At 42.2% G+C, this 55,226-nt stretch overlaps 1 protein-coding gene across 6 annotated transcripts; it reads right to left on the reverse strand.

Moving 5' to 3' along the window:
• Positions 1-2,187: 2,187 nt before the first annotated feature.
• POLI (DNA polymerase iota) lies at positions 2,188-30,063 on the reverse strand. 6 transcript variants are annotated; one of them, XM_075532675.1, is made up of 10 exons: positions 29,943-30,063; positions 28,029-28,154; positions 24,304-24,468; positions 20,285-20,437; positions 17,508-17,744; positions 13,971-14,149; positions 12,005-12,096; positions 8,992-9,122; positions 6,726-6,928; positions 2,188-3,168 (listed from the first exon to the last, which is right to left on the reverse strand). In XM_075532675.1, the coding sequence occupies exons 1-10, from the start codon at positions 29,980-29,982 to the stop codon at positions 2,377-2,379; spliced, it is 2,118 nt and encodes a 705-aa protein (XP_075388790.1). In that variant the 5' UTR covers positions 29,983-30,063; the 3' UTR covers positions 2,188-2,376. The 6 variants fall into 6 exon arrangements, with proteins under 6 accessions (XP_075388790.1, XP_075388794.1, XP_075388791.1 ...); XM_075532679.1 differs by having other exon boundaries at positions 29,904-30,029; XM_075532676.1 differs by having other exon boundaries at positions 29,872-29,981.
• Positions 30,064-55,226: the final 25,163 nt, after the last annotated feature.

The raw sequence follows: 55,226 nt of genomic DNA on the forward strand, positions 1-55,226 counted from the left end.
CCAGTCTATGAATTCCTCTTCAGACTCATGCAACACATGCAATGACACCAATGCAGGAAGATCACAGGCCAGTGGGTAGAAAGTTTTATGGATCCAGTAGCGGTGGAAGCATCTCATCACTGATATGGGTCTCCATGTGGCGCCTCCAGCTCCAGGGCTCTGGCTCCATCAGCATGTAGCTCCATGTGGTTTGTCAACAGGATTGTCTCATAGGGAGACAAGCAGAGTGTGTGTCTTACCTCTAGGAAGATAAGGAGTTCCCAGACTCCTCAGGGGAAGGCCATGCCCACATAGAGGTCTCATTGGCTATGGCCTGATTGACAAGCTAAACTCCACCTCTTTGCAAGTTGACAGATTATTCAACTGCCACAGCATGGCATTGTACCTACTGCCTCCACCGCGTCAAGCAGGGATTTCCAAAGTGCTCCACTGGTGACTTCTTGCTCGATGGTCCCAGGGATCCTCTCTCCCTACTTCTGGGAGCATTCTCTCATAGTCAGGGGAAGGGCAGATGAAAATTATGTCCCCCCACTCCCCATCAGTGTTTCACACATCTTATTTGCAGACACTTGGATAGAAGAGCCATGTTAAGAAATTTCACATCACACCTGCTTTTCTGTGTCTTCTATCAGGGATTCGAATCACTTGTCATTTCATTCATTCAATATTTCAGTGCCCAATGTGTGCCGAGCATGGTGGCTCTCTTAAGTAGGAAGAGAAATGCTTAAGAGCTGTTAGAATTACCCAGATAGTGTTCAATGGACTGCTGTCTGGGTCCCACCTCAGGGATTTTGATTTAATGTTTGGCTTAAGCCAAAATACCAGTGTTTTTTAAAGGTTCTACAAATGTTTCTAAAATGAACCTTGGGGCTGAGAACATGGAGCTGGGGCTGTGCCTCTCAAACCCTAATCTGCATCACGTTGGGATCTAAGCAGATATGTGTGGGGTCTGACTGCGTATCTAATAAGCTCCCAGATGATGTTTGTGCTGCCTGTTTATGGGCACAGTTTGGGATTCCAACAGTGATTCTCAAATAGGAATATCCATCATACAAACCTGAAGCACTTAGTAAAACGGCCTTAGGCCCCAAGAGGGCCTGGGTGGGATCATAGGCAGACTAAGCACCCAAATATTCACCAAACCCATTCAGGGCACTAAAGAAACCCTGGGAATCTGCTCAGAAAGCATCAGCCTTCTCTCGCCTGTGGATCAAGGTCTGCTCTGCAGTCCACGGCGGCTCCATGAGCGGAATCAACTCAACAGCAACTCATTGGTTTGGGGGCTTAAAGCCCAAGAATCTATCTAGAATTTGCTTTTCTCCTAAGATGCTGATGCTGCTGGCTGGGGAAGGATGTCCTCAATCTTATGTCCATATTTTACCTGGCAGGCAAATGGGACGGCAATGACAAGAGGAGAGAGGACAACTGCCAATTTAGTAACCATGTGTATTTGCCATGCGAGAGACTCTTCAAAAATGCAGAAAAGCTGTAATAACATCTAGCTGATCCATATGTTGACCCTACAAACTGGCTAGCAGGTTCAATTATCCAGCATTCTTACAGGTCCACAGCCTTGCATGTCTGGTGTCCATACTTTCCTTTACCTTCTTACAGGGATCCTTCTAACATTCTGATGCACACAACATAAGTCTCCTCACAGGTCAGGTGGGCCCTGCTACACCATTCATTCACTATAAACCAGGTTTCTCTATGTGCTGGGAATTGTCTTCACTTCTCAGTATAATCACTCACTCTCCCTGCCATCAAGTCCACTGACTCCGTGGGCAGAAAACTGCCCTTTGGGTTTCCAAGAGTTTTAAGTCTTGATTCCTCAGCACAGCTGGTAGATTCAAACTATGGACCTTGGGGTTAGCAGCTCAATGCACAGCCCAGAATGCCACCAAGGCAGCAAGCAGTGAGCATGCATTGCTGTGGTATTTAAAAAAATAAACTTTATTACATTATATGTAGTATTTGAAGCAAATATATCTACATTTTTAATAAGTCAGCAGTTGCATTTATTTGTCTCAATGAATTATTCCTATTTCAAAGGAAAATTTATATTTTGGCTCGGTAGCCCAGAAATGATTTTGCTACTTTTTATATCAAGCATGTATATTTTCCCATTAATGTAAGATGAACTAGTGCAGAACATGATCTTTTTATTGAAAAGCAATAAAAAAGAGCTTTAAAAAGAATATTTTACATGATTTCTTCTGTCGTAAACGTATGGCTTGTACAGGAATTTACTTGTTAACAATTCTGGCTTTATCTAGTACATTTTATATAGGTGTCTACATTATTGAATCACTGTTAATATTTAATATAAGAACAATAGCACTTTGCCTTTTAAACCGTTCTCTTTTCTGAACATGCCTATTTATGTACAAGTTGGAAATATGACCCTGTTGCCTTCCATTCTGCCAACAGTTCTTGCTGTACTTCTTCAGGCAGTTCATAGAAAACTTCAGAATTGATATTGGAAGGGAGAGTCATTTTCTCCTCGGCAGAACTTTGCTGTCTATTTTCTCCAAAGCCTTCATGATGAGAAACTATTGCTATGGGTTGCTCATGGCTATCTTTAGTATGACTCTGGGGAAAAAGTTCACTTTGCAAATTTGAAGATGAATGAAAAGCAGACACAGCAGGGTTGGTATTAGAAGAGTCGAATCTTTGAGATTCTTTAGGCCTCTGGCTCATTTGTCCATTTCCATAATCTTGGCTAGACAGGTGAGAGGAGCTACTGCTGTCTAGGCCCGATGTGCCTGGTTCACATGGAGAGACAGTGGGTCCCTGTTCGCTCCTGGATAAATGATTGTTAGGCTTCGAGGGAATGCTTTGCATTTGTTTTGTAGGGAAGAAAGACAATATTCCTCTAGAAGGATACAATGGATAACTCGAACTTCCTGATCCTTGAAATTTTTCTCCGGGTTTTCCAGAAAGAATTTCCTCTTGAATGTCTACTGGAAGCTGCTTAAAGACATCTTGGTCAATACCCTCAGGAAATGAGTTGGGTGTGAGCGCATGACTATCTTTTTTGTGAGAGAACGTGGTATTATCTACCAGAGACTCTGCAGGTCTTGGGCTTTTGATTCTTCCACTTGTTAGAAAATCTTGGTTTGTTTCCTTGTCTTGGGAAAAATCTTCCAAGTGAGTATCATTCGTTTTCTAGAATACAAGGACAACAGTCATTTCAATGTTTGATATTCTTTACGTATCCATGCTCCTGCAGTGTGTTTGCATGATAACATATTGCTAGCATACTAAATAACGTCAACCCTATTTGGCAACTACCAACTAGGAAATATTAAGTCACCACCATGTCACACTACCACATGAATCGTTACTTTCTGTTGTAGAAAAGGTGTCCTTCCTAAATGGCACTGCATTTAAAAACCTGGAAAGTATCTTAACAATCACGTATTCAAACTTTCGATTCTGTGAATTAAAGAAAAATGGCCCAAGAAGTAAATGACTAACCTGGAGAAGTAAAAGACTGACTAAGGGCATTAAAAACAAACAAAAAAAAAGAAAATGCTCTCACAGTACAACATGGACTGGCTTTCTAACAATGTCTATCCCAAGTTCTGAAATGTTAGGTTTAACAGAATGTTTTTCACTCATTTCCCCTCTAAACATCATAAAAATGTATGTACAGTCCAATGCTCAGTGAAAATTAACACATTAAAAAAAAGAACAAAAACAAAGGAGAAGCAGTGTTTACTGAATACGCACTGTGTGCCAGGCCTGCACAAGTCCATTACTGCTTTTTAGTCCTTGAGTCCTCTGCAAATGAGGGTCTCTAATTCCCCTGCTCTACCCACTATCAAAACTCAGTGCCATTAAGTCAATTCTGACTCATAGTAACCCTACAGGACCAGATAGAACTGGCCCTGTGTCCCCAAGGCTGTAAATTTCAACAGGAACAGAAAGCCTCATCATTCCCTGGAGTTGCTGGTGGGTTCAAATTGTTCACCTTGTGGTTAGCAGCCCCAAAGCAAATGCTTACTAAGATGTCAGTTAACAAATGGAATGGAAGAGTCAGCAATATAAGAACTCGGAAGAGGACACTAATTTATTATTTTTATAACACTAATTTTGTCCTCATTTGAAACTTAAATCTAAAACATTTGAAAAACCCTTGATGAAACCAAAAAAACTAAAGAAAGAAAATGAATTTAAATTAAGAGTTAGTCACAGGACTGAACAACTTAGTAAATAATCATTATTTTTTAAAAGTAGCCTGTGGTAGTTACATAATCTGGTGCCAATTTGAGGATTAAGAGTATAGGGATGGACTCTAGCCTGTCAATCAGGATAGGGCCAATGAAGCCTTTGGGTGGGCATGACCTTCTCCTGAGGATTCTGGGAACTCCTGTATTTCCTCCTTCGAGGCAGGAGACACTGCCTCTCTCAACTCACTCCCTGAGAGATGCTCTACTGACAAGACACATGGCACTACACTGATAGAGCCTGTGCCCTGGGAACTGGAGGAGCCACATGGAGACCTCTGCCAGCACTAAGATGATTCAACTGCTACTGGATCCACAAGACTTTGTACCCACTGGCCTGTGATCTTCCTGCATTCGGTATCACTGCATGTATTTCGTGAGTCTGAAGAGGATTTCAATACTTACATTGGTATTGGATATATAAGTTAACATTGGGCGCTATGGACTTGATCTGGGTTGGGATGTTTTCTCAACATTCAATTGCTCTTGTATATAAAGTTCTTTCCTATACACGAGTCTCTTATGAATTTGTTTCTCTAGTCTACCCAGACTAACATACAGCCCCCGTTAAGAAACTGCAGTGACGAGAGGTTCTCAGAACTATCATGCACAGGGCTTGTTTTGGTCATTTAAAAACGTGACTGGTCTCTCTCTGCCACTCGATTGCCATGCACTTAATTTCAACAACCACAAAACCATTCCACAGTCCTCTTTTCATTGCCATGAAAACCCAAAACATCAAAACCAAGTTTAGCAGAAAAATGGGGACAGGGAAGGTCTGGTAGCACAGGTAGAAACTGATAGATAATATGTGACTTAAGAGACTCCCTAGTGTAAGATATGACAAAATACTAATGTATAAATAATCATGGGTTCATGAGGGAGGGGGAATGGGGAGGCAGAGTGAAAAATGAGGAACTGCTGCCGGGTACTTATATGGAGAGCGAATGTTTGGAGAATGATGAGGGTAATAAATGTACAAATGTGCTTTACACAATTGATGTATGTATGGATTATAATAAGAGTTGTATGAGCCCTCAATAAAATGATTTTTTAAAAAGACTCTAGAAAAACTTTCCTATATGTGTTACCCCATCATTTTGCTATATACTGTTATAAAATGTATTATCATGTCCCAAACTGGGAGGGAACATCTACACTGGATGTCTTGCCTAAATGGAATTGACTACATGGTTTCCCTAGAGCACAATACTTAGATTTAAGACCAAAAGCCACAATCAGATACCATATTGTTATGTGCCATGTCCACTGTTGAGGTTTTTGTGTCAATTCATCCTATGGTTTCCCTCTTCTCTGCTGAACCTCTAGCAAATGTGAACCCTTTACTAGAGACAGACATAAGGATCCAAAGTGAGTCAAAACCTCACCATCCTGAATTCTAAGAAGCATTCTGGTTGAATTTCTTTTAAGATTGATTTGTTTGTTCTTTTGGCAGTCCATGGTTTTATTCAATATTCTTTGGCAACACAAAAATGTTGAATGAGGCACTCATATAGATCATAAACTAGGGGCAGCATTATAAATACTGAAAATTCCAAAACACTTTAATTGTGCTCATGTCGAACTACATATGGATCAAGTGTAAGTCATCTGGACAGACAGAGGAGATATTAGATGGTTCAAAATTGAAAAAATTATGCCAAAGAGTTGCATCCTTTCACCTTGCTTATGCACTCTAAAGACTGAGAAAATATTTAATACATAAAAGCTCCGTATGAGGGATCTCCCTCTCCTTCCCTTTCCCTCTCTCTCTTCTTCCCCTCCCTCTCCCTCCCTCCTTCCTCTCATTCTCTCTCCCCCTCTTTCCCTCTGTCTGTCCTTCCTCTCACTCTCTCTCCCCTTCTCCCTCCCTCTCTCTCCTCAGGTTGCCCCATGTGGGGGTGCCATTCTGTGTTCAGTTACCTGTAAAGCCTGAAACTTCTTCCATCCTTTATAAAAACCCACTTGGATCACAAAAAAAAAGTTCCGTATGAGGATTGGAAGAAGACTCATTAACAACCGGAGATATATACGTATGGCAATAACCTTGTTTGCCAAAAATTTAAAAATGAAGCACTCACTGGTAAAGGTCAAAGACTTCAGTAAAGAAAACAAAAATATCAAAATAAATAGAGAAAAAAATTGAAATGGTCAGGCATTCTACTTACATCAACAAGTAATGTCTTTCATTGGGTTCAGCAGTCAAGAAAGCAGATGACGCATTAACCTGCTCAAACCTACTCAAAAGCACTCTCTAAAGTTCTCAAAAGCACCGATGATGTAGCTGTGTCTCTTCAACCACCTCATGTGTGCATAAGCTGCACACAAGAACCCATGAGATAATATATGCAAACACATCTCTAAAGTAATCAATTAAACATAAACTTAAATTAGTAACTTAGCCCCACAAATCCAGAAACAGTATGTGGAAAGAGCCGTAAGAGCCTCCAGTAAAATGATTTTTTTCTTTAAAAAATGAAAAAGTATACTTACTAACGCACGTTTGCCAGCGCGTGAAGTTGATATTGATGGTGTTAAGTAACAGTCCATAGGTCCTTTCTTGGCAGTATTTGGTGCTTTAAGATTGCAGAAGCACACACTTAGAAGGGTAAGGTGAAATGGCATCTTCACATTCACCATATTTCGAAAAAGTTTCATAAGTATATCAGTCATTGATGTCACCACATCATAGTTCCCTAAATAAAATATTTACCAAGAAAGCATCTAAATATTATATCATAACTAATAAGCGTTAAATATTTCAACTAATCTGATAAAACATTTAGCTAAAATTATCAAGCAAAAAGGAGAGAATATACATTTCCAAAATCAAATTAAAGAGGAAACACCATTCAAAAAAAGAATATTAAAAAAATTCTTTACACCATTCCAACATTTTACTTCAATGAAATACACAAATTCCTTCCTAGAAAGCCACAATGAAAACGGATTCAAATAGGTAATACATCTAACACATTCTTAAAAATAAATACAATGACTATTTAAAAATCTTCCTGTGGACAAAGTCTCAGGAATGTTTGCTTCTATGAGTGAATTCTACATATATTTAATAAAGAATACCTTTATAGCAGGCACTTTCAAGGAAAGAGATACACAATTTTTGAGCCCTCTACCCAGAGGGCGGGTGGGGAGGGGGAGAAATAATACCAATCTTACGCAAACTTTCAATAAAGCAGCCAAGGAGGGGATATTTCCTAATTCATCCTGAGGCCAATGTTATACCAAAGCTAAATGATGACATCAAAAAGAGTAACACGTGTCCTTCCTTCACCAACATAACTGCAAGTATTCTAACAAAACCTCAGCAAAACAAGCTCGGTATTTAACAAAACAAACAGTGACATAAAAAGGATTGTACGTCATGATCGGGGGGGTTATTACCCAAATGAAAGTAGGTTTAAAAGGAAAGCAAATTTATGATATTGTGTTAAAAGAACAAAGGGGAAAAAGTCATATAATCATCTTGATAGACATTAACCCAAAAAAACATTTTATAAAATTTAATTCGCTTTCATAATAAAAACTGTCAAAAACTATAAATTGAAAGAAACTCTCTTAATATAGCACAGCTGAAAGAACTCCCTAAAACTATCATCATGCTTGATGGTGAAAGATTGAAATGTTTTCTCCTAAGATTAAAAACAGCCAAAGGATGGCAACTTTCACCACTTCTATTCAACATTGTATTCACGGTCGTTTTCACAGAAAATGGCATAAATACATTTTTTGACAAAGGTGCCAAGCAAGTCAGTCACAGAAAGAACATTGTGCTCAACACATGCTGATAAAACCACTGGATACCCACCTGTAATAAAAAGAAAGGAAGAACCTCAAAGCGGAACTAAATGTGAAGTATAAAACTTCTAAAAGAAAACAAAAAACATCTGATGACCACATATTTGGTTAAGAGAAGCATCTTAGGATATGACACTGAAAGCTGTATATAGAAACGAAAAAAACTCATAAGGAATGAACACATCCACTCAAGCAACCATATCAAAGCAACTAACAAAACCAAAGGAAGGCAAGCATATGGGAAAACCCAATCTTCACAAGTGTTGGTTAGATGGTTAAAATGTTACATACACTCTATAAAAATGTAGTAGAGTTTCTTTAAAATGTAGTAGAGTCCCAGCTCTCATACCCACTGCCACTGATTGTATTCCAACTCATCACACTTAGGACAAGAAAGAACTGCTCCTTAGTGTTTCTGAGACTATCAATCTTCTTGGGAGCAGACAGCCTCATCTTTCTCTCACAGAGTGGCTGGTGAGTTTGAACCACTGACCTTGCGGTTATCAGCCCAATGCTTAGCAGACAGCACCACTCCTAAGGCTCCTTCCTTCAGGTTACCATATGACACTGTGATTGTAATCCTTGTAATTTATTCAAGATAAATGGAAATAAGTTCAGCTAATGACCTGTTTCCAAGTGTTCACCTTTTTTCATAATAGGTCAAGGTAGAAACTAACTAAATACCTATACAAAGGCTATCCCAAGCCAAGTAATTAATGATCATCATTTTCTTTGATGTGGGGATATTTCCATAACGTTAGATTTTCATTATCTAAAAGATGAAAATACACTTTTCAAGTGAAAATGCTTATCTAGGATAATACAGGTCTTTAAATGCTAACTCCCTGAGTGGCCTCTCCATCTTTGGGGCATATTTCTGGTTCAAAGTTGTTTTATCAGGAGTTCAACTGGTTAATGGAGTTCTAAGAAAATTAGTCCATACCTGTCTCTAACTTGTGAATTATATGGGATGGGATAGGGCACTGCCGACTTTCACGGCTATAGTGCTTCTCCAATGAATAGCGACGGATGATTAGTCTCATTGTATGTGGCTTCCTCCCATCTTGGCAAACTCTGAAAACAAAGGCAAAGTACACAAAGGAATTAGAAAAAAGTATTACCTAATAATTCTAAACTGGATTACCTCCTCATGTAACTAGAGGCACCAGATTTTGTAAACGTAACAATTATAAATACAAAAAGATAGCTAAAGAGTAAGCAATAGAGACTAGGAACCAAAGCAAAGGATGATCACAAAGACTATTAAAGTCCTCAGATTTTTCATGTATGGATGTCAGGACTCACTCAAAACTGACAGTTGTCAGAAACACGGGCACAATCACCCATATTCTAATAAACGATTTAAAATCCAAGTTCAATGAAAAGCAGACAATGAAAATCAGCAATCATTTTAAGAAACATTCATTGAAGAAGTGAAAAATAAGAAATTTCAAACAAATGTTGTTTTCACAAATATGATTCTTTACATCAAAGTAAAGAACACTGCCCACGTAATCTACACCAAACCAAAATCCCACTGCCATCAATTGCATTTCGAGTCACAGCAGTGACTTCACAGAACAGAGCAGAAATGCACCACACGGTCCCCAACGCTGATTCTTTCTAAGAGCAGATCACCATATTTCTCTCCCGCCTGGTGGCCAGCGGCTTTAAACTGTGCACTCTTTGGTTAACAGCCATGCACTTGACTACTGTACCACCAGATTCTCACAGTCAATATTTCATACGGTATATTAGAATAACAGCTTGCAAATCACTTATATACCAAGTTTAGGAAATAAGTAAATGTATGTGCATCTTGGAGCTCCATAAGATTGTAGAATTATCACACACCTATACTATTAACCATCATACACTTGAGAAGGAAAAAAATCCTGTAAGTAAATACATTGTATACTATCTATACACCTCAAACCAAAAAGCACATTCCCTGCCATGGAGTCAGATTCCTGTTTGATAACAGCATTCCAACAGTAAAAATCTTCTACTTATGGGTTCTACACACTGTCATTCATCAGGCAGTAACAAACGCGGAGGCGGGAGGCAGAAGTTAGCACAGGCTTTGATGGTGCTGTGTCAACTTGGCCAGGCCATGACTCTCAGTGGTGTGGCAGTTTTGAAGTGATGTTGTCATGCTCCAGTTCTGCATAACGGACTAGTCGTCAGCATCTAACCACATTGAGAAGTGAGGAACGGGTGTCTACATAAAAAATTTAATTTTTGCCATGTAGGTGGTATTACACTTCAGTGACTAAAATAAGAGACCCAGGTGGGTGTTGATTATCCAAAGAGAAACTACAAAACATGTACTTCTTGTGGTTTCTCTATGTGCAGAATTGTTTCCAATGGCACAGCCCTTCAGAGCAGCTGAAGCAGAGCAAGTGACCCCGTTTCACCAGCACCCCCACAGCCTGAGTCATAGCACTGGGGCCAGGGCCGGGGCGACGCAGCAGCCCTGAGTGCATGCAGTTGACAATGACCTGCAGGGGCTGCGTGAAACCTGAGAAGCACTGCATTTGACAGTGAAGCTGCAGGAAACATCACTTCATCCGTTTTCTGAGAATTAGTCAGCCAGAAACGGTTTGTTCCATCTTCACAGTGAGCTCTCCTCCCATCACTACAGCAGGACACTTATTCTAAACAGTTAGACCCTTGGCATCCTATTCTGAGAATTTTTTCCAAAACAAAGAGAGCCAAATCAATAGAAGAAAAATATATGATAATCATCTGTATTCAGAAACATAGGTATGATGGCAAAGCATCAGAAATTCAGTTTGGGCCATGCTGTTTAGACAGATAGTTCATATAGTCATAACTCCAGTGGGCACATGTATATCTTATAAATCAGTAACTCTGCACACAGCCATGATCACTCACATTTGCTCATACATGGGGCTCTAGAGCTACTGCCTCCATTGTCCTGACCCTATTATTTCCTCGTGCTTAGAGGCAAAGGAAATATAAAGCTACTTTGGTATCTTCTATCATTGTTGTTCCTAATAATTTCCTTCCTCAACCATGACGGATTTAAATAGCTGCTCCTATAGGAATTGTGACAGGATTATGCCTCTGTACATTTTTTTCCCTTTTAATAAACAGCAATGAACTTTTAGGGTCAGAGTAAAGGTTTCACAATTGCCCCAAGGAATAAAAGGAAAACTTGTCTTTTTGCCAAAGACTACAAGTGGCCTAGAATTGTAGAGGCCTCCGTAACAGAGCCCTGGTATCCACAGGTAGCCGTAGAGCCCTGGTCGAACCACTGTCATAACTGAACTGTGGAGACCAGTGGTGAAGTGGTTGAAGGGCTCAGCTGCTAAGTGAGCGGAGGGTTGGCGGTTGGAAGCCACTAGCCACTTGGTGGGAGGAAGATGTAGCAGTGTGCTTCTGTAGAGACTGACAGCCTAGGAAATTCTGTAAGGTAGTTCCACTCTGCCACAGAAGCTCGCTATGAGTCAGAACTGACGAGATGGCAGCCGTGAGCTTAGCTGCTGCTTTTGTTTTGTTTTGTTGCTAATCATTAAAGTAAATGGATTAAGTTTAGTTACTCATTGTTGTAATAGTTTATCATATACAAAAACCCTGGGACAAATGATCTATGTTTACATGACTTTAAAAGTCATTGTTCAGTTGCCTCGGATTCGTGGTGGTCGCACGTGTGTTACACTAGAACTGTGCTCCAGTGGTCTCCTTCCAATGGTTGATTTTCCACCCCAGAACGAGCGATGGCCAGGCCGTTCTTCTGAGCTATCTCTGGGTAGGCTCTAACCTACAGGCTTTGGGCTAGCAGTTGAGAGAAAATCACTTGCAGCACTCGGGGAGTCTTTACTCTGTGTAGCCCTCACGGACCATGTAAATTCTATGGCAGAACAGCAAGCATTCTTTCCATACGTAATCTGCACAACAGATATAGAACACTTGGCAAGATGGACAATCACCTGTTCAAAAGACTAGCAAGGAGCTCTGCGATCTTTGTTTTAGCGTCGTCTTCTGAGGAACACTTTTTAAATGAATCTTCTTCACTAAAGGACTAGCAAAGAAGCACAAATAAGGATCACTGTAACCCAACAAGTAAGTGTATCAATGATCAGCTTAAGTCAAATCAGTATTTGGCACCTTCTTTGCGAACTTACCTCTTGAGATTGGTTTAAGCCATCTAGTTCACTCTTATATTGTCTTTAGCTGCCAAGTTATTGTACTCCAGTAGAAAGTGCACTGGAAGTCAAGAAAATGATGGTATTCTAGTACCTACTCCAAGCTTTACTGTCAAATTTCAGCAAGGCTTTTAATCCTCTGGAACATTGGTTCTCAACCTTCCTAATGCCGCGATCCTTTAATACAGTTCCTCATGTTATGGTGACCCCCCCCCAACCATAAAATTTTGTTGCTACTTCATAACTGTAATTTTGCTACTATTATGAATCAGGCAATCCCTGTGAAAGGGTCGTTCGATGCCCAAAGGGTCGCAACCCACAGGTTGAGAACCACCGCACTAGAACTTGAATCTGAGCTTAACCTTCTAGGTTAGGTGCTTTGCCTTTCTAAGTGTGGCAGCTACAAAGTCTGCTGTCAACTTGCAAAGGGGTGGAGTCTAGCCTGTCAATCAGGTCACAGCTTGATGACCTCATTTGGAGGTAGGAAGGAGATAAAATAGCTCACTAGAGGCCAGATACAGTCTCTGCTACATATTCCTGCTGACTGACAAAACACATGGAACCTAGTTGATGGAGCCAGAGCCCTGGAGCTGGAGGAGCCACATGGAGACCCATGCCAGCACTGAAATGCTTCCACTGCCACTGGATCCACAAGACTTTCCACCCACTGACCTGTGATCATCGTGCATTTGGGGTCATTGCATGTGTTACATGAGTCTGAAGAGGAATTTACTAACTGGTATCGGACACCTGGGCTAATACCAGACTTACGAACTTGATCTGGACTGGGCTGAGGTGTTTTCATAATGTATGATTGCTCTTTGATATAAAGTTCTCTCTTACACACAAATGAGTGTCTATGAATTAGTTTCTCTAGTCAACCCAGACTAACACACTAAGGGCTTGGGGATTCATCTTTCCAATAGCAGGGAAGGAAGGCAAAAAGGGAGGAAGGAAGGGAGGGAGAAGAGAACTACCTATCTCCAAGATTTTGGGGGAAGATTCAGAGTTAATTCACATAGCCAATTGCTTGTAACATAGGAAGAAATTAACTAACATTAACTGGGTAATTACAGGTTTTCCCCATCTGTTAACTCACTGAATGGCTCTGAAAATAAGATGAAAAAAATATGTATGGCCTCATATTGTATACTTACACTACTACTTTCAAGTTGACTTGACCACATACTGGCCATCTATAGGGCTTCCAAGGCTATGAACCTTTACAGAAAGGGAGCCTAATCTTCTCCCTCAGAAAAGCAGCTGATGGGCTTGAAACAACTTTGTGGTTAGCAGACCAATACATAGGTTATTAAAATAGGTTGACTTCAATCAAAGTGGTCCAAAATGATTAAAACTTAGGATTCTGTTTCAGAAAATTTATTAAACTAATATAATGAGGCACAGTCATAAAAGGAATGGAATCATGTACCAACCTAATAGGTAAATTAGAAGGTACAGAATATGGTACTAAAGCCAGAAGTCTTTATTTCCAATTATGTGACAGAAAACAACAACAATAACAAGCTCACTGCCATGGAGACAAGTGAATCTTTGAGATCCTGTAAGAGTCAGAGTAGGTTGCCAAGGCTATACATCTCTATGGCAGCAGAAAGCCCATCGTTCTTCCACAGAGCAGCTTGTGGGTTTGAACTGTTGATTTTGTGGTTAGCATGCACAACCTCCTACACCACCAGGACACCTATCATGGGACTAGTTCCTAGTTCAAATCAACCACATGATCATGTACCTGAGGGGGTCCTGAGGGGGTCACAGGAGAATTATCCTCTCCAAAACTGAGCTTCTGGATACGTTGAGCAATGGAAAGTCCCAATTCTTTTTCCAATATTTTGGATGAAAAAGTTTGAAGATCATAAATACTACTGATCCCCAATGCTTCCAGACGTTTAGCAGTTTTATAGCCAATCCCTAAACAAAGAGAAACATACACCACATTGGATTAACTTCCTGAAAGTCAAATGAATTCAGATATTACAAGTGTATCATTAAGTTCTCTAAGGGTCCGAGTTACATGAGACTTTCGCTACCCTTATAACCATGTAATGAATACAGAAACCGTAAGTGCCATTTTGAAGAAGTGAAATTGGGGTTACCTGTTACATGACACTGTAGAAGTATGAAGTCATCATGATTCTAGTCCATACAAAGATTGTCAAGAGAACCATGAATGTTAAATAGCTAGTGTCTATTACCTAACTCAAGTGATTCCCAGACAAATTTATCATGCAAAGTAAAACCAAAAGCCAGAAAATGAGCCATCTTAACAGCAAAACGCCAATCACACAAAGTTCCTGTATGAAAACCCAGTCACACTTTGACAGGACTATTGAAGCCATTTTAATGTCCTGTATTATTTTTTAAATAATGTTTTCTTGTGTCTCCATCGAAGGTTTACACAGCAGCTTAGGTTCCTTCTATACAAGCTGTTCCATGACCGGTGACATTGGTTACATTCTTCACACAGCATGAACATTCGCATCATTTCTGTACTTATTGCTCCATTCTCTACTTAAAACCACCACATTACTATGGGAACCAGTACTAGTCTCCTAGCACAGGAAAAGCAAGCTGAAATAAGGGAGAGCTGGCAACTTAATCCTAAGGGAAAATTATAAATGCTTACAAAGTAGATACCAAAACTCAGAAAGCAGAGCTGAGTGAGATGTTTTGTGTCAGTATACAATCCTAACTTATTACAACCCGACAGTTACTGTTCGCCACCCAGACCCAGGTCATCCGCAACACTGTTTGAGAGAAGGCATCACAGTGATTACCATAGTTTGGAGTCACACAAACATGACTATTAGAAGTGACCTCTGTGGGGAGAAGGGTGCGGTGAGCAGACAGCATCATGGACAGGGGAATGGCAAGGGAAGCAGAACCAGTATCTAAGAGAGGGTAGAGATTCTGTGAGTATTAGAGCAATACCAAGCTAGTGGAGAGGAAGCACTAAGAGGCGGATGAAAGGGGAAAGTGATGGCAGGGCAGGAGGAGGGAAAAGAAAACAGAGGCAAGCTCTAGGAAGCAAAGGCATAGATAGGGAGATTAACAGAGGTGTCCACTTATGTAAACACATGAATCCATAACGAGAGTGGTATTGACCTATATGTACATATATGTATAAGGCTGCAGACTGGCCTTGGGCCTCGGCTTATATCTTCCCTCACTACAAGAACACTTGGTTCTAACAAATTGGCATTCTGTAATGCTCACCCTTCCCCCACCCCTCAACACACACACACACACACACACACACACACACACACGACTGAAGACAAAATTGGTGCATAAGCAGATGTGGTGAAGACAGAGGATGGTGCCCGGCTATTAAAAGATATAGTGTCTGGGGTCTTAAAGGCTTGACGTTAAACAAACAGCCATCCAACAGTGAAGCAACAAGCGAACATGGAGGAAGCACACTAGTGGATGCAATTGTTAGGTGTCATTGAGACCAGGCAACAGGCATTAGAAAACTCACAACAAACAGTAAGCAAACAAATAAAAATGCATTGGCTGGGGGTTGGAGCGGAGACCCAAAGTCCATCTATGGACAAAAGAACATCCCCCCACAGAGGGGTTGCAGGGAGGGGGTTGAGTCAGTCAGGGTACAGTAGAGCACTAATAAGGCCTCCTCACCCCCCATTATCATGACCTCAGTGTCGCTTCCCAATCTAGACTACATGGGAACATATACATAGGTATAGGTAAGAGATAAAACTCACAACACATGGAACCCAGGAACAGAAATGGAAATAGAGATAACAAAAGGGTAGGGGAAAGGGGGGAGAGGTGGAGAGGGAGTGGGGCACCAATCACAATGAATGGCATATAACCACCCACCCCCATCCAGGGAGAAGAACAACAGAAACCAGAGAGGAATAGAGACAGCAGTCTGTGTGAGATTTGAAAATAATTAACAGTCTACAATCTATCAACGGGGTCATGAGGGGTGGGGTGGGGGGTGTGATGGAGGGAGGGGGAAAAAGAGCTGATCCCAAAGGCTCAATGGAAAGTAAAAATCTAGAAAAGAATGATAGAACATATGTACTAATATGTCAGATATAATTGATGTATGGATTGTAACAAGAGTTGTGAGAGTCCCCAATAAAATAATTATTTAAAAAAGTGATTTCCTCAATGGGTCAGTCAGGGTACAATGTAGTACCGATGAAGAACACAGCTTTCCCCCAGATCCTGGATGCTTCCTCCCCCCAACTACCATGATCCGAATTCTCCCTTGCAAGTCTGGATAGGCCAGAGGTTGTAACTGGTGCATATGGGAGCTGGAGGCACAGGGAATCCAGGGTAGACGATACCTCCAGGACCAGGGGTGTGAGGGACGATGCTGGGAGAGTGGAGGGTGAGTGGGTTGGAAAGGGGGAACTGATTACAAGGATCCATATGTGACCTCCTCCCTGGGAGATGAACGGCAGAGAAGGGGGGGAAGGGAGACTCCGGATAGGGCAAGATATGACAAAATAACAATCTATAAAATATCAAGGGCTTGTGAGGGAGGGGGAAAAAAAGAAAAAAAAAGAGGACCTGATGCAAAGGGTTTAAGTGGAGAGCAAATGCTTTGAACATGATTAAGGCAAAGAATGTACAGATGTGCTTTATACATTGATGTATGTATATGTATGGATTGTGATAAGAGTTGAATGAGCCCCTAATAAAATGTAAAAAAAAAGTGATCTCCTCTTCAGATAAAATCTATTTAAATCAGAAATCTACAATAACCTCTTAAACCCTAGCAAAGCCATTGGAATGAACACCAGTGATGTTTTCTAAAATCTTCAGTATTTGATCTTCAAAATGACAATCTTGTCTCATGACTTGAATGGTCAGTGAACCATTCAAGTCAGTTACCTTACTTTTAAAATGAGAGACCTAGCTTAGCTTTGTCGCGGGAAGGTTCCTTCTGACGCGACTATCACATATGTACTCCCCAAACAGTTAACACAAGGCCAACTCCCCTCTCTGTATACACTGCACACTAGAAGAGTGGAAATGAATAAAGGATCATGAGGATTCCACATACAACGTTTATGACGATACTCTAACTTTGAAAAAGTATGTTGACAGTGGCAAAGTTCTTTCATCTGTTTCCTAACTCAGATTCTTTCCAGTAAACATCAGGTGTTTTTGTTTTTCAAAGAGTCAACTATGCACACTCTAAGAATTCATTACAGTATCTCTATAATTTAAAAATTAAAGAAACACAACCAATACAAAATTAACGAATCCTTTACAACTCTATTTGTCTTACCGGGTATTTCCTTTATGTGGTTCAAACTACGAATGAGATCTTGACAACTTTCCGGTAATAGGACAGTTTGCTGGTTTGGTTTAAAGATGCCAGATACTAATTTTGCCAACAATTTATTAGAAGCCACTCCAGCACAGCCAGTGAGGCCCAGCTGATGGTGCATGGCTTCCCGCATCTCTGCTGCAATCTGAGATCCAACAACTAGCCTGATGTGGGAGACGTCATGTAGGTTTAGAGCTGTAATAAGAACCAAAGTCATTAAATGTCACTGCAAATGCTTTCATTTTCTTATTTACAGAAGTTGTAGGAGTATTACATGGCTTAGCTTATACCAGTCTCCACCACCAGCACCAAACTCCCACCCACTTAACCAATCTCTTTCCTTCCTTCCTCACAAGACTGCTATAAACTCCAGTGAGTTCCACGGGCCTGTGATAAGAAAGGTGAGGCTACCTGCTCCTGGGCAGACCAGTCTCGGAAACCCGAGACAGGGTTACAGTGAGTTTGAAATGACTTGATGGAACTGGGTTCTTTGGGTGACAATGAATATACAATGGTGGTGCTTATTTATTAATACATATTGAAGGTATCTCTCTCAAAAACATCCAGCTGGCTGAGGTAAAAACTTTTACTTGCATTTCCCTGTAAACACACACACACCATGTTATTACACAATAAGTAACATCACAGCTTTCAAGACCCAAAAATTGTAATGTTTGTGCAGTAGCAAAGTGTTCATGAAAAACAGTTCTGATCCATATGCATAGAACTTACAAGATCTTTTAGAAGTAGACAGAGCAGGGGAAATGATACAGAGTGAGTTCTCAGGTGTGAAAATAGTATGGGTGCTATGAGACTGCCTGATCCTCAGGAGACACCTACAGAAGCTTTTAGGGATGAAGAGTCTTGATGTGCAATTAATTTACTGTCAGATGGTTCATTAATCAATGGAGAGAGAAAGCACGTCTGAGCAAAAGGAGAGCAAAAATGTGGCCAAGCGGGCTGTCCCGTTTTGCTGTCAGTGTGAAAAAAGTTCTCAATAAAATTATCGAGAAGGGAAAGAATTGATCAACAACGACATTTTCATTTTCAACTTAAGAACTAAAACACAACTCTCTGTAACCAGTGCTAACCTACAGCATCCGAGTGCGTTTTTAAAAAATGATTTTGAAAATGTCTTGCTACACAGACAAAGGAACACAGGTATCAAAGACACAGGAGCAGACTCATTTCTTGTTCCATAGGAGAACTGTGGCTCAGCCTCTCTTCTTCCTGATTATGGGAGGAGGGCAGGTGCACTCTCAAAGGCGGGGGCGGGCGGGGTAGTACGAAGATGGACATGCTGAAACCTAAGAGGGCAGTGCACCTTCCATGTGATCTGATGGACAGCCAGCAGCAGAAACCACACTTCAGATGGTCAATTCAGAAATTGTTCAAAGCTTACTGCAGCCTGTTTTCCAATGCAAATATCCGAGGAGACCCTATAAGTCATTCATACCTTAATATGTGAAGACAAACTTGAGTGACAGTCAGTTAATATGGCCCTTCTAGCCATAATTACTTATGTGACATAATTCTGGACTTTATATGCTTGGGGCGACAGTCCCATTTTGGAGGACATGCTCTACCTGGAATAGGAAGGGATTAAGACTTGACCTTAGAGGATGTGAATTGGGCCACACTCTTTGTTTCCTTGATGACACTTGTAAGAGCCCACCTTAGAACCAGGCATGAACCAGACCACGCTCTTTGTTTTCCATGGATATATAACAGTGCCGCCATATGATTTAACATGTCACTGCCTCGCCAGGAAAGCCAGCCCACTATTTCCTGACTAAGCGTTGGGTGGAAGCAAGAGGACCTTCTGTGACATTTTAGCTTTTGGCTTTGGACCCTGTATTTGGCTCCCTCCTGCATGACCTTTGGATTTGGGACTGAACAACACCTCCTCACTGCATGAAACCATTCCTCAATGTTTCCTGAGTTTCTGTGGGATGTTGGCAGTGATTTGCAGAACCCAGGAACGTAAAGAAATAATACACTCAAGGGAGCGGGGCATGGGGAGGAACAAAGCTGAATAGCTTTGGAACGATCATGAACCTCCAACTCCTTGAGACTAGCCTGGTATTAATTCTTTTAAAGATTATCCCCACAAAACCTCTGTGCTCCCTTGCAAGGAGTTGGCATTAATTCTTTGAACTGATTAAGCAGAGACTTGGAAAGAAACTAAGCACATGGCAAGTAAGACAGGACAAGATTCCACAAGGGGCAACTGGGGAAGTTAGGGAGCAAAACAAGCAGCAAAGGTAAGTTCTGCTTAGAAGTCAATTCCTATCACTTAGGATGAGATAAAGTGATCTGTCTTGGAAGAAGTACACCTGGAATGCTCCTTGGAAACAAGGATGGCAAGACTTCATCTCATGTACTTGGGAGAGATGTTGTCAGGAGAGAGCAGTCCTGGAGAAGGACATCATGTTTGGTAAAGTAGCATTGCAGTGAGAAAGAGGAAAACCCCTGATAAGATGGATTGACACAGTGGCTGCATCAACGGGCTCAAAGAGAGCAACTGTGAGGACGGGGCACAACGGGAAGTGTTTCATTCTTTTGACTGTGCTGCGATGAGTCAGACTTGATGACTCAATGGTACCTAACAGAACCAACAGATTAAATATGACTTTACCTCCAACAAAACATCACTTTTAGAAGGACAAAGCCAGCTCATTGAACAAGCAATGTATAGACGTTCTGTATCGGATGAGTACAAGCCCACTACTCACACTGTTCATTGTATACATGGCCCAACACACTCACTGCAGCACGCTCGTCACTTGGAAGCTCTTGTAGTCTCTTCTCAACAATTTCTGTTACATCCACAAAATTTTCATCAAACCCAAGTCTCTCAACAGCTGGACTAAATTCTTCCAATACCTCTGAAGTGGAAAAAAAATTGAAACAGATGTAACTGAAACTATAACTACAACAGACTATTTTAGGCTAAAAATATATCTCCTATCATATTAAAGTTTTCTAGATATTTACAATTCTGCTGTATCTTTACTAAGACTCTCAGTTAAATAAGATTTCCAGAGTTGAGGCAATATTTTCTAACAAAAATGACCCAAATCAAAACTCCTAGGGGAGTTACTCATGGCAATGTATTTAGAGTTCAATTTCCTGCACTTTCATTCTATATGGGCCGTTGATTGAACATCAATGTTTTCATTTAACTGGGATCTTGGAGCAGTATGTCAGGAATACGTTACAGTTTGCTTAGATTAAAAGTAAAACAAGGACTAGTATGTTTTAGCTCTATTTTACCATAAGAGTGTATAAGGGCGCGAAGAAAGGTGATGGTGCCCGGCTATCAAAAGAGATAGTGTCTGGGGTCTTAAAGGCTTGAAGGTGAACAAGCGGCCATCTAGCTCAGAAGCAACAAAGCCCACATGGAAGAAGCACACCAGCCTGTGAGATCACGAGGTGCCAAAGGGATCAGGTATAAGGCATCAACCAAAAAAATACCATAGTGAATGAAGGGGGAAGTGCAGAGTGGAGACCCAAAGCCCATTTGTCGGCCACTGGAGATCCCCTCACAGAGGGGTCTAGGGGAGGAGATGAGTCAGTCAGGGTGCGATGTAGCACAGATGAAGAATACAGCTCTCCCCCAGATCCTGGATGCTTCCTCCCCCACAACTACCATGATCCGAATTCTACCTTGCAAGACTGGATAGGGCAGAGGTTGTACACTGGTGAATATAGGAGCTGGAGGCACAGGGAATCCAGGGTGGATACCTTCAGCACCAGCAGTGTGAGGGGTGATACTGGGAGAGTAGAGGGTGAGTGGGTTGGAAAAGGGGAACCGATTACAAGAATCTACATGTGACCTCCTCCCTGGGGGACGGACAACAGGGAAGGGGGTGAAGGGAGACACCGGATAGGGCAAGAGATGACAAAATAATAATCTATAAATTATCAAGGGCTCATGAGGGAGGGGGGAACGGGGAGGGAGGGGGAAAAAAGAGGACCTGATGCAAAGGGCTTAAGTGGAGAGCAAATGCTTCGAAAAGGATTAGGTCAAAGAATGTACAGATGTGCTTTATACAATTGATGTATGTATATGTATGGATTGTGATAAGAGTTGTATGAGCCCCTAACAGAAATAAATAAATAAATAGATAGATAATTTTTTTAAAAAAAGAATGTATAAGGGCAAAACAAAAAGTAAACCAAAAATGTTCCAATTGCAACTGGGTCTATCAGAAATGTCCTTACACTACCATACCAAGCACTACCATGCACTATTTTTTGATTGGTCATCCTTTCCTTGAGAGAGGGGTTTGGACCACTGATTTACACATATGTTAGAATGAGATGCATATGATTTTGGGTCATTTATAACTTACAAACAAGGCCCACTGCTATGAGTTAAACAGTACAGGTTCAAAGCAATCTTTTTAATAGTAGTATAAATTTCCAGGGTAAAGAAGCTTTAATTTATTTAGTCATTCTCTCACAAATGAACATTTTTGTTTTCATTCTATATTTTTATCAATTATGGAATTATTTTTAAAACCTCTGTACTTCTACCTATTCATAAATAAAATCTTATTTCTACTTGGAAACTTCCCAGCAATGACACATTGGGCTAAAGAACATATGCAGCTTTAATTTTAATAGATGCTTCTAGATTGCCTTTGGAAAAGCTGAATGCTGGATGGCTCTACCTTTCCTCACATCCTTAATTTTTTGGCAGATATGGGCTTAAAACAATGAAACAGTCAGCCTTACTAATTCACATCCTTAGCCACTAACTTGAATGTGTTTTCACATAATTGTTGGGTTTTTGTGTTTGCTCTTCTTGTGAGTTCCTATTGATATGTTCTATCCATTTTTCTTTTCCCCCTCCCCTTGTTAATTTCTAAGAGCTCTATATATAGATTTGTGATGCTTTCAAAGAAAACTGCTATATTCTAAAACAAGCAAAAATGATAGTAAAAATCCTGGTACATTTTTAATTACATGATGGGCAGTACAAATGTATTATTGCTAAAGCATTAAACCCTCTGATTAAGCAAAAATATCAAAATGTGGAGCTGTCACAGCCAGGCCTTTGTGGCCCTGGGAAGACTGACAGCCTTGGAAGCCCCAAGGCGCAGTTCTCCTCAGCCTCCAGGGTCACTTAGTAGCAGTAACCGTGGTGTTGGATTATTGTTTCCTGACATATTCTCCACTGGCATGGATCCACTTTTGAAGGCAGTTTGTCCCCTTAACCTAGTGCTTCCCAAATTGGATGGGACTGCTCCAGGGGGCGCTGGAAAAATCCAAGGGTGCAAATGTGTCTACTACACTTTATCCTGGATGATGGGATAGAGGACAAATGTTTTTATCTGCCAGAAGGCACTGAGTAATGTTTTTGTCTGAAAAGGGAGCAGTAGGCACAGAAGTTTAGGAAGCTATACTCTAGTCCTTCCCCAAGGAGTTTTGTGCTCTTCCAGCTATCACCACCTCAAAACAATAGTTTGGCATTCTCAAAGGCCTGAAATCATGTCCCCGTTACAGGTTTTTAAAACTTTAGGAGGAAAACTCTGCAGGGGAAAGGTCAGGGGTGTGAAGTGGATGGGGTTTCCTAACAGAAGTCTCGGAGGGCAGCCCTTGCTACCCTTGAAGGAGCAGGTGCATTGTCCTGAGGGAAACAAAGTCACCAGCACAACTTTCCTGGCCCTTCTCTCATCAATGTACGGAATTCTGTTTCCCTAAAATTTCCTCAAAATAAACTCCTGGGATAACTCTGTATCTTTTAAGAAAATCTATGGTGATTACCCCTTTGGAATCCTAAGAAAATAGCCCCCCAACCTTCTGAGCTGACCTCTCTGTCTTGAATTTAACCCGCCCAGCAGATTCTCTTCCAAGTCACTGTTTGGTGGGAGCCTTGTGAGAAGGCACGCTCGAGAGACTAAGGTAAGTGTGTGATGACTAAGTTACCTGCGGCCATCCACTGGTCGCAGAGACATGCTTAAGCACATTTTATTTGGAATAAACCCATGCATGTTTGAAATAGAACCCTATTAGCAATACTTGTTGGCTTATTCTCATGGACACAGAGTATCTGCATATGCCTATATGCATACCTTATTTTTTCTCGAATTTACTGAAACACTGACTTAGATTCAAACCCAAACTTCACCGTAGTTTAACTACATTATATTTAGTTTATACATAAAATCCTTGAAAAAAGGTTAATTTTAAGTGTAAAAATAAGCTTTTATTTATGCTAATCAAATATTACAGAAGCCTATCCCACGGTCATTATTAATTTTGAGAACAGTATATTACTTAATCATTTATACTTGCTACTTAACCATTATTTTATGCAAAAAACTTTAGCAGGATATGCTTATGAAAATATCTCAGGAAGTGAGGTAGGCAGTATTTGGTAAACAAACAAACAAACAAAAACATATTATTTGCATAAAGACATAGCAAATCTTTAATTTTATATCCTTGGCTTTCTTTAAGGCATATCTTCCCATTTTCTTTTCAGTGTTGTTTTGCCTTTTCTCTGATATTTATATAAACACCAGTCATGGAAGCTCAAACTACTTCCAACAACACGTTTTCATGTCAGCATCATTTATAAAAAGGAAACTGCTCCAATTCTTTTTTCAAAGAAGTCCAGAAATAAAATGTTTTAGGAAAAAGTTAACTGAATTATGTACGGCATTCCACATTAAAATGTAAAAATTAGGCATTTTACAGAAGAATTAATGCTAAGTGACTACTACCTAAATGAAATCTGTACCTGTGACCTTATACGACATCTCTCTATAGCGGGTCAAGTCTTCCCCATTGACTAACACCAGCTGTGGACACTTCTCTTTGGCTTCTCTGACATTCATAAGTTTCGTAACTCCTAGATGCCTGGCTTCATAGTTGCAGGTGACCACCAAATACTTCTGCTGAACTCCTACAAAATAAATATTTCATAAAAAAACTGAGCAGGATTGAAAAAATATCTTAAAACACAATTTACTATCTCCATATCAAGATTAAAGCCAGTTGCCATTCATGACAACCCCACCTGCTGCTGAGGGGAGCGGCATGACACAAATTCTTCAGGGCTATGACCTTTCAGAAGCTGCCTGCCAGGCCTTCCTTCTCAAGCACCGCAGGGTGAGCAAGAAGCAGTCTTTAGGTAAGTAGTTCACTGTTTAGTGGTTTGCATCACATATATTATGATTATATATTATACAACATTACTGTAATTGTATAAATTGTAATGCAATGTTTAGTAAGATTAAAAAGCTCTATTTCAGTCTAAAATTGCTTCTATCCATATTTCTACAAAACAGAAATACCAATATCTCAATCTGCCCCCTACTAAAGAATTAGAAATATCTATACGCTTTTGCACAGCCTATATTTAATCATCTGACTACTTGGGAAAGAAAAGCTATTACCATACATTAAATCACCAAGTCATAGTAGTAAGAATTACATGTTAGAAGAGGGATCAGTTATTTCAAATATAAAAGGCAAGCTGTGTTATTGTTTTTTGACTTTCACAAAAATGGAATCTTTGAGTAAAATAAAAATGAAATCTTTCTAGGTATTTTTTTTTAAGACAGTGCAAACACCACATTGGCACATTTTAACTTTAGGTCATGTTTTGCCAGAAATATAAACCAAACCAAAACCAAGTGCACTATGATTGAGTCAATTCCAACTTAGAGCGACCTGATACAGAACAGGTGGAAAAAATTGAGTACAATTACTGGTTTAGAACACTAAAGTAAGATGACCCTGTAAGAAAGAGGGTAGAACTGCCCATGTGGGTTTGTAAGACTGTAAATCTTTACAAGAATAGAAAGCCTTGTCTTTCTCCTGCTGAGCAGCTGGTGATTTCAAAATGCTGAGCCTGTGGTTAGCAACCCAACCTGTGACCCACTAAGCCACCAGTTCCCAAGTGTTTTTTAAAGTCAAATTTGTAGGTAATTCGGAATGGGTGCTAGAATCCTTACTACGCCTTTTTTTTTTTTTAGTGCAAGAGAGAAAAATGAGGCTTTCTATAGGGTTGCTAGGAGTCAGCATTCACTTGACAGCAGTGAGTTTAGTTTAATTTTTAGTGCAAGAAAAGGAGCCAGGGGATGCTGTCAGGTAACTCGGGGGCTGCTAGCCTCAGGCCAGTGGATGAAAGCCACCAGGGGTTCTGTGGCAGAAGGATGAGGCTATCTGCTCCCGAGTTCACTTGGAACCCCTATATAGGGTGCTAGGAGTCAGAATTGACTTGATGGCAGTGACTTTGGCTTTTGGTTTAAGTTTAAGAAAGGCTGGAAAATTTTTAGGTGATTTCAATGCTGCCATGCAACGTGAAGGTGACTGTGAAAGAATCTGTTGCACTACGGGTTGATTCTATCTTCAATGTAAGACAAATCTATATTAACATTAAAGGGCAAGCAACTTCTCACTGGATATAAAGCAATGCTCTGTTACAAATGCCAACCTATAGTAATAGCTAGGGATCTTCCCTTACAAACATTCAAACGACTGAAATTGTTCTTCAGAGGAATACGCAGAAAAAAATCTCAGGAAGGGATACTGTGAGCTGTCTCTTTATTAAAATGATTAAGTTATAATTACCAATTGACTAATCATGAAAGCTTGAAAAAGCTCATGGAAAAATGATCTTTGAATTCTATCTTTCCATGAACTTCTTTACAAAGTTTTGGTAAAAACTGTCAAAAAACATTTTCACATAAAATTCTTCTGAATATCAGATTCTCAAAAAATAGAATCACTTGGCCAAAGGAAATAGGAGATGGGACTGGCAACTTCCTTAACTAGAAAGGTACAGCCCTTTGGTTCAGAAATCAATGATGTGGGTCCGCCCCTGTATATTCCCACGGAAAGTGCTAACACTCAAATATTTGTTCCTTATAAAGACGCCGTTTGTTACATCATTCAAGAGGCTTTCAGCACTCGTCTCCCTCACTTTCTAATAACCATTCATTCCTGCTTCTTAATTACACGCTAGCTTCTTATTAAGCATTCTTTACAGAGCCAGGAGCCCTGGTGGCCCAGTGGCTGTAACCACAAAGGACAAAGCTAGCACCCACCTGGCTTAGGGAAGCAGGAGAAAGGTGTGGCAAGTGTTTCCAGGAAGATTTAGTTGGAAAGCCACACAGGGCACTGCTACTCTGTGCTCTAGGTGTGGCTGACGTGGCTCAGCGACAAAGCTTTAGTTTTGGTTTCCATCACACTGCTGCTAACAATGCTTTGAGGGAAAAATGGAAGCACCTTTGATTCTAAGGCCTGACACCCTTAAAAAGCTATACTAAGACCACTCACCTAAAGCATATCAAAAAGCACTCATTCCCCTGCTCCCGGCATAGCCATTTCAAAAGTCAAACTAGACACGAAACACAATGTGTAAGAACTGTTGGAATGTAAAAATGATGACCCGCTCTCTACAACTCCACGGAATTCACAAAGAGTTTTACAAAAAGAAGTCAAGGTAGGCAGTAAGTCGGTGACAGCAAGTGAAAGACAAGTGCTCTTCCTGCTTATCCCACCCACAGTCACGGAATCAAGTCTGACTCATCATGGCTCCATCGTTTCCAAGGCTGTAAATCTTTTATCTTTTAAAACCTTATGGGAGAGTTGGGCTCACTCTGTCACATGGGGTTGTTATGAGTTGACATCGACTCAACAGAACCAACCACAACAATTTGACAGCCATGGTATCCTTTTCTAGTAATTGCTCACGCTCTCTCTTTTCATGAGGCTGTACATCTTTACTTGAGCAGCCAACCTCCTCTCTCCCTTGGTGCATCTGGTGGGTTTGAACTGCTGGCTTTGTAGTTAACAGCCCAATGCTTACCTGAAAATAACAGCAGAGCTCCCTTGGTATTTCAACAAACACTGCCACTAAGTAGATTCCAACTCACAGCAACCTGACATAATGCTTATAGTTGTACTAAGACTAATTCTGGTAGTAAAAGACTGATCCTTCCTGAATGCAGACCAGCCCAACCCCTCCCCCAAAGCTTCTACTTTCCGCATATAAAACAGGAACAAGCCAGAATATTAATAAGCAAATACTTAATGTCAAATTTCTTTTACGTTTCAATGTAAAATTTAATAAAATGATGTTTTAAAGTTTGTTCTATCTAACCTTCTTCTCAGACTTTATGAAATTCAGAAGTTGATTTCAAAAGGGAGAGCACCAAATTTTCTAGTAAACATGTAATCACAAAGGTTCTTTTTGAGATAAAAGACTTACAAAATTTCAAAAACTTACATGACTCAAAGTTTATTTTGGTCTCTGATCATCTGGTCAGTTGACTACTCCAATAGTTTCACTGCTTATTAAATAACGCTTAGAAAAATTACGCCTGGCAGTAAATCAGAATAGCTTCCACCAGGTTACATTAGGTCTTTCCTAATCTGGTTACTATCAGAACACATTAAAAAAAATAGTTCATTCACTTATTACACAATGGGAATATTAACAATGGTCAGAATTACCTAAAGGTTTGCCCTTTAGTTCTGGATTTAAGATCATTTCTACTTGTGCATAAAAGCAGTCCAGATCCACATGGACGATAACTCGGGATGAAGGACTTTCTGCTTGTGCCACTTCATGAGGAGCTCCTACAGTATGCAAAATACAAAAAATTATCCAGACTATCAAGTTACATACAGTTCTTTGTAACAGTTACTAACAGGTGAGAAAGGAGAACACAGTGGTTTTAGATGAGTCAATTCTGTCACCAAGCCAGTAGGACAGAAGACTAGTCGCCCCTCCTCTTGGTCTTGGTTGGAGGGTGCAAATCTCTAAGGGGGAACAAAGCAGTCACTTCCAAAGAGTGGCTGGTGCATTCAAACTGCTGCCCAACACATAATGCACTATGCAACCAGGGCGCTTTATATGTATTAAAGTATCACATTCTAAGAATAGACAAACCACTTCTGGAGTGCATCTGTGATTATTCCATCATACTACTGTGGCAGGATCTGCAATAATCCTATTTACCTACTCGGCATTTCTTTGTGCCCTGCATTTTTTGAGGGCAGTAATAAATTGGAGGGGGGATATGGACCATAATTTCAAGAGCTAACACTATTACCTGGAAATTTATAGTATCATTTAGGGAGTAAACTGGAGAGGGCAGAAATAAACAACACCGACTTTCCACTTTAAAAAGTTTTAAGTGGTATATCTTATAATTTTAAAAAAAAGGAATTGATTTGAAACATGAAATGGTAAAAGGATGAACCTGTGGCTTGCAGTACTTAGCTCCCATATTCATATTATGAATTGGAATAGACCAGAGAGGGCAGCAAGTTTGGTTTTGGGTTTATTCGAGAGCAGAAATACCTGCTTCAGATATTACTGATAGATATATATATATATATAACCATACTCATAGCGAGCCCTGTGGGTTTCTGAGACTGTTTACCGCAGAGATGCTGGTGGTTTTGAACTGCCAACCCTGCAGATGCAGCTCAACGCTTAACCAACCACTCCATATATGCTTCAAAGAATGAACTGGTATTTCCTGGAGTTAAAATGTAGCTCCAGCCATTGAGAGAAAAACACAACACGTGAGATTCCAGCTATTAACACCAGTTAAGCACAAGACAAGCTAAATGCAATAGGGTTTTCTGCTTCAGATCCTGCTATTCATGTATGCTGTTGAGTTGAGAGTATCAAGCCAGTATTCATTTCTTAGTTTGGGTTTCTAACTGAAAGCCCCAAACCACCAGCCATTCCTCAGGATAAAGATGAGAATTTCTAATCCGTAAAGAGTTAGTCTCAGAAACCCACAAAAGCAGTTCTACTCCGTCCGGAATCGAATCCAGGGTAGCGAGTTTTGATATGAGAGGTCGATATTAAAGAAAAACTGAGTGATGGGTATACCAAACTTTCGTACTCCTAAAAATTTGCTGTCATCTGAAACTACCTTCCTCCCTCAACATAAAAGGGGGGGGGGTTGTGGGCCGCCCAATTTCACCAGGCCCCGGGACTGGATGTGGAAACCTGAGAAGCAGGCTCCCCGGTTCCAGCCTGGGCCATTCCTTCCCGCCAGGCCCCAGCCGAGACCTGGCCTCGACGGTGAGGCTCTCGACTTCAACCTCCGGCCACCTGGGCACACTCGGTTTGGGCCTGGGCGGTTGCGGGGGCTTTCAGGAAGGTACAAAATGTACCTCGGACTAACACAGGCTGGCGAGCCCCACCCTACTCCCTAGAGGCAAACCCATCCGTTTCGGGGTCCCCTAACCGCGAAACATCAGCCAGCCCAGGGCAGGTCTCTCACAGCGGGGCGGAGACAACCCCGGCAGCGGGGCAGGGCGGGGACGGTCGCACCCCAACGGTTACTGCCCGCCTCTCCCATTTACACCCCGCAAGGCCGCCGGGTTCTTCAGGCGTCGGCGCACCCTGAGATCCGCCAGCCGCCTCCGCGTCCGCCGGCTCCATGGCCTCGGTTGCTCCCACTTCCGGGTGGCAACCACCTTCGGCCTCGGTCGCTCCCACTTCCGGGTGGCAACCAACTTCGGCCTGGGGCTCCACCCCCATCCTCCCCAGCCTGCCGTAGCCAACTGCAGCGCAGCTTCCAGCCGTTTCCGGCCCGTCTCCTAGCAACCGCGGGCCGACCGCCCCTACTGCCCAGTGCTCGCGCTTGCGCGGTGGCGGCCGACCGGCCGGTTGCCCGGAGTTACGCGCCTGCCTGGGATCCGTCTGGGACGCACGTGCGCGATACCTTGACCGCTAGGTGGAGTGCGGAAGCGAGGCGTTGAAACCCCAAATTCCTTTTTGCTTGAGATTTTAGTAGTTCGGCTCCCCGCACAAATTAAAAATTTTATCTTTGTCCTAGGCCATCCCGTCCTCCTGATCAACACAGAGGCTTATGAAGAGCCATGGTGGTACAGTGGGTTAAGAATTGGGCTGCTAACACCAACGTTAGTGGTTCAAACCCACTAGCCGCCCGGCAGGAGACAAAGGAGGCTTTCTATTTGTAATGGGGAAGATTTAGTCTCAGAAACCCTTTTGGAACAGTTCTACTCTGTTCTGTAGGGTCGCTAAGGGTTGAAATTGACTCAAGGGCAGTGGGTCTTGGTTTAAACCAAGACTTACTGGAGGCAAGAGGAGAAGAGACGATGTGAATTAAAGTACCAGCAAGGTGATCGCGTCAACTAATTTGATTAATAAGTAGATCTAAAGTTTGTTGTGTTGTTTGCTTTAAAGAGAATGTGACAAATCGAGCCCCTGAACCTAATAATCATCAGAACTTAGTATGGTTCTGATTAGATCATCATTGGAGTCAGATAAAATCTGGAATCCAGAGTGAAGGGAGACATTGGTCAGTGTAAGAAATGAAAAAATATATATAAATTATCAAGGGTCCATGAGGGAGAAAGGGAAAAATGAGCTGATACCAACGGCTCAAGTAGAAATAAAATGTTTTGGAAATGATGATGGCAACAAATGTACAAATGTACTTGACGCGATGGATGTATGAATTGTGATAAGAGTTGTACATGCCCCCAATTAAATTAATTTAAAAAACAAATCCGGAATCCAGAGCCTCTCAACTTACTTGCTGTAGGACTTTGGGCAGGTTACTTCTCTGATTCTCAGTTTCTCGTAGAAAATAAATGTGAAAGAAGGTTTTGAGATGACATGAATGAATAAATGAAAACTTACACAAACCCTACTGTAATGAAGAAACCCTAGTGGAACCAATTTAGACCCTGTCTCGTCTTGCCTGTAATAATATAGGGGAACTTATCTTGTATGGTTGAATAAGCCATATTTGAATAAGTAGCTCTCCTGTCATCAAGATCTGACTACATTTTGTTAAATAGGGCAGGTTTTTAGGCTTTAGCTAACTATACGTTGCCGAAGGTTCATGATATGATTTTCAAGCGTAGTTCACTTCTTGGTATGCCCCCCCTAAATTATTCCCTTCTGGAATGAGGCCAGCAGAGGACCTAATCTAAAAACCCTAACGTGTTAGTTTCTTAATTTGAGGGTTTCCCAACTTTATTAAGGTATTACTGAAGTATGCACATTTAAGGAATACATCCATCTTAATCGAGGCATGCAAGACAATCAAGATAGTAAAGATTTTCATTAGCCTCAACAGTATGTTCATGCTCCCTCCCTGAAACCCCCTTTCTCTCCTTTAGACTTGGTAATATTTTCTGGAATTATATAGTATATGTTCCTTTTTGCCTAATTAAGTTTATTTTAAGATTCAACCACGTTGGTGACTGTAGTAGTCTATTCTTTTCTATTGAAGAGTAGAATTCCACTGAATAGATATAACACAATTTATTGACTCACTGAAAGGTATTTGCATTACTCAGTGCTACCAAGTCAATTCCGAGTCAGAATGACCCTGTAGGACAGAGTAGACCTGCTCTTTTTGGTTTCTGAGGCGAGGGATCTTTATGAAAGCAGAAAGCCCGATCTTTCTCTGTCTCCATGACTAGTGAGTTCAAATTGCTGGCCTTGTGGTTAGCAGCCCAACATTTAAACTGCTACACTACTAGGGATCCGTGAGCATTTGGAAAGTATTGTTTTTTACTATTCCAAACTTGCAACGAGTATTGACATAGAGATCTTTATGTATAAACATATTTTTCTTCACCTTCTTGAATAAATTCTAGGGATTGGATGGCTTATGAGTTTATATCTTGTTAAGAAACTGCTATGTTGCCTCCTTGAACCGTGTTGATGATTCGGTTAGACATTCAACTGCTAACCACAAGGTCAGCAATTCTAAACCAGCAGCCTCTCTGTGGGAGAAAGATGAGGTTTTCTATTCCCACAAAGATTGGAAACCCACAGGGGTAATTCTATTCTCCTATGGGATCACTGTGAGTCAGAATTGACTCAGTGGCAGTGGGAAGTTTCTTTGTTCTATTTTGCTTTGGCCCAAAGCCTTGGGAAACTGCTTCCCAACTGTAGTAGTCACATAATCTGGTGTCAATTTAAGGATTAAGAGTGTAGGGTGGAGTCTAGGCTGTCAATCTGGAGATAGCCAATGAGACTTCTGTGTGGGCATGGCCTTCTCCTGAGAATTCTGGGAATCTGATACTTCCTCCTTGGAGGCAGAAGACATCTCTCTCTATCTCTCTATAGGACTCCCTGGGAGACATTGCAGAAGACAAGCCACATGGATGCAACCAGACCTCGGAAGCTGGAGAAACCACAGAGAGACCTCTGCCACGCTGAGATGCTTACAACACCACTGGATCCAAAGACTTTTTACCCCCTGGCCTGTGATCTTCTGCATTCGGCATCATTGCATGTGTTTCGTGAGTCTGAAGAGAACTTTATCGATTGATATTGGAAATATGGGCTAATATCGGATTTATGAACTTGATCTGGACTGGGCTGGGATGTTTTCTCAATGTTCAGTTGCTCTTGTATATAAATTTCTTATACGCATACGTGTGTCCATGGATTTGTTTCTGTAGTCCAGCCAGACTAACACACCAACTTTCCTGCACCACTTTACATCCCCAAGAGCAGTGTATGAAAGTCCCAGTTGCTTTACATTTTCATCTGTACTTAATATAACTCGATCCACTGCCAATGAATCGATTTTGATTCATAGCAATCCTATCTAGGGTTTCTGAGGCTGTAACTCTTAACAGGAGCAAATCACCCCTTCTTTATCCCAACCAGCAGCTGGAGGGTTTGACGCACCAGTAAACCATAAAGTGCTTCCCCAGGAGCACCACCAGGGCTACATAGGTAGCTGCTGATAATCCATTGCGCTTCATCTTAAAGAGCTATCGCTAAGGTGAATTAATGCATATTTAGATTTTGTTTTCCTGACCATTCCCTTATTTGTTACCTTTCCCTTTATCCAATTTAATATGTCTATTATATCATTCATGATTTCTCCTCTCCTTCTTTCGCATCCGTGGTCACCATAAAAAAAAAAGTTGTTTTTTTTTTTTTCTGTGTGTAAACCTTTTCTCAACTTTTTAGTGGACTCGCATTTTTCCTTTTGTGATTGACTTCTTTCCCGCAGCATAATGTCCTCCAGGCTCATCAACATGATAAGGTATTTCAAGGATCCCTCTTCATTCTTTTCAAAAAGTCATTTTATTGGGCCTCTTACCAGCTCATAACAATCCGTACATCAATTGTATCAAGCACATTTGTACATATGTTGCCAGCATTATTTCTAGACACTTAATCTCTATTGCACACTATTCTAATCTAATGTGTGTGGATACCATAGTTTGTTGATGCATTCATCTACTGATGCACCAGTGACAATAGTGCTGCCTTGAACATGGACGTACATTTATCTGGACAGGTCTCGGCTGTTATTTCCTTAGGATATATACCTAGTAGGGTGATGGTTGGATCAGATAAAACTTCTATTTCCAATCTTGTAAGGAAGCACCAATCCATTTCCCATAGTGGATGTATCATTCTAGAGGCTTAAGAGCGGTGCATGAGAGTCCCAGTGTCTCTGCATGTGTGCCAGAGTATGTTGGTTTTTATCATATTGAATTTGGCAATTATTGCTGGGGCGAGAGATAATGGCTAAAGATTGTGAGCACATGTTTCTTCTCATGTTTGTTGAAACCCAACACCAAATTCACTGCCATCAACTCATAGTGACTTTCTAAGACAGAGTAGAACTACCCCTGTGGATTTCCAAGATGATAAATCTTTAAAAGAGAAGAAAAAAAGTCTCATCTTTCTCCCAGGCTCTTCTCCTAAAAATACTATATTTCTTCTCTGTCTTCATTGCCGTTTTGCTTTTCTCCATGCAAGAGCAGATTACTTGGATCAGGAGGGAGCTGGAAAGCATCGGATGGTCCTAAATCCAGTTGGAATGAATGGTGCTTTGGCCCAGCTTCTACCGCTTTTAGTGGGTCTCCCCAGGGGCATTGTGGGTTCACTGTGCTTCCACGTTCTAATCAGTGTCAGATGTGTCTGACAGGTGTGGTCGGCCTCCTGCAGGCCCTGACAGGTCTCCATTTTCTTAGAACCAGTTTCCTAGCCTGAGAGTTGCTGGGAAAGTCTGTCTATTCACCAAAGTTGACACTCAGCACCTTCCATCTCCTTGGAGCTATTTCTTAGTGGAATCTGGTAGGGATTTGAGCTGTGGGGGAAGCTGTACTTGGCCTCCCTCCTGGAGGCGTTACTGAGTGCAGAGGACTCTAGCAAGTGCATGATGCAGTTCATGGGAAGCGCTCTCTTTTGCCCCACCCTCTCCATATATGCCTTCACGACCAGACTCCCGCCTCTCCACCCCCAATACTTAATTATCGAGACACCTTGTAAAAAGACTGGGTGTTAGACATTTGCTGAGACTTGCAAAAAGAAAAAAAAAATCAAACAAAGGAAAGCTAAGTAGAGAAGCAGTGAATGTCAAGGCAGGAAGGGCTGATTGTGAAGCACTAAGCAGAGGTACAGGCTAATAATATGACACTCATGCGAGAATCTCCCTCAGCAATATTCTTGGATAATTGATGAAGGTGACTAGGAAAACGGTGCCCTACTGAGGGAAGTATATACTGCCAGTAAGTATGGTTTGTTTCAAAAGCACCTACCTTCTAAAGCTTGTATGTACTACTTGGGCTACAGCACGTATATTATTCTTATTCTAATGCTTTTATTTACTATTTGAGTTAAAAGCACATATACTATTCCTTATAAAACATAGGAACATAACATATATCTAACAAAGGAATGTATATATAACATAAAAGGAAAAAAACTTAGCTCCATCACCTCTGAGGGCATTCCAACTCACATCAGCCCCATTTAGGGTTTCAGAGACTGGAAATCTTTATGGGAGTAGACAGCCTCATCTTTCTCCCATGGGTTGCCAGGGGGGTTTGAACCACTGACCTCACAGGTAATAGCCAAGTAACCACTGGACCACCAGGCTTTCAAGCTTCTGCATTCATCCCCTGCTCTCTAGCTGACTCCAACTTATTAGCAACCCTTTATAGAGTTTCCAATATTGTACATCTTTTCAAAAGCAGATGGCCTCATCTTTCTCCCAGAGAGCAACTCGTGGGTTACGCCATCGACTTTTCGGTTGGCAGTCAGTGCTTCCTGTTAAAAGCACCACCAGGGATTCTTAACCCAAAACACCAAACCAAGTACCATCAAATCAATTCTGACTCATAGTGACCCTGTAAGACAGGGTAAAACTGCCCTGAGGATTTCCGAAGCATAAATTTTTTCAGGAAATGACCTCATCTCTCTGCCGTAGGGTGCTTATCCCACTACACCACCAGGGCTCCTTATGCAGATGATAAGGGGTTGTTTGTTGGGCTGCTAACCAAAAGTTCAGCAGTTCAAACCTGTCTGCTACTCCAAGGGAGAAAGATGGGTCTTTCAACTCCCATAAGGATTTACAGTCTTAGAAACCCAAAGGGACAATTATACTCTGTCCTATGGCGTCGCTATGTGTTGGAATTGACTCCAAAGCAGCAGATACTGCGTGTAATGGACACTTAACGAACGATTTGACCCTAGAGAAGCAGACGCTGTAGAGAAGACAATTAACTGAGGTTCAAAAGTGCTGGTTTAGGAATCAGGAAACTTGTCTATGACAAACTGTCAGTGACCAGGAAAACATTGTTTAATCTTTCTGGATTTTTGTTTCCTCATCTGTAAAACAATCCGGTTGGACTAGATTATCTCTATAATCTCTATACTCTGCAACATTTGAAACTATGTTGTTTTAAATGCTCTGGTATTTGTTATAAAGTCCCTTTATGTACACTTTATCATTTTATCCTCACAGGAATCTTTGAGGCAGAAAAGTAGGTTTTTAAGAAGAGAGGATGGCTATCAAGTTTGATGCAATAACTAAGGTTGTGGGAGATTTCGTAACTGGCAAAGAGTAACCCAAACCCAAACCAAACAGTGGTATCAAATGGACTCCAACTCCGATGGACTTAGTAGAACTGCCCCCAGAGGGTTTCCAAGTCTGTCAATCTTTGCAGAAGTAGACTGCTTCATCGTACTCCTGTGCAGGGGTGGGAGGGGGGGTTTGGGGTTGGGGGGGAGGGGTGTGGTGTGAATGCAAACATTACCTAGCTGATTAACAGCAGAATGAAAGCAGGAACTCAGGCTTTCTGACTTGAGAGGATGAAGAGTGTAGGGGTGGAGTCTAGCCTGTCAATCGGATCATAGCCAATGAAGCCTCTGTGTGGGCATTGCCTTTTCCTGAGAATCCTTGGAATTCCTGTATTTCCTCCTTGGAGTCCAGAAAGACTCTCTTTCTCTACTCACTTCCTGCAAGACATCCCTGAGGACAAGACAAGTGGCGCTACACTGATAGTCCCCGTACCCTGGGAACTGGAGAAGCCACGTGGAGACCCCTGCCAGCGCTGAGATGCTTACAACGCCACTGGAGCCAAAGAATTTCTACCCACTGGCCTGTGATCATCCTGCATCAGCATCATTGCATGTTTCATGAGTCTGAAGAGGACTTTATAGATTGGTATTGGACATATTCAGGCATTTGGGCAGGACAGCAATCTGAAAGGATGTAACAGCTCCTGGCAGAGCCCGTCAAAGCTTACCTCTCAAAAATAAGATTTTCCTTAGCTGCTGCCATCTTTTTTGATTCACTCATCAGCCAGCCAATTGCTGCAGATCCAGAACAGATTCTTTCTGAATTCTGTTTCTATTGACAAATGTTTTTCCCCTGCTTGGGGAACAAAAATTCACATCCATGTGGATATGAGCTAAAGTTAAGGGGGATGCTTCTGTTCCTAGGATTTGCCCCTCTTCCTAAGGATCATATGTTATGTTTCTACCAAGTTCAAGCTCTCTGTAAGGATCAGTTGAGCTAGTGAATGTGAAGGTGCTTCATAATGACAGTGACAAACACAAGTGCAAGCATGTCTGAACCGTAACAAGATAACTGTCACATATATAGTAACCGTCATTGGGCTAAGAGCAAGGTAAAGTGAAAATTGAAAGAAGAAAAAATAAAATTGACAGTCTTGTCTTATTTAATACTGTCAGTGTGAGTTGGAACGAACTCAAGGGCACTGAGTTTTTCTTTCTGCCTGAAGTTCATCGTCAGCAATGCAGATCATGGTAAGGACCCCTTGTCACCTTGACACTGATCCCTAACACCCAAAATGAAGAAACTAAAGATTTCTTCAGAGCTTCCCCATCCTGAAATGGATCAGCCATGCAAGCAAGCTACATTGATAATTACTGGCTGAAAACAGAGTAGGATACGGAGGTGGAAAATAGGACCTTGTGTAAGAAAGAAAGCGAGAGGTCACAAGATAGAGTATTGCAAGACCAATGACGTAGTCATGACAAATATGCTTTCCCAACAACATGAATGGGAACTATACACTTGGACCTCTCTGGGTGAAACGCAGGAATTGAATTGACTACATCTGTGGAAAGAGATTGAGTGGAGAAATTCAGTATCAACAGCCAGAACAAGGCCAGGGGCCATTTATGGAACAGACTATCAACTGCTTATATGCAAGTTCAGAATGAAGCTGAAGAAAACTGAAACAAGTCCAAGGGAACTAAGGTGAAACCCCGGTATCTCTCATTTGAATTTAAAGAATAGATGCATTGAACACCAATGACCACATGCCAGAGGACCTGTGGGATGGCATCAAACACATCTTACGTGAAGAAAGTATAAGTCATCCAAAAAGACAGGAAGTAAATAAAAGACCCAAATGGATTTCAGAAGGGAAACTCAAATTTCCTTTTGGATATAGAGTAGCGAAAGCAAACAGAGGAAATTTGACGTAAAAGGGATTAACAAAATTTCAAAAGGCAACATGAAAAAACAAAGTACTATAATGATATGTGCATAGACCTGGAGTTTAAAAACCAAAAGGGTTTCTTAGGGTGAAAACCACTGAAAAATTCTAATCTTGATTCGCAGTATTGAAGAATTCTATGAGCAAGCTATCGAACAAACCTGAAAGCATTGAGGGAAGACAGAAGGAATACACAAAGTTATTGGACCAAAAGGAATTGGTCAATATTTAACTATTTCATATGACCAAAAACTGATAGTGTGGAAAGAAGTTCAAGCTGTACGGAAGGCATTAACAGAAGTAAAATGAAACCACCAATTCAGATATTTCAACAATAATTTTTAAAAGCAACATTGTTTATGCCAGGAAAGTTAGAAAACAGCTAGTTGGCCAACCAATAAAAGAGATGCTGTGTTAGTCTGGGTAGACAAGAGAAACAAATCCAGGGAGACATTCATATATGTGTAAAAGAGAGCTTTATATAAAAGAGTAATTGTATATTAAGAAAATATCCAGGGGACAGCACTGGAGACACAGTGTGGGAATTGCACCTGACCTGATCCCACCACACCGAGGCAAAGCACTGGGGGAGTGCAGCGGAACAGCAAGGGAATGGAGTGGCAAGGTCCCCAGGGAATGCTGAAAGTGGACTTTGGGGCCAGGGCGTGGTGCCCCAACAGACTGGGCTGGAAAACACTCCTAAGGGCCAACAAACGATCCTTGAACTAACTACAAGCTTTTCTTTCTTGAAAAAAAAAAAAAAGAAAGAAAATATCCCAGCCTTGCCCACATCAAGAGCCCACATGTTCTATACCAGTCTGTAAATTTCTCTGCAGACTCACGCAACACATGCAATGACACCAAGTGCAGGAAGATCATAGGCCAGTGGCGGTGGAAGCATCTCAGTGCTGGTGTGGGTCTCCACGTGGTTTCTCCAGCTCCAGGGCCTTAGCTGCCTCTTGCATAGCTCCATGTGGCTTGTCAACAGGAATGTCTCACAGGGAGAGGAAGCAGAGAAAGTGTGTGTCCCACCTCCAGGTAGGAAGACAAGAGTTCCCAGAATCCTCAGGAAAAGGCCATGCCCACACAGAGGCATGATTGGCTATGATGGCCTGATTGAGAGGCTAGACCCAGGTGCTAACTTTCCTGGGAAATTATTCTCAATGGCCTGGCAGTTATGTTATGATGTTATTTGTCATTTATGTAATGATGGAATCACCCTCCATAGTATGATCTGATGTGACAGCCAATCCTTTGGACCTGGCGTCTCTGCATTGGATATTTCCAATTCCCAGGGGAAGATTGATGCCAACACACATGGAGATCGCCAGGGAATACAGGTTCCTCATAGGTTGAAAGTATACCAGGACTTTCCTCTAGAGCTAATGGAAAGAAAACCTTTCCCTGGGGGCCAGTGGCCTGCTTTCCAACTTCTAGCCTCCTAAACTAGATAATAAGATAGTGCTCAATGAGGGAGGTGGGAGCGGGGAGGGAGGGGGGAAAAAGAGGATTTGATGCAAAGGGCTTAAGTGGAGAGCAAATGCTTTGAAAATGATTAGGGAAAAGAATGTACAGAAGTGCTTTATACAATTGATGTATGTATATTTATGGATTGTGATAAGAGTTGTATGAGTCCCTAATAAAATGCTAAAAAAAAAAAAAAAGATAGTACTCAAACAGATACCCGTGTGGAAGTGGTTTTGCAGTTGGGTGATGCATAGAAGCTAGACTAGCTTTCAGGTGCCAAAAAGCCAGGAGAAAATGAGACAGCTCTGGTACAGATTTACGGCCTCAGAAACCTTAGGGAGCAGCACTATTCTGTCCTATAGGGTCAGTATGGGTGTAAGTGGAATTCAAATTATTGGCTGTGGCTTTGTTTGTTTTGAGTAGTAAAAGCCTAGAGTTTCTTGAAGAGACTGTTGGTGGAATTATGGGCACCAAGACACTTTGGGTGAAGGGTGAGAGGAAATGAAAAGAGGTCTAACTCAGGAGACAGCACAGATCGGGAGAAGCTCTAAGAGAGAGCCGTCAGCAGCAGAACCAGAAGACCTGCAGGAAAAGATGCAGGAGCTGGCATGGCGAGCAAGAGAGCTGAGGGCTAAGGCATACTAGCAGAGTGGGGGTACTTCTGGGTACTTATCATCAGAGCTAGGGAGCTTTGTAGCATTTGCCTGATCTGGGCAGGCATTAGCCTGGCCCAAGAGGGGCCAAGAGGGGCCAAGAAGCTAAGAAAATATAAAACAGAAGTTGAATTGACAAAGAGCTCCCGACCAGACTCTGGTCCACAAAAGGTACGGCCATTACTTTCTGCAGTATCAAAGACTGGGGTCAGGACCTCCAAAGCATCATATCTTCACCCATTTGGTTCCAGAGTATGAAGCTGCTATTTATAGGTGCCAGGCGTTAGTGCTGGAGCCACTGCCCTAAAGCTGAGGGGGCGGGGCTGCCATGCCCATGGGGCCACAGAAGTGGGTCCCCAGCAAAAGGGACTAAGAGAAAGGGGCTCCCCCTAGCTGAGGGAGCAGAATTGTAGTCTCAGTGGGCCTGGGAGGCAGAGCCAAAGCCCAGCGTCAAGGAGTCTTTACCCCAAACCAGAGAGCATGGCCAACATTCAGAGCAACTCCTTTGAAGAGATGGTCTCAGAAAACAGAGGATGATTTAACAACACTGAGAGCTGATTTTTGTTTGTTTACTTGCTTGATCTTGTCTTCTAATTTCTCCTATTTGTAATGAAACATCTGCCTTATGGCTGTTCCGCAATTGTACTTTGGAAGCAGATAACCTGTAGTCTAGATTTTCTAAGTTCACAGTTGAAGAAACGTTTTGCCTCCGAATGGAATTTGGGCTTTGAGTTGAAACCTGGAACGATATGATAGATGAAAGTGTTTTGCGTGTCGCAAGGACATACATTTGGGGAGGGACCGAAGAGAAGAATATCGTGGATTAATTTGTGTCCCATGTGACGGGGTCATGATTGCAATTGATTGGCAGTTACACAATGATGTAATCATCCCCACTGTTGTGCTCTGAGCAGCCAATCGGCTATGAAGGAAATAGATGCACCATCCTTCGTCAAACCACAGCCTTGTTCAGACAGAAGGGGAGTTTCTTTTTTTGTTGTTGCTTTTTATTAATCATTTTATTGGGGGTCTCTTACAAATCTTATGACAATCCATCATTCATTTGTATTAAGCACATTTGTTGCTATCAACATGTCCAAAACATTTTCTTTCTACTTAAATCCTTGTTATCAGCTCCTCTTTTTTCCCCTCCCTCTCACCCTCATGAATCCTTGATCAATTATATATTATCATTGTTTTTTTTCTTGTTTTATACTGTCCGTTGCCTCCCTTCACCCACATTTCTGTTATGCATCCCCCTGGGGCATGGGCTATATATCCAACTTTGTGATGGATCCCCCCTATCTCCCCTTTTCCCATTCCTGCCCCCACCCTCTTCCTACCCTAATGATATTACTACTCTCACGACTGTTCCTGAGGGTTTTATCTGTCCTGAATTCCATGGGTTGAGAGCTCTTTTCTGCACCAATGTGTGTTCTCTGGTCTAGCCGGAATTGTAAGGTAGAACACCATCATGGTAGTGGGGTGGAAGGAGCATTCAGGAACTAGAGGAATAATGTGTGTTTTGCTGGTGTTACACCGCACCCTGGTTGAATTGTCCTTTCCTTGTAGCCCTTCTGTGGGGGATGTCCAGTTGTCTACAGATGGGCTTTGGGTTTCCATTCCAACCCCTCTCTTTCACATTGATATAATTGTTTATTTTGGATCTTTTGATACCTGATACCTGATCCCATTGACACCTTAGGATCACACAAGCTGGTGTGCTTCTTCCATGTGGGCTTATTTGCCTCCCTACTAGATGCTGCTTGCTTTACTTCAAGCCTTTAAGACCTGAAATGTTAAATCTTTTGCTAGCCGGGCACCATCCACTTCATCACATTTGCTTATGTACCCATTTTGTCTTCAGTGATCGTGTCTGGAAGGTGATTATCAAACATTGCCACATTGTTAGAACAAGTGTTCTCATATTTAGGGAGGCCTTGGGTAGAGGCCCATAGACTATCTGCCATCTTAATACTTAACATATAAATATATGTACATTGGCCTTTATCCTTTTCATTATAAATTAATGTATTTACATATATACATGCCTACAGCTATCCCTCTATATAGAGCTTTTGCCTCCTTCTTCCCTCTACTTCCTTTCACCCTCCTCCTATCCCACTGTCAAGTTCACCCTCCATTCGGCTCTCACTATTTCCTCTTGGATACATTGCCCTTGATCAACCCCACCGAGGCAGTATACTCCTCACCATCATATTTAGATCTCTTGTTGTTCCCTTATCCCTGAGTTTGTGGGCTCTGTGCTCCCTCCTCTCCCATGTTCCCTGGGACTGCCGGTCCCCTTGTTTTTTCCTCAGATTGTTTTTCCTTCCTATCTTATATAGATAGACATAGGGTGAAAGAAAACAAAAAAACCAAACCAAACCCGATAGATTGTTCCAGATCTGTCTGTTTACCCTTATGTGTGTTTTCCACTTGGATCTGATGAGGTCCCAAGTCCTGTCCCCCAAGTCAAAAGTCGTTTTTCAGGATTCCTCGGGACTTGGTTACTTTGCTCCCCTTCCTGCCCTGTTGCACTCCCTTTGTGTTTCACCCCGCTGTGCCTGTGGCAGACTGGGCACCCTTTCCCACAGTGTCTCCAGTGCTGTCCTCATAGCACGATGGGTCAGTGAAGGAACGCTGTGTCTCGTGGTGGGGCTGGTCCTACGGTCCTCTCTGTGCATTGGCTGCTCAGAGAGGGGTGTTGTTCTTGGGAGTGGTGGGCCATGATGAGGTTCTCCCTCTCGCTCTCCTTCCCTCTTAGCTCACACCCATGTGGTTTGGACAGACTTGCCACTCTCCCCTGGCTGTATCTTCATTGCTGTCCTCTGTACCACATTCTTCAGTGGGGTGGGGGTGGGGTGTCAGCATAACTGGACTTGGGCCCGGCCCAGTCATTCTTTCTGTTAATTCCCTGCTCCATGCCAGTATGTTGCCTTCAAGGCTTGGCACTCTGAGTTGGAGTCTGGTCCCTCTCTCCCTTTCCTGTGGGGACATAGACAATACCCTCCCTGTGGGTATATTAGTGCCATGTTCCCCCATCACCCTCATTTAGAAGGGGAGTTTTCCTGGGATGTGAGTAGAAATCATCTTTAAAAATCTTACAAGAGATAAAATAAGAGAGAATCAAGAGAGGGAGAGGGAGACCGGAGTACACCCTAGGTTTTCAACCTTTCTAAGGCTGTGACCCTTTCATACAGTTCCACATGTTGTGGTGACCCCCAACCATAAAATTATTTTTGTTGCTACTTCATAACTGTTATTTTGCTACTGTTATGAATTGTAATGTAAATATCTGATATGCAGGATATATTTTCATTGTTATAAAAGGTATATAATTAAAGCATAGTGATTAATTACAAAACAATATGTAGTTATTTATTGTGAAATATTTATTTCTAATGACAAATAAATGAAATTTTGTCTTGAAACATGGTGTAGCATGGGTAACAGTCTTCAGGCCAGGTACTCGTATGTGGGTGGACCCGCCTGGAGATGGATAGAGGACTGGTGTCTGGGTTCCTAAAATCATCGGAAATATGTGTTTTCTGATGGTCTTAGGCAACTCCTGTGAAAGGGTCATTTGACCCCCCAAAGGGGGTCTCGACCCAAAGGTTGAGAACCGCTGCCCTAGACAAAAGAGTGGAGCTTTGGCCCTTGAACCCAGGGGACTTGAGCTATGAACCTCCTAAACTTAGGTGAAGAGTGAAGCCAAGACACATAGAGATCTCCAAGTACCATTATGTCCACAGACGTTGAAAGGAGACAAGGACCTTTAGCACAGCGAGAAATCCTTCCTCTAGGGTCAGCGCTGACCACGGGGAATACATTTCTGGTAAAGCCATGCAGTTATAGGAACACAGCATAATAAAGGCAGCTCCTTCTCAAAGACTAGCTCTTTGGTGTCTCATTGGTTTTAGTGAGAGATGTTTGCTCCTCTGTGACTTTTTAGTTTCCAAGCATGATTATTGCCACTCCTATCTGCATCATGTCAAAATGCAGAGGGGAAGAGATAAGCTCACACTCCACTGTATTGCAAAGGGTGGTCAGTATTGCACAGACTTGCGCGTGTGGCTGTCCAAGCATATCCCGTGTGGTACAGGAGACTCTCAATATACGAGACCTTCCCCAGAACCCCGGAAAAAGAGCTGAGAGCACACCTTACCACTTCCTGTACAGTCATAAAAATGGGGGAGGTGCAGTTGTGGCCCAAGCCAGGCCGCTGGCTTAGCAAGGAAGCCAGTGTCATAAAAAGTCTCCAAGCATGGGGTTCACCCGTGTTAAAAGGGAAATTAAAAAATTATTATAAGGAGCACATAAATGATAGAGCATTTACAAATGCCAGATTTGAATCAGAGTTCTGTTAGGGGGAATCCACTTTAAAAAAAGAAAAGGAATAAAAACAAAACACAAAAGCCTTGTAAGAAGCTTTTCTTTCGCCGGCTCGGATATTAGCTTTGAGCTGTGCCCTACTGATTTATCTGAAATCACAAACCTGAACTTATTCTCTGCTTTCCTGAGAGCATTTCAGCTAAACTATTAATTGCAGCAAACCGCCTTTCCTATCACTCCCTGAGGTTTCAAATTTATTTTTCAGTTTCCTCTGTCATGTCCCAACATGTGCTGTATGTCTTCATGTAGGCAATTACTGAAAACATCTTTGATGAAGTAAGACAGGCAGGTTCTACTTATTAACTCTTCTTAGGTCTACACAGGGTTCAAAAGGGGGAAGAAAAAAAAAAAGAAAGACAGACAGAGAGAATGAAACCCCTAACACCTTATTCTGCAGCTGTCTCCAAACTTTTATTCAAGTAGTGACCAGTTTCGCTATTAGCTGTAGACCTCCCCCTGCTACTGACAATTTCTGGATGGTTGTGCAAGCTACGCTGGAAACCACTGGTGAACGCACAACCCACTGCAGCTCTGACGTGCTTCTTTGGAAAGCCTGAAAACTGTGTTCCAACGCTTCACGCCTGCAGCAGAGTGCCAAAGCAAAGGCCCTAGAGCGAAATCCTCAGCATTGCCTTTTGCACTAGACTGATTTCTGGCTCATGCTACATTTGTTTATTCATGAATGCCTTTCCACCAAACCAAACCAGAAGGCGGAAAGTATACCCAATGGGCTGGAATCAACAGCAGCAGCCACCCAGCCCAGGTGAATTAAATCAATGGTGCAGCTTACACAGTGAGAAGAAAAGACGGTCCTCACACTCCCTGAGCGCTTGTTCTAGGGCTCGGTCAGGGCTTCTTCAACTTTCAGATGCACATGATTCATTCAGAGAACATTTGCCACCAGAATATTTCGAGTCCTTGGGTCTGCGGCAGAGGTGCCCTCTGCTATTCTTTTCTCCCTCTTTTTATCGAGGATTGTGTGAAGGTTTACAGAGCAGATCAGTTTGCCATTCAATCACTCGTGCATGCTTTGTTTCCTTTCATTGATTGCAGTCCCCACAATGTCTCATCACTTAGCCCACTTCCTATCTGTGCTTCCTGTTTCCACTGCTCTTTCTCTCATTCCCCTTCTGAACTTTCTGGCAGGATAAATGCTGCCCTTTTGATCACAAATGGTTGACTATTCTAAAGGGTGTGTGCCTGGGTAGAGTCATTGTTCTCTTCAAGCCCTGTCAATTATTTCACTGAAAATTGATCCAGAGGGGTAAGTTCATTTCCAGACCTGCAGAGTGACTAAGGACCATTGTCCAGGGGTTCCACCAGTCTCTAGCTGATCACTAAGCCTGGCCTTTCTTGTGGTTTTGAGTTTTGTCCCATATTTTCTCCCGCTTTACCCAGGGCCTTCCAAGATGACCCCTTTCAGAGCAGTTGGTGGTGGTAGCTGGGCACCCTCTATTGTTTCTGTTCTCGGGATCGTGGAGACTGATGTTCACGTGGTTCATTGCTCCTTTGGACTAACTGCTTCAGGTGCTTTCAGTTTTCATCGCTCCAACAGTTGCAAAGCTCATGAGCTTTTCAGACCTCAGTCACTATTCACCCAAGTGCGATGTGGAGCGTTGTCTTGGTGGATTTTGTTAGCTTGTTGACCTTGGTGTCCCCTGAGACAGTGGTTCTGAGCTGCTACGCACAGCAGAGAGTCTGCCTCACACACAAGTTCTCAGTGACTACTTGATCCCCAGACCACACTTGTGTAGAAAGGGTCTATTGTTCTTAGATGTCATCAAGTCAGCTCTGACTCAAATCGACCCTGTGTACAATAGAACAAAACATCAGCTGGTCCTGAACTCTCGTGATCATCAGTGAGTCTTTATCTCTAGTGCTTACAAGAAACCTGAGAGGGGGAGTATTATTATCTCTTAAAACAGACATTAAAGCTGAGATGAAATAACTGATTAAGGGAAATTCTGAAATGTGTCTAATATCAAAATTCCTACTCTTGCTAGTTTTCCCTAACACCGTTTCCTTTTATTTTAAAATTTAGTTAAAATTTAAAATGTCAGCCCAATGTGTCTCAATGATGTCTGATCCCTGAAATATGTGCCTAAAATTCCAATTCTCAGGCAGCACTCACCATCTATAAAGTTAGAATTGCTAGATGACGGGCCTTGGAAGTGTCTTTCTAACCAGATCCAAAGGGATTCTTGCAATCAGAAAAAGTTAGGAGGAGACAAGGAACATCTAGGTCCTGTCGTAGCTTTGAAAACCCCACTCTGGTGTTCTGTGCTTTAGTAGTGAGCTCTGTTAAGACCCCTGTGTGGGCACAGGGGATCTCAAATGTCCATGAGTGAACGTCTCCTTCACAGGCTATTGGGGCAGATGGAGTGAAACTGGTTGGTTTCAGGTAGTGAGGGATAGGTTTAAACCTGTATCCTATTACAACGTGTTGAAGTCTAGCATCTAATTATGACGCTTTTAATTGTAAGATGAATGCAACATTCGCAGTTGTTTTTTTAATCGAGTAAATGATCTTTGTCTACCAATCCAATTATACAGCATCTATATTGCTAGCACAAAAGCTCAACTCAATAGTATTTCAATATCCAATATGTGACTGAAATTTTGAGTAGGAACAATTAATATGCTCAGACTATAGGTGGTTATTTATTTCTGCTTTGAAGGGGGAGCTTTCCATCACAGAGATCATCCATACATTTTTTTCACTACAGTCTGAATGGTAAACAGAGGGTCAAGGAAGCTGATCTTTAAAAGTAAACACCAATAACAACAAACTTCTTTTAGATCACTGATATTTTTTCTGATTGTTTAAAAAACAGCAGTGTGATGTGGCATTCCCCAGGGCTGGCAACTCCTGGTGGCACCTCTTCCCCACAATGAACCTCCTTTCATTCTAACCCACCCAGAGTCCACAGCAATGTCACCCAAAGCTGACTGCCACCAGGCAGAGGCCAGACAGGCCTCCGCCTCTCTTACCCAACTGTGACACCAGCCATTCCTCCCAGGACTCTGCCTTTCTGCTGGGCTTGATAATGCACTGCAATGCCCACAGAGATCGCACAGGCAACTGTCAACTATGGGTGTTGATTGGGTAACTTCCCGGGATCCGAAAATAGTAAGGATTCAGTCATTGGTCCACGGAAGCACCTCTCCTCAGCATGTAGCCAAGTCTTTCGCTCTGGGCCTTTGTCTCTCAGCCATGTGGTCCCTTGCCCTCTGCCTCCTTGGGCCATCTGCTCTGCCTCACAGTCCCCTTGCTGTGGTCTCTGCTGCCGCCACCATTTCGGGAAGGGCTTTTGAATGTGCTCTGCTGGTGGCTTTTCTTCCTGGATGATCTTGGGAGTTCTCTCCTGCTGCTGAGATGTCTCATTCTTCAACCCACTAATCTAATCTCCTCGATTAGCATTGCACACGGTCTGTTTGCGTGGTCCCACCCATCACTGGGTGGGAGTTACAAAGACATGCACAGAAGAGCCAAAGGAAGAAATGTCACTTCACTGCAACAAAACCAATGATTTTGTAAAATCTTTCCACTTTGAATTACACCATTGCCAGTAACTGAGCGGAAGTTACTAATTGTTGTCCTTCTTATTCTTTAAGTCAGCGGTTCTCAACATTTCTAATGCTGCAACCCTTTAATACAGTTCCTTAGGTTGTGATGACCCCCCAACCATAAAATTATTTTCGTTGCTACTTCATCACTCTCACTTTGCTACTGTTATGAATCGGGAGACCCTTGTGAAAGGGCTGTTTGGCCCCCAAAGGGGTTGTAACCCACAGGTTGAGAACCACTGCTTTAAGTACTGCTGTATCTCCCCCCTCCCAAAAATGTTCCTGATTGAGGCTCACAGAGACAGACTACAGTAATATTGTAGCTCAAACACTAGAAGATCTGACAAAATCAGTGACTGAAAACACAAGCAGCAAGGAAAACAACATGTGCTGGTGGCATATGTCGGCAAAGCGAAGTGATCCCAAGCATGATTGTGACTGGGTTAACAATAACAACTCTCACCCAAAACTCACTGCCATCAAATGGACTCTGACGCATAGTGACTCTAGACAACAGGTAGAACTGCCCCTGTGGGTTTCCAAGACTCTTTGTGGGAATAGAAAGCCCTGCCTTTCTCCAGCAGAGCTGCTGGTGGTTTCTACCTGCTGGGCTGGTGGTTCGCAGCCCAACAGGTATGTGACCATCTCCTCTTCCACGCGGCCACATACAATTCCCACTCACACACTTTTTGAGACCACTTAACCTTGAAAGGAGCAGGCAGACTCGTCTTCCTTGCTATGAGTGGCTGGTGGCTCTGAACTGTTGACCTTATAGTAAGAGTCCAATGCTTACCCACAGCACCCCCAGAACTGGAGAGCACTGGCGGGTTCAGAAAGAAGTCAGCATGGAGTTCTAGCTTTGGGCGTATCTGTATACATGTAAGCTGGGCTTACAAAACGTGCTTTCTCTAAGTAACTTCAGGAATATTTTCACAAAAGTAATACGTTTCTGCTGAAACAACACACAAAAATTTATAGAGTCGTTGTGATGTCATCCCTCCTGACAGTGTCACCTGGCGAGGTCCTCATCCCCGTAGCCCCTGAGTGACTAAAATAGTCTGTACTAAAATAGAATACATTAGTAAAAGGTGCTTTAGGTTCCTGCAGTTAGGTTAATGTTCTTAAGTACTTTATTTGATTAGCTTAAAAAATCTTTTAGTATCTAGAAAACCTTGGGTTTTCTGAAACAGCTATATATTTTGAAGAAAATATAATCGTACATAACAGTTTTTCAAATGGAATAGCACAATTGCGCTTAAAATTAACAAAACATTTCACGCATGTTCCAAGGCTGTATCCTGAAGTTTCACACTCACCATGGATAGAGAATGTTGCAGAATAGTCCAACCCATGCCAATAGTTAGGCAATGGGAGCTGGATCAATTTGCTTTTGAAGTCTAGATTAGCTTTGCGGAACCGCCGTTTCTTGATCTGTAAAATAAGGGAAATTGCTTGCTGGGTCATGTGCATTGTTGTTCCGGTCCATCAAGTTGGTGCCAACCCATAGTGACTTTATGTACAGCTAAAGGAGACATGACTTGGTCCTGTGCCACCCTTCCAGTCATTCTGTTTGAGCCCGTCGATATAACACTGTGTCAATCCATACTGTAGTGGGTCTTCCTCTTTTTTGATGCCCCATTGTGTTACCAAGCATGATGTCCTTCTCCAGGGACTGGTCTCTTCTGACAGCATGTCCAACGTACAGGTTTTCTGTCAAGCTGGATTAATAAACGAAGCACATGGTAGGAGTTAGTGAATAGTAGTTATGATAAAGCTGACTATAATTTCCCAACTGCCCTAAACCCAATCCAAACTCACTGCCATCAAGTCCATTTTGACCCTATAGGACCCTATAGGTCCTAGCGACCCTATAGGATGGGTGGAACTGCCGCCGTGGGTTTCCAGGACTGTCATTCTCCATGGAAGTAGAGAGCTCTATCTTTCTCCCAGACTGACAAAGGATCACCTTTTAACTATTGTCACTTATAAGGAAGGCAGTGTCAAAGAATGTGTCCACCATTAGCTTTTGAAAAACCATGTCATATTTACTTCCTCCACTGGCTTACAGTGAGGTGCCCTCATATTTAGCATACTCAAATTCAACCTTTTGCACCTGACAAGAAAGGAAACCCTGCAAAGAGGAAGAAAATACGTGCCCAGTTTTAAATTCATCCCATTGCTTGATGAGCTATTATCCTGGCATAAAAGCCCCTATAAAATGTAAGTGTAAGTCCTTTCCTTCAATGAATTTAGCTGTAAAGGGCTGCTAAACATGTGAACATCTTTCTGTACAGAGTATGATTCTAGTATTTAGAGATCAGTGCTTTTGTACAAAATACCCTTAAAGTACAACCAACAACACAAGCTGTTCAGCTGAAGACACAATAATCTGTTTCAAAATGAAGGGGAAACGGGCTTATTGGAATGATTGAGTAACGTCGTCTCTCTCGAAAGTACCAACTTCCTGAGAAATTTTCCAATGCAACTTCTAAAATCTTTTTATTTTGAAATACTTTTAGACTTACAGAAATTAACAGAAGTTTGCACAAATAGCTCAGGAGGCTGTTGGGTATTATTGACACAATTTCTCCCACCATTCATGTGCATAATCAGGCTATAGTTATCAAAACCAGGAGACAACCATTGCTACCAAACTCTTAACCAATTGCAGGCCGAATCCAGACTTCACCAGTGCATTCTTGTTAGGATCTGATCCCAAACTCCATCCTTCATCTATTTCTTGTATCTTCCTAGTCTCCTCTAATCTGTGACAATTTCTTTGGCGTCTTTCATGTCTTGGAGCTGCAACTTCATGTCGCTAAAGAAAAGTAAATCAAGTCAATGATGTTTTTCAATGCCCTTAGCAGGTATTGGCTTTCAGCTAATCCCATGTATACTATTAAAAACTCCCAAACCAGAAGATTTTCTCTAGGGGAGGGCGTGTGGAGGATGCTGTAATGGACTAAATCTGAGAAGACAGTGACTTACATAGATGACCTGCCATTGCAGACCCTGGGGAGTGATTTTACTGAGAAAGTTCCGTTTGTGACATCGCAGAGAGTAGAGTCTGCAATTCAGGCCCTCATTACTATTGACTTCTTCATAGTCTCTCTTGCCTCCAATGAAAAGAAAAATAAGCTAAGGCTTATAGACAGGTAAGGATCATCTAATTTTAAAATGTCCTAAGAGGTGATGATTTTAAGTGCAATCATGATCTGTTGAGAAATCCTGGTGGTACAATGTCTAAGCTCTTGGCTGTTAACCAAAAGGTCATTGGTTCGAACTCACCAGAGAAAAGATTCCATTATGTTCTTTAGTAAGGAGCCCTGGACATGGGTTACACGTTGGACTGTTAACCACAGGGCAGAAGTTCAAACCCACCAGTTTGTCTGTTGGAGAAAGATGAAGCTTTCTGCTCCTGTGATGTTTTACAGCCTTGGAAACCCACTGGGACTATTCGACCCTGTCTTGAAGGTCACTTTGAGTTGGAATCGACTTGATGACTGAATTAAAAATAAAACATGTTTATTGGGGTCTCTTACAGCTCACAACATTTCATACATGCATTGTATCAAGCATATTTGTACATATGTTGCCATCTCATTTCCAAAACACTTTCTCCTTGAGCCCTTGGTATAAGCTTCTCTTTTCCCTCTCCCTTCCCCCACACACCTACCCTTGTGAATCCTTGATCAGTTACATATGGTTATTATTATTTCATATCTAACACTGTCCATTGTCTCCCTTCACCTACATTTCTGTTATTCACCCCCTTCGGGAGGGGTTGCTATTTTGGATCTGCTTTTCTGCCATCTAGTCAATTCCTACACATAGTAACCCTATAAGACAGGGTAGAACTGCCTTGTGGGTCTCTGAGACTGTTGTTCTTCATGAGAGTAGAAAGCTTTCCCTTTCTCCCATGGAGTGGGTGGAGGTTTCAAACTGTAGCCCAATGCCTGACCAACTGCACCAGCAGGCCTCCTTCAGCACAATTACAGCCTGGGAAAACCCTTCGGGGCAGTTTTACTCTGCTCTGGAGGGTTGCTATTGGTTGGAATCCACTCAATAGCAAGGGATTGGATTTTGATTTAATTATGTCTTTGGTAGCAATATGTCCAAATATACCCTTCAGTTATAAACTTTAAATGGGAATTAGCTACTATGTTAGTCTCTTTTAAGGATGTCAGTTGTGGTGGCAGAAATGGAAATGAATAATTGACACTGGGAAAAAGCTAGAGAAAATGTCTAAACATAATTCAAAGGACAATTGTCTTCAATCCATGTGTATGTTAAACTCAAACCTGTTGCCTTTTAGTCAATCCCTTGTCTTTCCTGATCTTGACACTTTTGATGAATGCTGGTGAGTCGTTTTGCAAAACACCTCTTCATTGGGGTTTGTATGATATTTTCTTATGATTCGATTGAGGTTTGGGGCAAGGATTCCATATCAGGGATGCTTTGCCCCTTTAGAGCATCTTTCCAGGTGCATACGACACCCACTTGGCTAAAATAGCATCTGTTGATTTCTCTATTGTACAGTTGCTACATAGCCCTTTCCATATTCAAGTCTGTGGCAGCAAGCCACTCTCTCTAGTCCATCTGCCGGAGGCAGCATTTAAACCCATTATTTGGAGTAGGTAGTCTCATCTTTCTCCTGTGGAGAGGCTCATAGGTTTGAACTGATGATCGGGTCGATGCTTATCCAACAGGCTACCTACCAACCCAAAAGTCATTGAGTTGATCACAACTTATACTGACCCTATAGGCCAGTGGAGAACTGCCCCTGTGGGTTTCTCAGGCTGTCAGTCTTTTCAAGAGCTAAAAACCTCATCTTTCTCTCAGAGCAGCTGCTTGTTTCCAACTGCTGACTTGATGGTCAGCAGCCCAACGCATAACCCACGATACCACCAGCGAATCCTTCCCGGGCTACACAGATACTGCTGAAACCAAACGCACTGCCATGAAGTCGATGGCAATTTATAGTGGCCCTGTAAGGCAGAGTGGTCAGGAGAGACCAGTCCCATGTTTGGTAAAGTAGAGGGGCAGCCAAAAAGAGAAAGGCCCGCGACAAGACGGATCAACACAGTGGCGACAACAAGGGGCTCGACATAGGAACAATTGTGAGGATGGCGCAGGACCAGGCAGTGTTTTGCTCCGTTGTATATAGTGTCACTATGGGTCGGAACCACTTCAGTGGCACTTAATAGGAACAACAGGACAGAGTAGAAATGCTCCTGTGGGTTTCTGAGGCTGTACATTTTTATGAGAGCATCCTGCTCTCTTGGAGTGGCTGGTAGGCTGGAACCACTGACTTTGTGGTGAGCAGTGCTACTGTAACTCGCTACACACCAAGGTATCCACCAACAAGTAAGTCCCTGAATAGTAGTTAACCCTCTCTGCTGCTGACTAAAGAATTGAGCCTTTGGTCCTACCAGAAGCACCTTGAAAGAAAGATCTGGTGGTCCACTCCAGAAAAATCCATGACTAAAAATCCTATGGAGCAACGTTCTATTCTGGCACACGTGAGATTGCCATGCCGTGTGTCAGGATCTACTCAACAGTAATGGGTTCTGCACGTGTACTCAGAAAGTGCAAAGCATCAAAGACCCCTGCTTTGGAAAATCTCACGTCCTGGTAGGCAAGAGAGATTTCAACCAAGTACACAATAAATAACCCAGCTAATTACAGACTGGTGCGGTTGGTATAAATGGAACTCCACGTGATGGGAGAGTGTTATGTACTTGGGGAAGATGAACTGCGAAGGCGGTGTGGAAGATAAGTCAGAGGGACTGTCTGGACAGTATAATTGAGGGCTGGAGATGGAGAACATGTCCGCTCTGTGAAGAGCCTGCCATGCTATTGGAAGAGTCTGCCAGCAAGGAATGGTCACTGAACAGAAAGCGGTGGGTGTGGCTCACCTTCAGAAAGATGGTCAGCTGCTAGGAGAAGAGGTGGGGAGGTCTGCCTCAGCAGTGGGCTAAAGACATGGCATACCTTTTCATTCTAAAGACAGTAGGAAGCCTTGGAAGGGTGCTTAGCAGGAAAGCGAAATTATAAGAGTATGTTAGGTAAAGATCACGCGTGCTCTTCTGAGACAGATTTCAAAGAGGTAAGAGTAACGGGTGGGGGTGGGGGTGGTGGTCAGGCTGGGGGAGGAAGTTAGGAGGCCACTGCTATGCGCTAAACTCCAGAATATAGTGACTATTGCTTTGATGACCTGGATCCACATCAGTGCTCAAGCAAATCTGCAGCAGCAGACCGATTTAGAGTGCTAAAGAGCATAGCTGTCACATGGGAAACTAAGGTGCCCTGGACCCAAACCATGGCATTTTCAAAAGTCTCATATGCATGTGAAAGCTGGACAATGAGTAACGAAGACCAAGGATGAAAGGATGCATTTGAATTATGTAGTTGGTGAAGAGTAGTGATTATCACAGACTCTCAGAAGAACAAACAAGAGCCAGAGTGCTCCTTGGAAGGGATGATGGTGAGACTTTGTCTCCCATCCTTTGGACATATTATCAGGAGAGAGTCCCTGGAGAAGGGAATCATACTTGGTAGAGTGGAGAGTCAGTGAAACAAGAAGATGACCCTGGATGAGATGATTGACACAGTGGCTGCAACAATGGGCTTAAACATAACAACAATTGTGAGGGTGGTGCAGACTGGTGTCCTTCTCCCGTGTGGGCTTATTTGGTTCCCTGCTAGATGGCTGCTTGTTTAATTTCAAGCCTCTAAGATCCCAGACACTATATCTTTCGATAGCCGAGCACCATCCACTTCCTTCCCCACATTTGCTTATGCACTGTGGTAGTTACATAATCTGTTGTCAATTTGA

The sequence above is a fragment of the Tenrec ecaudatus genome, chromosome 15 (genome assembly GCF_050624435.1).
Source record: "Tenrec ecaudatus isolate mTenEca1 chromosome 15, mTenEca1.hap1, whole genome shotgun sequence".
Lineage (NCBI taxonomy): Eukaryota > Metazoa > Chordata > Mammalia > Afrosoricida > Tenrecidae > Tenrec > Tenrec ecaudatus.

Excerpts from the sequence above, each read along its gene's own strand:
- POLI (XM_075532675.1), bottom strand. The coding sequence starts at position 29,982 with ATGGAGCCGGCGGACGCGGAGGCGGCTGGCGGATCTCAGG. Across the intron at positions 17,745-20,284 it reads CCATGTATACAATGAACAGT|CTCTAAACCTACATGACGTC; the intron begins GTGAGTAGTGGG and ends TTCTTATTACAG. Across the intron at positions 12,097-13,970 it reads CCCCCTCAGGACCCCCTCAG|TCCTTTAGTGAAGAAGATTC; the intron begins GTACATGATCAT and ends CTTCTTTGCTAG.